Consider the following 72089-nt stretch of genomic DNA (forward strand, 5'->3'; position numbering starts at 1 on the left):
GCGGGGGACTGAGAGTCGTAGGTAGAGAGGCAGGTCTTACAGCTGGAAAGAAATTGTTTCAAAAAGTGCATTTTAGCTCTGTGATCGCATGTGATTTTCCGCAGCTTTGGCATCCTCATCTGCAAAGTGAAGGTGGTAAGAGAGCCTGCTTTTGAAATGACTGCAATCATTCCATGACAAAGCACATAGAAAGCCCTTAGCATAGTTGTTTATTATTATTATTATTGTTGTTGTTGTTATTATTACTATTAAGGTGAGCACTTAGTTAATGGTGGCAATGGTAGACTTGTGATCATGTTGACATCTGACATTTGCACCGGCTACTGTGTCCGCATTCTGAGGATTCTAATCCTGAGTGGAGAGCTTATAAAGGCTAGAAGGTCCAGATGGGATGTTTTATGGAGTCAGTAGTTCACATAGTTGCCGCTATTTCTGGTAGACCACAAGAGAGCTGTATATTTATCCAGATGTACAAGAAATTTTTGAGTTGGGTGATGTGCTTGAAAGAACTGGCAGATGAACAAAGCCCCCCCACCTCTTTTTTTTGTTGTTCTGTATCTTCTTTATTCTCTCACCAAAAAAATACTATAATAATCTTGTGCCAGGCTGGTTCCTCTTGCTACAACAAAACACCCAAGGGTATGTATGCACTTTATAAAGAAATAGGTCTATTTGGGTCACCGTTACAATAACCAGAACATCCAGACTGCACGGTCAGGGCCCCTCATCGGGCTACATCATGCCGGAAGAGCTCCTGATATGTGCACAAGGGACACAGGCTGTAAATGAGGAAGTAAAAGAGTGAGCCAAGAAAGCTATGATTACTTTTGGACAACCTGCCTCACAGGAACAACTCTGTAAGAAGTACATTAGTCTCTTTCAGCTGTGCAAAGAATCCTACTAATCACCCCATGACCTAATCGCCTTCCCCTAACCTCCACCTCTTAAAGGGCCCACCACCTCAACACCACTAAGCCAGGGACTAAACTTCCAGCACAGGAGACATTACACAACAAACAACATCCAGAGGGTAGCAGTGGTCCTTCACAGAATCACATTTTCTAACCTGAGATAAAAGTTAGATTCAGAGCTATCCTTCCATAGACAATATCTGAACTCAAGACATTGTAGCAAATAATGCAATGCTATAGTTGTTGTCTGGGGCATGTTGGTATTAGAACACTGAAAGCAATGAGAAGCATCTTAGTGGGTGTGGTTCGTCCTTACTATCATTTTCACGAAGCATCCTTTTGGAGGGTTCTGGGAAGATGAGAACACTCTGGACCGCAGAGGGATTCACCAAAGGAGCTGCAAGGGTCCTGGGGTCTCTAGTGGACAGACACAGGACCTGGTGGCAGTCACTTTGCCTTTCCATCCCCTAACCTGCCTCCACTAGCTTGTTTCCATCTGAACATGAAAACATGAGTCAAGGACAATGTGGACTTGTTAGAGGGAAAGAATGATTCTTTACAGAGAACCTCACTAGTCATTGTCTTGCTTATCTCTCCTTAACCAATGCCAGAGGTGGCTGTATTGACAACTGGACACACACATGCTCTTGGCTCTTCCTCTTACCGGCCCATTAGTCACTGGCTGCCCTTGGAAGACCTGAATCCCATAGCACCTCTGAAACAGAAATGTGTGAAGACAAACATCCCAGGAACACACTCCGTGTCTTGCAGTGAGCACATACGCAGGAGCAAGTACGCCTGTCTCTGAGTTTCTTCTACACTGAGTCACACTGTTCTCAATCTCCCCACGTCTCCCTGTCCTCCACTCAAGCATAGAATGTGCTGTCTTCATTTAGGATTATTTCCTTCTATCTCTGTAATGCCATCACCACCAACACAGCTCCTTGATGGAAAGCCTGCAACTTCGTCTTCAGTCGCTGGCACCTCCCAAAGCACTTGGCACATGGAAAAGGCACTTCACAAATATTCTGTGAATGAAAGGCATGGGAGCTCCCCATATGGTGTCTGTTGCCTTCGGTCAGTACTGCATCTATTAAGTCACTTTTACAGATTTATTCTCTCTGTAGTTGGGTAGAAACTGAGTCTCCCATAAACATATATTATACTCCTATGTTAGTGTGTAAGAAGTTAAATTCAATGAGAGAACGACATGAGGCCAGAAGGTTACACCGTGGGGACTCAAAGAGAAGCCCCCCTGAAGAAAATACTGCTCTAAGGGACAAGCAGAGCTAACCAAGAAAGGCTGTGGACACAGCAAAGCTTTGCAAAGCCCAAGCCCAGAGGCTGGAAAGAGATGGGTGAGTTCGAGGAAAGGAGAAAAGACCCGTGCAGCTTAGGATAGAAAAGGAAAGGAAGGACTTTATTTCTCCCAACTTCCAAAGTATACATGGAGCTCCGAAAAAGCAGGATCTCTATGAAGTTCAGGGAAAGGAAAGTTTGAGTTCTACCCAGAAGGAATGTGTCAAAAAGCAGTCTAAGGGGATAAAGGCTGTAGAAAGCTTGAATTCTTGGGAGGGCAATCACACGAGCAAGTCATGCCCCTGAGTCTTGGCTGGTTGGGTGGGTGGCAGGCCAGTGGGGAAGGTTTGAAACAGTGGGTGCCCAAGCTTTAAGAGTAAACAGTATCTCTGGGAGGAAGTCCTTCCTTCATTTCTGTGTGGCCTGGTACAAGTGAATGAACTTAAGAAACCCTTTATTGTTAAAAATAAAAAAAGTAATATCCAAGGATCAGGGCAATGTATATGAAAAATGGCACCTAGTTAGCATGTGGGAATTTTGTTTCTTCTAATTTCTGATTTTGATTGATTGCTTTTTCCCCTCGCTTATACGCTCTCCCTTTTTATTGAAGCTGAATCTGATTAAAAGTCTAGTACCTATGTAAGGTGCCTGTGGTTTACGCCTATAATCCTATATACTCAAGAGGCTGAGATCTGAGGATTGCTGTTCAAAGCCAGGCTGGGCAGGAAAATTTGTGAGACTTTTACCTTCAATTCAACACCAACAGAGAAAGGGAAAGATGTATCTGGAATTTAGTCCACACTGTATGCTATTAAGAAAACCCGTGTTATTTGATCCGTTGTTCTAAGAGATATCTCTTCATTTTGTTGGTTTAAAAAAATGACTCCTAGCTGGGCACCAGTGGCTCACACCTAGAATCCTAGCTACTCAGGAAGCTAGTATCTGAGCATCACAGCTCAAAGCCAGCCAGGGCAGCTAACCACCAAAAAACTAGAAGTGGCACTGTGGCTCAAAGTGATCAAGTGCCTTGTTCACAAAGAGCTCAGGGGACAGTGCCTAGGCCCTGAGTGAAGCCCCATGACTACCACCACCAAATACGAAAAATGACTCCTAGCCAGGCAACACTGGCTTATACCTGTATTCCTTGCAACTCAGGAGGATGAAAACCGAGGCTCACGGTTCAAAGCCAGCCTGAGCAAGAAAGTCCATGAGATTCTTATCTAAACCAAAAAGCTGGAAGAGGAGCTGTGGCCTTGAGCAAAAAAGCTAAGGGACAGAACTCGAGCTCTGAGTCAAGCCCCAGGACTGGCACAAAAACAAAAACATAAAAACCTTGTATATTTAAAGTTCAAAATGTAACTATAATTTCTTTTAGGGAACTACAAGGTAAGTGTGTAATAAAGATAATCTTATAATAGCATTTGATTATTTTATGGTTTAATAGCTGTCAGTGACATGATAGATGTTCAACTAAAAATAGTCTTTTTACTCTTAACTTAATAAAACACATGAAGAGAAACTACAGAAAGTGTGATTTATAACCCTGTGCTGGCATTTTAATGTGATCAGCTGGTCCCTTGCACCATTTGGTTACACAAGGCCTAAATTGTATAATTAAGGAACAGCCTCCTCCTCCGTGCACTAGTGGATTTATGGCGTTCGGGTGACGGGCGCCCTGAGCACTTCATGGTGTTGGACCATTAGTTTCAAATGCAAACTAAGATAGGGGAACACTTGGGCATCCAGGAGACTCTATAATAAGAAATGATTTCTAATTCAGGGAGGTGGTTTTCACCTGATTGTAACTTACAATTTAAACACTTGATTATCAGAAATCCTAATTAAGTAGATATCTATGCCCCCCCCCCAGCCTCCACTTTTAATAGACTCCACGTTTAGAAGTAAAGGGAAACTTGGAAGAAAGTCAGCTCAGAAACAAGGCTTTAGATTAAAAAAAAAAAACCCTAAAATCAGATTTCCAGTATGAGTTCATGAGACTTGAAAACTTAAAAAATCCCCTTATTAAAGTGGGCATTAAGGTTTAAAACAAACAACTTTCTAGAAAGCCTTCAGCTCACCAGAAAGTTAAAATTGGAAGCTGAGCCTCTTCTTCTGCTTAACCAAGTCTTATTCTCCAAGCTACCTTTCTTCTATAAATCAAAGAAATACTGCAATCCATCCAAAATGTCTAACTAATATGTAGAGGTCCAGTTTGACAATGGAAGGAGGTGGCATTCCAAAAAAGGACTCTGTGTCCAAGTCCAACAAAGGACTTGGCTTTAATCTCAGCTCTTTCCTCTACCAGTTCTTGGAATCCTGACAAGTCACTTGCATTAGAAATGGTTCTCCAAAGAAACAGAACCAACAGAAGTAGAAAGAATGATAGGTAGGTAGGTAATGATGATGATAGGTGATAGGTAGATGGATGGGTGGGTAGGGGGGGTAGAAGGATGGATGGATGGATGGATGGGTGAATGGATGGATGGATGGATGGACAGATGGATGCATGGATAGATGAGTAGATGATGGATGGATGGGTGGGTGGGTGGGTGGGTGGATGGATGAATGGATGAGAGTGAAAGATAGTGAACTGCCTCATAGTTGTAGAGGACAGCGAGTCTCTCCAGCTTCGCTGTGTAAGCTGGCAAATCTGGAAAGCTAGTGTTTAGGTCTAGTGTTCCAAGAACATAGGGAAAGCACCTTTCACATTGTTTATTTTGTATGCCGATCATGGCCCGGGTCTTTGTCCCTTCTGACAGGCTCTTCCTTAGAGAGCCACTATGGTCTCCCTTGCCTTCTTTCTCTTCTCTGACACTAATTAAGAAAATCAAGTTTTTTCAGGGACTTGTGTTTTCTAGGCAGGCATCATATCACTTGTTCTCTGTCCCAGTTTTTTGGGGTTTCTTTTGGTTTGGCTTTATTTATTTTTCAGGTAGGATCTTAAATTTTTGCCCAGGGTGAACCTCAAATTTTTAGTCCTCTTGCCTATGCCCCGCAGTAACTGGGATTATAGGCATGTGCCACTATGCCCAGCTTGTTAATGGAAATAAAGAAGAGTCTTTTTGCCTGGTCTAGCCTCCAACATCCATTGTCCCAGTCCTGGCCTCTTGAGTAGTTTGGATTACCAAAGTACACCATCATGCTCAGCATAGAAAATCAAATTCTTTTAGCCCTTATTAGAATTAGTAGTCATATGAGAATAGTTCCGAAAAGGAGTTTGAAATCGAGTTTGCTGAGAGACAGATGACTTTATTTTGCATCTTAGAAATAGACAATATTTGGGGTGCTTGATTTTGATCTGCCATTCACCTGAACAGTGCTGTCTTTAACCTTGATGAACAGAAAACTGAATGCTGAGGAAACACAAGCTTTCATCTATCTATATTCACATTTTAAAGGAACATTTTAATGTGGAAAGGATACATTCCTGACATTTTCTTAGCTTAAAGTTTAAACAGCACTCAGCCTTCTAATTGGAAACAGTCTAAGCAGTCAAATGCTGTAGAGAAATATAACCAGATCAGAGCTAAAAGCACCAACGTAAGGATATTGGATGCCTTGTTTCTTTTAAATCAAACTATTATTTTTTAAAGGTTAGATAATAAATAGTACTACTGGGTTAAAATGGTAACAATAGGTAGTCACAGAGCCCTTAGTGAGGCAGAGAAAACAAATGCAGTGTGTCGTGAAAAAGATATGAAGGCGTGTGGTATATCTTACTGGTGAGAGTTATTTTCACTATGATGAAGTTAAGTCATATTCTATGTGCAAGCAGAATCAAATCTGATACAGTCTAATGGAATTACTTAGCTTGAGCAACATCCAAAAAAAAATCTCTGGCTTGGTATTAATAGCACCTCGCTCGTGGCATTTTTGGTATGGGCCATGATGAATCTAGCTTCCATTGGCACATCTGGGGTGTTAAGTGTATAATTCAAGCTATCATAGCAACCACCCTCCTGTGTGCCATTTATTAGTGAAGCATGGTAGAATCTATGCCCCAAATGAAAATACTGAGCAATATACTGGGAAGTACTTATAGAAGACATGAATCTTGCCCTTCTAGGCATCTTTAAGACTGCCAAACTAAAGATGCAGCATTTACTTAACATTTAATTGTGCTGCTGATTACAAAGCAATTATATCATATAGATATTACAAGAAGAGAATTAAAATAATCTGTAGAAGATTTAAAGTAATTGATACCATAGTTTTTGCATCACTGCATTTGATGCTGTTAAAATAAAAAAAGGAAGAAAAACATAAAAAAAAACCAGCTCACTTGTCGGTTGATATTATGTTCTGTTTAGCTTCCTGTCTGTTTCACAGTTCTATAATGCTAAATTGCTACTTTATGTTTTCAGCCAAGCAGCCCATTTCTTTTAAAGAAAGATAACCAAATAATTTTTTGTTGTTCCTAAAAGTGATTTAAATTGGAGGGAAAAATAAGAGTAGTGTTTTTTCTTGTCCTACCTTATCAAATATCATGAAATCTCAGGTTTAAAAGGGATTTGAAAGACCAAAGGTTCAAGGATTTTTCAAACACTATCTAGTGAGTAGCTATCAAGCAGAGCAAATGACTTGTTATATAGAGCTGAGAGAGCTCAAGAATAATTATAAGCCCTCAAAGAATAAGTTGCCAAAATCAAATTACTGAAGCTTTTGAAATGAACCATCTCTCCATCTCTGCACACATAAGATTTCAGAGGCAATGGTAGAAAATAACTTCATTCCCAGTTAGTTATATATTAATAACGGACAGTCCCTTTAATAGTTAATAAAATATGCATTCCCATAAAACAATTATCTATTAAAACCATACACATTACCATGTTTCCTAAGGCTACTATTGCCAAGCACCTCAAACAGAGTGACTTAAGACAGCAAAGGTAGTTTGTTTCACTGTTCTGGAGACCAGACCTGCAAGTCCAGGATTTCAGCAGGCTCATATTTCCTGGCCTGTTCTTAGCTTCCGGGCATGTTTGCTGGCAAACTGGAGTTTCTTGAATTGTAGCTGCCTAAGTCTCTGCCGTAGTGGTGATGTGTGTATCCCAAACTTTACTTCATCTTCCCTCGTTTTTCACATATACCAGTAATTTGGGGGTCTGGGTTACCTCTTAACCACTGTATCTGCAACCATCCTGTTGCCAAATTCACTAGTCACCGCAGGCCCTGGAGATTGGGACTTCAATACAGGTGCTGTGAGGACACCATTTGATGCAGATTGTGAGGAGAGTGGCTCATGTCCTCGGTATTTTATAGGCACTAAGTCATTCCATCCTTCCAATGACCCCAACAGGAAAGGATACTGACATACTGACACCACTCTCAAAGGCAGCCTGGGAAATGAGGAGGTAACACACACCCAGAGCCGGGTTTTCACTTCATCCATGAAACATATACAAAACCCATTGTCATGTTCTGAAGAGTCAGTCGCCTTCTTCAGTACCATGCTGCCCATCCCCCACCTTGCCTATTGGGAAGTGTAAGGATGGTTTCCTCATTTCCCCCAAACCATTTCTATCTCCCCCATGGTAACAGGAAACGTTCTGTCTACATCCCAAAAGTCGTTGGAATGACTTTTATTTCATGTCTCCTGCAATTACCTGGTTCCAGGATAGCATTCTGAAGTAACAAATGGCTTTGATGGAAGGTAACAAATAAAATGCCTGATACAGAAAACAAGTGATCATGGGACTGCCTAAACAGGTTTATTGGTTCATCCAACAACCATCTCTCAGTGGGGTTCCTGCTCCATTCACACAGACTTGCCATCAAACACTCTTGTTTTCTGAAAAGTTTCAATCAGCCTTTCCTTTTGAAAATATGTTAAATCACAGCATTTGGTAGAGGATTACCATGTCTTGTTTCAGTTATGTTCTATACAAAGCGTTCTCCACTAATTAGTACTTTCAAATCCGCCTGCAAGATCCAATACCCGTACCTGTGAACACGGGAGAGCAAGGAGGCTGACACTTAACAACAGGAGTGCTATTTTAATGAAAATGTTTATTATCCTCATCCTAAAAGTATGGGCAGAATAATTCTTGTGTATTGCCATCTAATTCAAATTGTCAACCTCTTAAGTTAGCACTGATTTTCTTACTTTTGATTTTTGTGCTCCTAGTGTTCCTACACCTGTTTCAAATGGCCTCTGTTCTGTCTGGTACAGTTAGAGTTAAAGCCCCCGCACCCAAAGAAAGACTGTATCCAAATGTATCTGTAACAAGGTTAGATTGTTTGAGCTAACATTCTTTGGACACTGGCTGAGAGGTGGCCATATTAAGTGAGGTGCCTACTAAGATGAAGGACACATACCCTTTCACCTCAGTCATGGCCTATGAGCGTGGAGTTGGTGTTACCTCTGGGTGAATGGAGAATGCAAAGAGACTTAAAGAAAAGAAAAGCCAGCTCTAGGGATATCTTTGCAGCCATGTGTTTGCAAGACGTTCTGAGCCTGAGAGTGTAGAAGAGCACAGGCAAACCAGGATGCAAGGCAAAAATATTTAACTTGGTCTACATTACAGTGTACTTACTGTGGAGCTTTAAAAAAGGAAAGATATATATGTATGTGTATGTACATATATGTACACACATATATATATACATTATATGAATATAAGTATATATACACATATATTCCTAGACCACTTCCCACCTACTTCCATCAAAATCTCCATGAGACATGAGAATCTAGTCTTAAAACAAAACATAAAATAAAACCCTGGTTACTGAAAAGCTGGATTGGATGTCTATAGCCACGCCATCTGCTAAGGTCATTTCTGATCACATTTGTCTATTTAAATTTAATGGAAATCAATTGAAATAAACTACAGCATAAAAAATTCCAGTGGGGCACCAATGGTGTGCACCTATGATCCTCGCTACTCAGGAGGCTGAGATCTGAGGATCGGAGTACAAAGCCTAGGCAGAAAAGTCCCCAATTAACCACTCATAAACCAGAAGTGGTACTGTGACTCAAGTGGTAAAGTGATAACTCAGGACAGCACTCAGGCCCCGAGTTCAAGCTCCACAACTGACAAAAAAAAATCCATTTCTCCTTCCCACCAGTGACATTTCTTACATGAAGTAGTCACTTGAGAGCGTCCACACTGGGCAGTGCAGGTGCAGATTTTTTTTTTCATCATTTCAGGGTTACACTGGGTGGCTCTAATTGGGGCAGGAGAATCATAAGCTGGCATTTCAGATGTTTCCTTCCAAGGACCCACACACCTCATCATTCCTCCCTTTGGACATGTGTCATCTTTTACAATTATGTGTGTACTTGTTCTCTCCCTGTAAGATTACAGCATTAGGTGGGAATTGATGGCTCACACCTGTAATCCGAACAACTCAAGAGGTTGAGATCTCAGGATTGTGGTACAAAGCCAGCCCAGGCAGACAAATCGCAGTTAGAATGGCCATTATCAAGAAAACTAGTAATAGTAGATGATGGTAGGGGTGTAGGTAAGAGAGACCACTACTACACTGTTGGTGTAAGCACATTTTGGCTAGTTGTTTTGATTGATTGATTTATTGAGGGCTCACTGGCAGGTGTCCCCCTCCCCCCATCGGGTGCTGGCCCTGGTCAGACTACTCACTGTGAACACAAAAGAGGCCAGTTCCTTGTCCCATGAAATCCACACTCATATATACAGCAGATTGAATACCAGCAAGGACTCTGCCCAGACAGGAGAGGACAGAAAGAGATACAATGTATGCTCTTGGCTCAAAGCACCTGGAACCACACAGACCTTCTACCATTCTATTAGCCGTAAGACTATGGCCAGATTATTTTATGAGTCTCTATTTTATCATCCATAAACATAGGAAACATAATGGTATCTACCTAACAGGATTGTGAGCACATAGTGAAAAGTTATATAAAACTCAGCATAGTACAGGTTGGATAATAAAAGCTCCATTAAGTAACAATTGATACTGTTCTTAAAATTTCTACTCAGTCAAAACATTTCCTGTCATAAACATGAAGCTGTAGAAAATGGAAAGTAACGACAAGGTTAGAAAATACTGCATCATTTCAAAAGGATTCATCCAGTCTTTGTCAAGCTAAGAAGTTAATTCCTTCAGTCCGTTGTTTATATTTTGCATCCAGAACAACGAATATAAAAATGTTTTGGTAACAGTATATGCATGTATGGGACCCATTATGAACCCCATGATGAAACCCATTATTATGTACAATTTCATATTAAAATGTTATTTTAAGATGTAATTATATGCCAATGGGCCAGTAAAAATATTCTTAATAAATAAGAAATATGTTTTGGTAGATCTACATCTCTTTGATTTGTTGTTGATGGTGGGTGGTGGTGGTGGTGATGGTTTGGTTTGGCTTAATGGGTGGTTGTTGTTTGGTTTGGTTATTTACTGAAGGATTTAACTTGTTTTGAGCTTACTAGGAACATGGAAATACTTTGTGTGTCATTCAACTCTTCTTGGCATAAAGAGGTATAAACATGTTAATAACATTCATGAAGAGGAGAATCCTTAAAGAGTAACCGAGGGACTGAACTCCTAAGTAACTGCATGGCAAATATTCAATATTTTATCACTAAAGTAAATATGTGGCTTCTTTTTCTTAACTTTCAGAAACAACACTGCTTTTGCAAATATGTTCTGGAAATGAGTCTAGAAGAGGAGAGTTGGGCTTTGGAGTCTGCGGGTTCGGCTGGGTCCTTCTCAAGAAGAAACCCACTTGTACTTGAATATCGTAATGAAATAAATTATACATCTGGAACCTGCAATATCCTCATTAGGGTTCAGTGAACAATAAACCATCTTTGTTCTAAACACTGATATTCTAAAACCATACTCTAGGGCTAGAGGGTGTCCCTGTAGTACCCACACTACGTGGTGAACAAACCATCCCTGTGATCACACTGGGATTTCTTCACCTGAAACCACTTGGGTGGAATCTGTATCTACACTTCTGATACTTCATGAGGATCCCATTCATCTGACTCAAAATTCCTGGGGAGGAATTACTTGGGAGGTTCACGTGACGTATGAAGTGATGTTGAGATCATGGGCTTCTCAATAGGGTGGCTCCTGCTTCCGTCGTTTCTTGCTGTGTTTCTCAAGCGGCTCTTTTAACATCTCTAAACTCAGTGTTACCTACTTCCAGGATATTGAGAGGAAAACCTAAGAGATCAAATAAATGTTAGGTTGGAAAAGAAAAGCAGCTGTTCCAGGTAATATTCGGGAAACACATGTTCTTCTTGGAAGAGAGTAGATAGCAACTTAATTTTTCACACCTGAGTCTAATTATCTAAGATGGGCTCTCCAATGGAAATTTGTGCTTACTGAGTTCCACACATGTTTAGACACCTCTCTAAACATGTTCTTCTTTCATTTAATTCTTACAAAATGCATACAAGGTATATATCACTATGTCCTTCTAGCTGAGGAAGCCAAGATCCAGAGTGAGCCTTCCCCAAGTTCCAGCCCCATTTCATCCTTTACAGACAGGAAAGATGAAGAGCAGGCTCTGAGTCGGAGGTTAAAAAAAAAAAAAAGAGGTTAAAAATTCAGGTCACCTAACTCTTGGCAGTGTATGCTAGTCTCTGCGCCACACTGCTTCTCAAATACCTGAGAATCAGAAAGGAATCAGAGGTAGAGGGCATTAAACCTGTGTTCTAAGCCTGTGTTCTAAGATTTTTTTTTTTTTTGGCCAGTCCTGGGCCTTGGACTCAGGGCCTAAGCACTGTCCCTGGCTTCTTCCCGCTCAAGGCTAGCACTCTGCCACTTGAGCCACAGCGCCGCTTCTGGCCGTTTTCTGTATATGTGGTGCTGGGGAATCGAACCTAGGGCCTCGTGTATCCGAGGCAGGCACTCTTGCCACTAGGCTATATCCCCAGCCCTGTGTTCTAAGATTTACTGATTCCTTTGCTGACTTAAACTCTCTTTGAGGAACAGGGATGCTCCTAAGACATTAGTCTGTGTTTGTGTTACTGTGGCAAAACCATTTTCTAAAGAAAAGAGGTTTGTTTAGTTCATAGTTTGGGAGGCTGAAAGTTCAATATCTAGTGTAGACACTGTGGTGGACCCCAAGGGTGGTAGCAAAAAGAGGAGGAAGTGATCACATGGCAAGGCAGGATGCAGAGGGGTCAGGGGTCAGGTTCAGACTTCCCTTAAGTCGGCCTGCAAAGACCTCAAAACCTCTCACTAAGCTCCACCCCTTAACAGTTCCACATCACCACCCAATATCACCATGTGGGACTAACTATGAATACATTATCCTTTAAGCGAACAAATAACATGGAAACCATAACAGATGCTTTATACAGTATATGTCACTCTGTATAGTGGTTAGAGCACAGTGAGTCTCTTATTGAAGTCTATTAGTAAAGTTGGCTCTGTTATATTGTATTATTCATGAGGTCTTTCCCATCTTGAAGACCTACTCTAACTCCTACTCACTGTTCCCATCTTCTTTATGCTTCCTCCTTTTGAAATAATGTCCTTGTAGAGTTTGCAACACAGTCTGTCACCAAATTAAAAGTTTAATTTATGCATTATTCAAGTTTAAGCTGCAATTTGGCTGTGCTTATATTGAACAAACCCACCATTGTGATCAATTCACTGCCATGTTTAAAAAAAAATCAATGAACATTGTTTACCAAACTTGATTGAGTTTGGCAATGAACTGGCTTGGTTGAGCTGTCTTCCCTACCCTTGATTTACCTAAGCAGAGGTCAAAGAGATGGTCGGCACAGATGTCCCTCAATGGACAAGAAAATGTGGTGTACACATATACAACAGAATTTTACTCATCCAGAAAGAATTATATTGTGCCAATTTTAAAGAAATGGAAAGAATTATTTTAAGTGAAGCAAATCAGGTCCATAGATACAAAAGATGCGTGTTTACCCTTGCACATGGAAGCTAGATTTAGCTTATAAACTTATAGGCAAATACATTGGAGGGTATGTAAGTGTGTACAAAGGTACTAGAAGAATGGTATATTCACAGAAGAACTCAAATAGTGTCATTCCTTAGAAAGGCAAAATCAAAGTTCAACAAAATAAATACCAGGCAGCAGGTACTCAAAGGGGTGGGGTAGGGTACAGGTGATAGGGGTAGACGAATGAAAAGGAAAAGTAGAAGAAAATACAGTCAAGAGTCCAATGTGTCTCCTATGCAATTAAGAAGTGTGAGAGGAGGGGGCATAAGGGGTGAGGGGAGGGATTGGTGAGAGTATTGAAAGGGGTGACAGTGATCAAGATGCACTGTATTCATAAACTACTTTGTTAAATGGCAACTCCTTTGTACAATTAAACATAATTTTAAAAATTAAAAAAGCAAACCACTGCAGTATCCCTAAATAGAATGTTTACCTATGTTACTAATACCTGGTTGATTAATGGAACAATGAAAGGTCAATGTACTTCACAGGGTTTTCAACCTTCTATTTAAGTGACTCTCAGCAAGGTGAAACCAGGTGGGATTCCATAAAGGTTGAGTGTGGCCAGAGATTGAGAATCCAGTGAAGGCTGGCCTTGTGTATATGTGACCATGGATTAAGAGGTGGTGTAAAATGTGCTGGCAAGTTTCTCAAGCCCTCTCTAGCTCGGTGCTTTTTGCATATTTCACAGGGAGGCTAGCCTGTTTGCCTCCGATCAGCTGGAGTCCAGTCAGAATCTGAGGTCGATGTTATTCCCCGTGGCTCTTCCATAAGCAGCCTTCGTGACTGTGCCAGGCCACCTACATGGCTTGGATTCATGCCAGCTGGCACTAGACTTTTGGCTTTTCATTTTTCTTTCTTTCTTTCTTTCTTTTAAATTTTCTTTGGTAATTCTTCAGTTTACCCAGTCCAGCCCTGCCCTGTTTACCATGCCTGGCCAACCCTCCTGAAAGGGCTAATGTGCTAGCCATGCCCAGCTCCTCTTAGAAGCTGAATGAATTGTGACCCCAGCTTTTATTCTCAGCTTGAAGACCAGCTGCATCTTTGGGCTTTTCCCAGAGATGTTGGCGGAGGCTGCACCTGCAGTGTGATGGATTTGCCCTGGCCTGAAAGAGGAAGGAGAATGAGGATGGAATCAAAAGGTCTCTTGTGTCCATCCTTTCTGCACACTGGTACATTTATTCTATCCAAACGCACCAGAGAATTTGGGAGTGCCAATGAACTAATAGTAATATTAAAAAATAGAATGGGGAGGAAAGAAAATGAGGGAGAGAAGGATCCATTTTTTTTCCCTTTGGAACCACAGAAACCACCACAGAACTGTAAAGTGGGATTTGGAAAGACTGAACTGGGAGATGCAGGCACTTGGGATTTGTGTCCGTACCAATGAACTGGATCATTCTGGATCCCCTAGAAACTCTCTGAGGTTCTGTCTTTAAAAAAGTAGGTCTTCTAAAAGAAGAGAGTTAGATGGATTTTGGTAAGATAATGAAGTTTTGTAGAGCAAAGATTCACACCTTAATAAACTGAGCTTACAGATTTTCATGCCTGTACTATTCACCAATCATACTTTAAAATGTGTAACTTATCTAGTTGGCAGATATTCTCTTTAGCTCAGCACTGTAAGTGTTCATATTATCATGCTTATATAATTTGGAGGTTGCCAACTGGCCACGGATTATAGAAGCCCTGGGAAAGCAGATGGGTTTATCTGGCTCACATAGCTAACACATTTAGATGCCTTTTATGTGACCACTGGTTCCCGCTGTGTTAGACTTCATTGCCTTAACCTGACTATCCTTAGAAGGCACTGACTTTGAGATACTATAATCAAACTCCATCCCTTTACTGTAATGCAATAACAACAACAAAAGAGGAAGGATAGGGGTAGGAAGTAACCATTGCTTCTCTGCAAATGGACAGAAGTTTGGTTTTCCATGACTCCAGAGGGATGGGTAGAGAAAGGAATTTGAGGTAACCTCTTGAGGTTCTTTTTGGGAAGTGATGGCTTCTTTTCCTCTCAACATACTTATTATGGGATAAATAAGAAAGGATAGGGGCTGGGGATATGGCCTAGTGGCAAGAGTGCTTGCCTCGTATACATGAGGCCCTGGGGGTTCAGTTCCCCAGCACCACATATACAGAAAAAGGCCAGAATTGGTGCTGTGGCTCAAGTGGCAGAGTGCTAGCCTTGAGCAAGAAGAAGCCAGGGACAGTGCTCAGGCCCTGAGTCCAAGCCCCAGGACTGGCAAAAAAAGAAAGGATGGAAAGGAACATGACATGTTCAAAGTCACCCAGAAAGGCTGTGGTGAAGCCAAAATGAAGAACCCCTTCCCTAGAGGACAGCATCCTTCTGTAGCTGAGCTCTCTCATCAAATGGCTGCACTGCTTTCCAATGAATACCATGAGCTCTGAGAAACAGTTCCTTATGCAGAAGAGTCTAGGGAGCTCCATTAGGTCATTGAAAAGCGATGTACTTCACCATTTTCTAATGCGTGGTGGAGACTATTACAGCTCATCTTCCCACCCGGGTTCTCCATCTGTGATCACTTAACACACACAACAGGATGTTCAGTTTCAGGATAATATGTGAGCCAGAAACATAATTTTGGACAAAGAAATCCAAGAGTCAGAAAGGGTCAGGGGCCAGAAAAAAGTTGGAGAAACTAATGTCTTTTTAGAGTCCTCTGTGCCAATTCAGCGTGCAGAATGCTTTTGCAAGGCCCTCTTCCCTTCCCAAGGGAAATAAAGTATTGCCACCATAAAGAAATTGCTGTGGTCTCTTTCTTTCAGCTCCACCTACAGCAGACCTCAACATTAAGCTTCAGAACTCATAGCTGATCCTACTACAAAGGCACTGTCCTGATTTCAACTACACCCTTTCATCCTCAGCGCTGGTGGAAAAAGATCCACTTTCAATATGAGAGACATCAAACTTGTAAATAACAAGAGCTAACATCTATTGGGCACTGAATAGGTGTCGGGCCCCCTGCCAAAAGCTTTACATTTAATAATGCATTCTCATTCTCTCGCCACTCTTGCAAAGTAGGTTTTATGATCTCCATTTTCTAAATAAGGAAACAGAGACAGAAAAAAGTTCAGTAACTTGTCCAAGGTCACAGAGATGCATCTGAAACAAAGTCTGTCTCTCTGAACACCATGCTCTTTAAGCTATACCTCTGTACCCCCCAGCTTAAAGCTCCTGAATGCGTTAACAGATACCTTGTCTACAGGTAGTGGCCCTCCAGCACAGGGAGATCTTTTGGTCAGTCTGGCTGACTCCATATTAGCCCCAATGACACTGGTATAAGAAGAAAATAGGGAAACCATGTCTTTTTTTTTTTAATTTCACAGGGCCAGAAAGAGAGATTCCCACTCCTCCATTACTGAAGCCATTCACAAAAGAAAATAAGCAAATTTGAGTACTGTATTGCTACTACTTAGATCTACTCAGAGACTGAGAAAGCAGAAAGAATAATTTTTTCCAAGTAGCATGTGTTTATACACTAGACAGAGGATGCACATCAAAGCAATGTCTTGGGACATTTATGTTCAGTTGGAGAATCAAAACTTCAGTTCTCTATTGTGATTACATTGACTGTGAGAGGAGATTCGTTTTTAGGCAGGAAGTTTGTAAGGTTTGTTTGGCCTTTGTTGTCGTTTGATCTTTCGGGGTGCTGAGGGATTGAATTCAGAGCCTCTCCCACCTGTGTCAAGCAAGCATTCTATCAGTGTATCACATCGCAACCTCAAAGTCCTCTAGATTTGTCTACACATGCTTTCCTTTCTCAATGCTTCAGAGTACCTTGGTCCCTCAGAGAATCGGATACGGGCATCACCCCTCAGACACCAAAAATCCATGGGCGTGCAAGTCCCTTATAAAAGATGTTGCAGTATTTGCCTATGATCTGTACATGCCTTCTTCCACAGAGTACTTTAAACCATGTCTAGGTTACTAATGACAACTAATTTCTGTATAAATTCTGTATAAACCATGGTTATGCTACAGTATTAAGGGAGTCATTACAAAAAAGCTATACATGGTCAGAACAAATTTGTTTCTGATTGTTTTTTAAATTACTTAAGTAGCTGTACAAAGAGGTTACCATTGAGCAAATCTGTTTGTAAATACAATGCATCGTGATTGAAATCACCCCTATTCCTCCCAACCCAGGCCCTCACTTCCAATCTGAATACTGTCAAACTAAGGCTGGTTGTGCCTGCATAGTGAAGCCCATAGATACTGAGGGCCAACGCTGTAGGCCACCTGTCTTTTTCCATTCATTTCTCAGTGGACATCTAGGTAGCTTCCACCACTTGGCTATTCTGAATAACATTGCAGTAAACATGGATTGAGATCTTGCCCTGAGTTAGTTCAGATATACACTCCGGTCCCATGGGTGATTGTGGTTTTAAATTTTTGTGTTTTCCATAACGGCTGCTCAGTGTTACACTCATGACAAGGTTCCAAGATTTTTCCATCCCCGCCAACACTTGTGATTTCTGTGCCTCTGGTGGTGGCTGTTACAAAGGGCATGAGGGAATAAGTCCCTGTGGCTTTTATTTGTATTTTTCCTATGATTAGTGATATTGAATGTTTCCGTGTGCTTATTGGTCATTTGTATGTTTTCTTTAGATAATTGTCTATTTAGGGTCCTTCTTCATTTTTTATTAGTTTGTATTGTTGCCATTGGAGTCTATAATATATTCTGGCTATTAACGCTTTGTCAGATGTATGATTTCAAAAATCTCTTTCCCAGTCCTTAGGTTACCTTTCTTGTTGTTGACTGATCCTTTCATATGCAGAAAGTTTTAAGGTTGAAATCACCTTATTGGTCTGTTTTTGCTTTTGTTACAGGGCTTTTGATACCACATGCAAGAAATCATTGACAAATCCAATGTCCTAAAGCTTTTTCTCTTTTCATCTAGAATATCTTATATCTTTAAGTGTTGCATGTAGGTCTTTAATGCATTTTTAGTTAATTTTTGTATGTGATAGAAAATAAGAGTCCAACTTCATTCTTTTGCATGTAGATATTTAGCTTTTCCAACACAATTTGTTGTCAATTATTCATGATAGTTCAGTGCTCTTATCAAAGATTATTTTTTAACACAGATCAGTATTTCTGCATCCTCTGTTTCATATATCTTTACTACATCCTTTTCTGTTATGAGAAGTTTTTTTCTTTCCGTGTGTGTGTGTGTGTGTGTGTGTGTGTGTGTGTGTGTGTGTGTGTGTGTGTGTGTGTTTCCAAAGGAATCAAATTCAAGTTTGGGAGAGAAAAGTATTTTCCTGGTATATTTGATAAGATACCTGATGTTCTATTCTCTCTTTCTCTCTCTCTCTCTCTCTCTCTCTCTCTCTCTCTCATACTACAAGTTTGAACATTTCATTACAATTATCTGCAATTATGTAATTTTAACAGAAGTAAAACAATACTCATGGTATTATTCAAACTATAGCTCACAAAGCTATTTTTTCATTAGTAATAAACCGCTTAGGGAGTCTCTCTCATACAACTTTAATACATATTTTACTTCTTGATACAATTCTTTAAATTGAGTGAAAACATAAAAGTTAGTTGTGATTCCATTTCAGAGTTATGGAAGGGAGATTTATTCATTTGGCTTTCAATTCTGAATTAAGATTGAAGAATAGCCAGCGGCAGAAAATTTCTTAATGCTTTTATGGTGGGCCTGGCACTTGTTTTAGGATTGGTCCAAACCAAAACAAATGGAATAAATTTGGGGAGGTAATGATATTTGGGAAATGTTATCCTCCAAGGAACATTTCTATTTTATAGAATTTACTGATATATCAGCCAGGTAGTTTAATACTATTGAAAAGTTTTGCAAAACCATAACAAACGGCAAAGTAACCAGACTTGGAGTGAAGGCAAGGCAGAGTAGTGCAAAATTTGCTTCTTCCCCACCAACCAGCAGGGTTTGAGCATCTTGCAGATTTTCCAGACTTACCAGAGTCTACAGTAGAAGGTTTTATCCTTAGACCAGAAACATGATTTGCACATTCAGTAAACTGAAAAATTGTGTGACATTTCCTTAGAATATAACTTTACTATACCTTTTAGTATTGGCTATTTCTATTACTATATTTTTGGTCAGTCACAAGGATAACCATGTTTTATAAAGTCAAAGGATGACAGGAAGCGAGACCTTGTCATGCACTGGGCAGTGGGCTCTCACACTTTATTTGCATGATTTTAATGAATCTTTCTAGAAAATACTGCTTCCTGTCAGTACTCAAAATCTAAGTGTCTTTTTACAGGAAAAATATAAGGAAACTATAATTCTAGTTTTAATAATTAGCAAGAAACTAATCTTGGGAAAGCAAGGCAAACACCAGATCCATAGTGGCTTTTTATATACCTGATTTAAACTCAGAATATTAGAACCAGTAACCACCATCCTATATTTATTAGCCGACCAATATATACTGACCTCAAGGGATCCCATTAAAACTAGTAGATAATGGTCAATAGAAGGAAATATCTTCAGCTTTCCTTCTTTCATTTGTCCTGTAACGACCACTCTTTAGAAAGAGTGAAATAGAAGACACCATAATATGATAGGTATGAGGGGGGAAAAATCTGTATGGTTATTAAGTAGCCAGTGACATTCCCATGAGATTATTGAAGACATGTATATGATAGAGAAAGATACCTAGATATAGATACCTACAGATAGGTGATATATATATATGTATATATATATATATATCTGAGGTACATACTTAGCCATATATATGTATATGTATATATACACATATATATGTGTACACATGTATATGTATATATACACATATATATGAGTCTTTAATGGTATAGTGGAATAAAGCTGTTTAATGTACTAAGTCAGATCATATGTGGCTCAAAATCAGTGAGATCCCCCCATCTCAATAAATAAGCCTGGTATGGTGGCATGCTTCCATAATTTCATCTATAAATGAGGCAATAGGCAGGAGAATCCTTACCTGAGACTGGCCCTCAGAAAAAGTAAGACTTTAACTGAAACATATGCAAAAAGAAAAAGGGCTAGCTGTTAGGCCTGACTTCAAACCCCTGTAATAATATCAAAAATGTGTATTTTTGTGTATGTGTGTTGTAAGTGAATGTATGAGTGTGTGTGTGTGTGTGTGTGTGTGTGTGTGTTTTCCAAAGTCATTTTGTTTCTAAAGGAATGATACCTGTAAGTTTTATGGGGTATTCCTAGAAAGAGAATGCATTTATGTATATGGGTGTGTGTGTGTATATATGTATGTTTAGTGATTTTGTTTAGTAGTGCATGCAATTTCTAATTGCAAAAGTAAAGGAACTTTAACTAGTTTCCGTGTAGCACACAGGGTATATATCCATCTAGATATGGAGCTATAAAAGTGTGTCCTGAGATTTAAAAGCTTTTCTCCTTATTTTGAGTATGTCTTTTATTAGACTTGTGAGTGACTATGCCCTTTCAGTAAACAAATGAAAGGCTGCGTTGTGGAAAATATACAGACTCTGCATAACATCTTTACTCATCTAATTTGCAGACACATCTCCAGATGTTAATTTGGCCAAAAGGACTCCCAGGAAAAGCTCTGCACATGCCTGGAATTGAGAGACACGGTTAAAAGACTTCAACTCGCCTTTCAAGAAGTCCTTTCAGACTCTGGAGTTTTGTTTGTTTTGTTTTGTTTTTTAACATTTCCAACCAAGACTTGCTCGAATGCCACTTTTTCTGCTTGCAGTTCTTGATACCGCCACTTAGTGCGGGCATTCTGTGAGAACTTGCAGAGCTTGCCCAGGAAGCCAGCATGGCCAGGATGGGCACGGTGCTCACAGCTTGCCAAATGGTGCTGGGTTTGGTGATGACGTCATTCACAGAGTCTTCCATGCTGACCAACGAGTGTCCACAGCTCTGTGTGTGTGAGGTCCGCCCCTGGTTTACCCCCCAGTCCACCTACAGGGAAGCCACCACCGTGGATTGCAATGACCTCCGCCTCACGAGGATCCCCAACAACCTATCCAGCGACACGCAAGTGCTTCTCTTACAGAGCAATAACATCGCCAAGACCGTGGACGAGCTCCAACAGCTCTTCAACCTGACCGAGTTAGATTTCTCGCAGAATAACTTCACGAACATTAAGGAGGTAGGGCTGGCCAACCTAACCCAGCTCACCACGCTGCATCTGGAGGAAAATCAGATCACGGAAATGACTGATTACTGTCTGCAGGACCTCAGCAACCTTCAAGAACTCTACATCAATCACAACCAGATTAGCACTATTTCCGCCAATGCCTTTTCTGGCTTAAAAAACCTTTTAAGGCTCCACCTGAATTCCAATAAGTTGAAAGTGATTGATAGTCGCTGGTTCGATTCCACACCCAACCTGGAAATTCTCATGATCGGGGAAAACCCCGTCATCGGAATCCTGGATATGAACTTCAAGCCCCTCTCAAACCTGAGAAGCTTAGTGTTGGCGGGAATGTATCTCACCGAGGTTCCGGGAAATGCCTTGGTGGGCTTGGACAGCTTGGAGAGCCTCTCCTTTTACGATAACAAACTGGCCAGAGTCCCTCAGCTCGCCCTGGAAAAAGTTCCAAACCTGAAATTCTTAGACCTCAACAAAAACCCCATTCACAAGATCCAAGAAGGGGACTTCAGAAACATGCTCCGGTTGAAAGAGCTGGGCATCAACAACATGGGCGAGCTCGTGTCCGTGGACCGGTACGCCCTGGATAACTTGCCCGAACTGACCAAGCTGGAAGCTACCAACAACCCCAAACTCTCCTACATCCATCGCCTGGCTTTCCGCAGCGTGCCCGCGCTGGAAAGCTTGATGCTCAACAACAACGCCTTGAACGCCGTGTACCAGAAGACGGTGGAGTCCCTGCCGAATCTGCGCGAGATCAGCATCCACAGCAACCCCCTGCGGTGCGACTGTGTCATCCACTGGGTTAACTCCAACAAGACCAACATCCGCTTCATGGAGCCCCTGTCCATGTTCTGCGCCATGCCCCCCGAGTACCGGGGCCAGCAGGTGAGGGAGGTGCTCATCCAGGATTCGGGGGAGCAGTGCCTCCCCATGATATGCCACGACTCGTTCCCCAACCACCTGAATGTGGAGGTCGGCACCACCGTGGGCTTAGACTGCCGAGCCATGGCCGAGCCAGAGCCTGAAATCTACTGGGTCACCCCCATCGGGAATAAAATAACGGTGGAAACCCTGTCAGATAAATACAGGCTGGGCAGCGAGGGCACCCTGGAAATCACCAACGTGCAGGTGGGGGACTCGGGGAGGTACACGTGCGTGGCCCAGAACGTCCAAGGGGCGGATACCCGAGTGGCCACCATGAGAGTGAACGGGACCCTGCTGGACGGTACCCAGGTGCTGAAGATCTACGTCAAGCAGACGGAGTCGCACTCCATCCTGGTGTCCTGGAAGGTGAATTCCAACGTCATGACATCCAACCTCAAGTGGTCGTCGGCCACCATGAAGATCGACAATCCCCACATCACGTACACGGCCAGGGTCCCCGTGGACGTCCACGAGTACAACCTCACGCACCTGCAGCCCTCCACCGACTACGAAGTGTGCCTCACCGTGTCCAACATCCACCAGCAGACTCAGAAGTCGTGCGTCAATGTCACCACCAAGAACGCCGCCTTCGCCTTGGCCATCTCCGACCAGGAGACCAGCACGGCTCTGGCCGCGGTGATGGGCTCCTTGTTTGCCGTGATCAGCCTGGGATCCACCGCCATCTACATTGCCAAAAGATTTAAGAGGAAAAACTACCACCATTCACTTAAAAGTATATGCAGAAAACCTCTTCCATCCCCCTAAACGAGCTGTACCCACCGCTCATTAACCTCTGGGAAGGAGACAGTGAGAAAGACAAAGACACCGCCCCAGACAGCAAGCCCACCCAAGTCGACACATCCCGAAGCTATTACATGTGGTAACTCAGTGGATAATTTTGCTTCTGGTAGCAAGGAGCACAAAGACGTTTTTGCTTTATTCTGCAAAAGTAACCCGTCGGAAGACTTTTGTATTTTTTGACTTTGCTAAGTTTGTGGCAGAGTGGAGAGAGGACAGGTGAATATTTCGATTTTTTTTTTTCATTTTTATTTTAGTATAGTGTACGGCAAGGGTATGAACATGGCTGGCAGTGACTGTACGCTTCCAGCTTGTGGTGTTTTTTTTGTTTTGTTTTGTTTTGTTTTGACGGTTGTTGTTTTTTTTCTCCTGGTTGTTTCTATTCTTATTATGAAGATGATTATTATTATTATATTATTATTATTATTATATTTTAGTTGTTGTGCTAAACTCAATACTGCTGTCCTAACTACAGTGCTCAATAAAATAATTAACGACAGGCTGGGGTTCTTCTGTGGTTTTCCCAGTGGCCTGACCCTTCTTCTGAAGCCATCAGTAGGAAGTACTTTGTCCTCCAGAGAGCTGACAGGCAGCAGCATCAAACCTATTGTAGCAGTCGCAAGAAGCTAAAGCTAGACTTGTTACCTTTATTGAATGATGTTAGTTGACTGTACTGTAATGTATCAACTGAGTTGAATGTTTGCCTTTCAGAAATGACTTTGCTTTCCTTCTTCCTCTTTTATTTTTCCACTTTTGTTTTTGGTAATAGTTAAAAAAAAAACAAGCTAACAGGCAATAGAAATATGTATATCAGATTTTTTTAATGTAATGAACTACATGTTAATTGTTACTGTATTATTTTTATCTTTAGGAGACACTTTTAAAAGAAAAGATAATTTTGTTGTGTTTACCTCACCAACCGTGGTGTGTAATGAAGACAGAACTGTAATAAATTAGTTTTGTTCTGATTTTTTTAGAACACTTGCAATAATGGATCATTTATAGTTCTTGCTGGTTGCAGTGGTAATATTTTCACATGCATAAAAAATCAACCAGAATAAATCACCTCTAGCATGCTCTTTCAACGCTAGGGTCTAACAAAATTTTAACTCTTTATTTCTAAGGAAAGAAATGTCTATTTTAATTAGGACATTCTCATGAACCGAGTTCTACATTTTAAAATATCGTGGTCAGAACCTAATGGAGGGGAAGGGTGTTCACATAAAGCAAAAAAAGTGAATTACTGGAGCTGTGGCTCCAATGGTAGAAGTCTTACCATTCATTCATAAGGCACTAAATTCAAACCCCAGTACCACAAAAAATAAATTAAAAGCTAGAATAAAATAATAATAAAATTATATTACTAGATCCCGATGCCTAAGGTCACACATTGATTGATTCACATGTTTATGAGGACATTGAATATATCACATCATTCCTTTTCTGTAAGGATTAAGATCTGACTTATTTTACAGTACACACATTCCATGTCCCAGGACTAAATATAGAGCTTTGGAATGTTTTGAAAAGTACTGAAGTATTCTTTTTTAATGGCTGTCTATATGCTTAGACTCATTAGTCCGTCTATCAGTCTGGACTTGCTGAGCCAAGTAAATGATTAAGGGAAGATTTCTGTACAGGTAGCATTTTTCATATAAATAATACATAAGCACAGTTTGGCAGGATTAGACATTTCAAGACGACACAGGAAATCTGCAGGTGAAGTTTTAGAACATAAGGGGCTCGGTTTACATAGAGCCAAGTCCTTGAGGGATAGTGGGAAAGGATTTTTAAAATATAGGTAGCACACAAAAGACCTATTTGAAAGTTCAAATTGGAAAGGCAGAGAAATAACGAAGGGTTGTCCCAGGTGGCAGCTGCTGCCAGGGATACCGCGGTGCCAGGAACGGTGACATTGTTAAGAAGAGTCTAAGAGGAAACAGGCACCAGAGAGGAAAAGGGAGAGCAAGGGAGCAGAAAGAAGTCCAGAGGGGGAAGGAGCTTGTCTAGTAAATACTTCACAGATCATCCATTTCTTTCCCATTTCTAAAGGGCATGGGGAGAAAATTTCAGATGCCAGGATCAGCAAGCTACAACAGAAAAGCCCTACTTTCTACAGCCTACATTTGATGATGAGAAAATCCTGGGCCCAGAGAAGGTTTGTGACTCTGAGTCATTCTTGCACTCATCAAGAGCTCCGCACTGCTGGCCCAGCAGTCTTCCAAATTCTCGTTTACATGGGTTTTGTTGTTTTTGTTTTCATATCTACTGTTCTGAAAAACCTCTGGTGTCCATGCTTAAAAAATGCAATATAGCCTCAAGTTCCCATTTGCCCAGGACACGAGGGCAGGACAGTGGACCGGGCGAGGGCATTGATGGCATTGCAGGCCGTGTGCGAAAGAGCACCGGGGATGCTTTGGATGCAACTGGGGGGTGTTGCCTGTTGGAGAATCTTTGTCTTCAAACACCCACAGAGCCGGGACCCTTTAATGATCTCTGCTGCATCTGCAAGGGCCTGAGGCATAGGCCAGCTAGCTTATAGCTGCAAGAAGGCTTCATTCATCCCATAGAGCACTGATTTGAACTCAGCAGAGAAGAGAAGGGGGATGGGCTTAAGAATTGGTTAAGATAAATAAGAGTAACTCAACAATTTTCCCATTTTGTTATACATATATACAGGTATATAGGTATATAAGTATATATGCATATTCGTACATATATATGTACATTTACATGCGTATATATGCACATGCATATGTATATGTATAGGTATATACATATGTATTATAAGGAACACATTTGTCAATTCAACCATTTTTCCATTACGATATACATAATATGTATCTATGATATATGTGATGTCATATATTCTAACAGATAGCATATATGTGAGACATAGATATAGATATAGATAGATATAGATACAGATATATCCTGAGGAAATCCAAATATGTTTGTCAGTGATATCTTTTGCCAGGTCAGTTCCAGGATTTTTTTCCTTTTGCTTCTACAAAGTCCCAAAGCTTGTTTTCACTTGGTCAGTGTTAATGGGTTGGTTTTCACCTGATGGGAAGCAAGATGACGGAGTACTTTCCCTAGCTAAGTATTTCCTCATTCATCATTAATTTAATTTACTTAGACAAGAGCCAGTAAAATTATTTCTCACACTAGATCTTGACTGATAATAGAGGTCTCATTACCTTTGCCTATGAAGTGGATGGTAGAGGTCACGTTCTAATTTCACATTTTCCCTTTTACTTCCTCCTGTCCCAAATGCACATAGTATATCTCTAACCTGGTTTTACAGGCTATTTTTGAAGTAGTTTCTTAAAGCAGGCATTCCCAAACTTGCCTATTTAATTACTGGAAAAGGATATTGATTCTGTGAACCTAAGAAGAGACAGCAATTGATTGATTATCAGTGTTTCTAATTTGGTTGTGTGACTATCAAAAAAAAAAAAAAGAAAGAAAGAAAGAAAGAAAAGAAAACCAAACCAGAATCAGCTCCATTCTTTTGCAAATGCTAAAATCCATATTTTCTCACATCTGGTTTTCATTCATTCATTTGCTAACGACACCACAGTAAACCCTTTGGTTGGTGTTTATTTCTGTATCTGTATTCATTTTCCAAAGCATCTCCTCTTCTTCATTACAATTTTTACCACCAGAGGGGAAATATTTAATATTTCTAATGCTTTGCTGAGAAAACCATCTTTCCTGCCTATCCACCCACTGAAAGGAGAATTTAACTACTTCTGATGCTAAGTATAATACCAGATGCTTTCTCACTTCGATTCTTTTCATCTACTCTGCTTACAAATAGACTTTAAAAACAAATTCAAAGGGGATTACCTGGGAGAAAATGTTTCTTTAAAGCTTGGTTTTCGATGAAGCTCTCAAATGATTTTGGCCAAGAACCTCTTTGAGACTTGACCTAGGCTGGTGTGGGCACACTTCCCCAGAGACCTGTCACACCAGCCCCTCCCAGGACTTAGCACAAGGAGATTAATGTCAAGTATACATCACTGGGCCATCGGTGTATCTCAGGGTTCCTTTCTGGACTTAGATCCTGAGGATTTCATTTAATCCAGAAAATGGTCTGGTAAACCTGATGTTGTTCTCTCTATTTTACAGATAAAGAAACTAAGACCCCTTGCTTTCAGTGTTCTCTTCCTCTGCCCTTGTAAAGTGAAGGGAGGGGCATCTGTTGAAAGACGATGCTGGAGGCCGCAGGTAGAGGGGGGTCGAGTGGTGGTGAAGGGGGTGGTAACGAGCAGAGAAGAAGCCCCAAAAGATTCATGCTTTAAAATCTGTTTCTCTCTTAAAAAAAAAAAAACAGAAAGCTTTATAAAACTAGGGCTCTGAGATGCACCTGCATAAAACATTTATATCAGGCAAAACTTTCATTCTAATCTCCATACTTTCTCCCTATAATACATGCAAAAAATAAAGTATTTTAACTTCTGCCTCTCCTTCCTTCCTTCCTTCCTTGCTTCCTTCCTTCCTTGCTTCCTTCTTCCTTCCTTCTCTCTCCTTCCTTCCTTTAACTCTTTCTTAAATTCAGAACCCATTCTTTCCTTAGGAGGAAACCATGGAAGGCTTTCATAAAACTAATAGCAAACTCTAAAACTGTGAAACAGGAGAAGGTGAAACCCGTGCAAGGGCTTCCAAAAGTGCTTTCCGACATCATGGAAACAGGACAACATACAGGCACAAGTAGGTCTTACACAACCACCGAATCTGTAAAGCTTGTGAGAACATTTATATGTAGGAAACTCTGACCCTCCCTCTAAGAAGTCAATATGAAGGCCACAGTCACTAAAGTATCTTATAGTAAATGTCCTTACCCTTTCGTCATACCCATTTTGTCAGTTACACTCTATTTTATAGGAAGCAAAACCAGTGTCATGCATCTCAAACTATCACAAGGCACAAACTAGGGTCACACTCTCCTTTCCACCTGGGGGTTCCACTCTGTCTCCCATAGACTAGACTGATAAAGAGAATTCCAGCCTGGGAACAGATAGAATAGTCCTGAATACATAATAAGGTGGGAGGGGTGGTCCTGAATTAATAAGGTGGCACTTGTAGTATATGATTCTGCATATTAGCCTGTCTCCCCAGTAGGCACCGAAGATAAGATGGTCAAGAAGAAAAGGAAAATGATGTCACAGCAGTCATGAATACATTGTTACACAAAAAATAACTTGGGCAAGAAAAGGGAAGACATATCACGTATCTAGCCCTCTGCTGTGAACTACACATATATCCTTTACACCAAATCCCGAGTCCTCTCAGCCTCCCAGAAGATAAATACTGTTCATTGTCTCTAAACAGGCTTCAGCGGGTGGGACAACTTGCCTGAAATCAAACAGCTTGTCAGGTAACAGAAATGGGGCGTCAGCTGTGACAAAACCTTGTGGTTTTCAAGTACATAATGGTCCATAAGCTAAATCTGGGTCAGGAGCACAGATGCCCAAATGCACCTTGGGCACTTGAGACAAGAACAACGGGCTTAAACAGAGCACTGCCCACCAGGGAAGCTTCGTGAATGATCTAATTTAGGACCCAAATCTGAGATGGATAGCTAGGGCTCTGTACCTACTTGTTCTGCATCTGAGGAATTCAGCAAGCCTTGGGTCAGGTTTACAGGTTGAATGGAGCTGCTCTGAAAAGCATGGAACCCCAATTATTTCAGACTCCACTTTCACCAAGTTGGGGATGGCTGTTTGCATAGCCATCCCTAATCTGAAATCTAAAATGCACAAATCCAAAGCTTTTTGAGCATTATGTCAATGCTAGGACACATTTGAGCATTGATTTAATGTTTGAAATGCTTGGACATTAGGGATGAGCAGCCTTTTCTTTGACATGATTTCCTAAACAACATAATATAACAAATGTTGGCAGGGCATATCCATTGTATTAGGTCATATAAGTAAGCTAGAGATGATATAAACTATAGAGGAGACTATACATAGCATATGTACAGTACTATGCCATAGAAATACCCATGGAATTAGTTATCCAACAGAATCAATTAATCCCTCAGCCAATTAATTCCCTGTGGATACAAAGGGACAACACTGTGCAAATCACAGCGAGCCCAACAGGAAACAACGCTAAAAAGCTGTGCCACCAACAACATGCAAATAACTAAAAGAAGCTGAAGCTGTAGGAGAAAATAAAATTTAAAAAATGAAATGAATCAATGTCAAGGGGTGAGGAGAAGGTGAACACTGAGTGCATGACAGGTGCCAGCCACTGTACCAAGTTGTTGAGTGGTATGATGGTATAAAACCCTCAGTAGCTTTAGAAAGCAGGGATTCAGGTCCCCATCCCCCCCCCCCCACACACACACAGGGGTAACTTAGACTCAGCTCCTCCATCAGCACGCAGCCTGACTTCATCAAGCCTTGACTTACCATCCCTTCTTGGGAAAGCTCTTTATTCTCCCCTGATGACCACTTGGGGGATAACAACGAGCCTAGGCCACCAACACCCTTAACAGTGCAGTCACGAGCGAGGGAGGACATGTCCCCCTAGAGGACTATGACAACTCAAGCATGACATGGCCCCACAAGACCAGAACGAGAGCCCTGACGAAATGTTCACACCCCAGCACTCAAGCTCAGAACGAAAAGAGGAGACGAGAAATCCACCCCCAAACAGCCCGTGGAGGAGGGAACACACTGCCACGGGTGTGTGCTGTGACAAAATGTCCCACAGCATCAACTTAAAAGGAGCAAAGTGTTATCTTGGCTCCAAAACCTAACACAAATCACTGGTGTTTATTTTCTGAAGCCATGGTAGAAAGCTTCCCAGAGGATTTGTGGATGCCAGAGACATTCGAAGAAGAGGAAGTTTCTGAAATTAGACTGTACCTACATGGGACACAGAAATAGGAGACACGTTGTAAGGAGTTTTTGTGCTAAGAGAGGAAAGGCAGGGTCATATGATTGTCCTAGATGAAGCCTGGCTTCCAACTGAATGCTTTCAGTCACTCGGCATCATCGCCCTGGGGAGATCATGACCCTGGGGAGATCATGACCCTGGGGAGATCAGAGAAGCATCTTGGTAAACTTTTCTAAGCCCGGAGGCCTCAAGGTGACATCTCAGCTGTGGTAATAGGAGAGACAGGACCATTAAACAGATGTGAGATCACCTTGATTGCTTACATTTATCCCAGCCAGTGGCCTGCAGTTAGTACTAACTGCAGTTATAGTGTCTGGTATCTAGAAAATAAGCAATTAATTCATTGTACATTTGGAAAATTGAAAATGATAATGGGTTTTTGAAACACAAACAAACTCTCCTTGCAACTTGACCCTTGCCCACTAAATAGCTTCCTAAGTCACTTGCTTCAAAAGAATAAAAGAATTCTGATACTTTAGCGTGAAGGGGAATAATAAAGAAAAAGCAATCATTCCATGCTTCTCCCCACCCCCAAGCTCACATATTCCCTTGGTTTCCAAAAGTAAAATAAGTGCAAGACATTGTAGCATAGCCTAATGCAAAATACTTCGGAATCCAGCAAGCAGACATTGATAGAAAGGGCCCTTTCCTACAGTTCAGTTCTTCACAAGTTGCTAGTGGACCTGACACTGTATTTTCACCATTGGGAGATTTGTTCAAATCTGTTACTACCTATCTATTATTTTTCTGAAGAAAATTATTTTTTCAGTTACCAAAATGTATCTTAATTCCAATCCACTCCCCTGAACAGACAATATAAAAGCTAGACTATGCTTTCCCTTAGCAATGTAGACAGTTTGTAGACTATGGAAAGCACTGAATAATTCAAAAGTCAAAAGAAGTTTGTCAAATTAAGTCATGATACTTTTTTTTTAAAGAGCAGATGCGTCTTCCTGGTGAGATGTTGTGTCTGGTAATAGATTCCTGCTGCCGAGAACAAGCTGGCATTTAATTGACTCGAGGAACAGACTGGATTTCTTGAATTTTCCTTTCTTCTTTGTCCTTCCATATTGAGGCCTGGGAAATGTTCACTTCATTCCAACTTCGTGGGATTCATTCAGCACAGGACATCTGCTTGGGCTGGGCCACTTGTGGCAATGTGCAATTGTTTGGGTGTGTGTTCGGTTCCCCAAGGTACTGTCCTGAACATGACAGAACAGCTTAGCTTGCGCCAAGCATTTTACAATTCTCAATGGATGTGAAGGCACAAATAACTCCCTACAAAGATGAGCACACATTCTTTGCAGCTGTTTGGGGGTATACTCACGATTCACCAAACTCCAGAAGCCTTCTTTAAACAGTACAGTGTTTGGGTGCTGTTTCTTCCTTTCTTTTTTTTTTTTAACTTAGAAGATGACTAGCCATAATTACACCATAATCACTCATGTTTAATAACTACCAGGGGTAGAGTGGCAGGCATCAATCTCTTTCTCTAGAAACTCAAGATGATGAGATTTTAACATGAGTGGAGATATAATACCTCAAAGTTTGCAAGAAGGAAAGCTTTACTCAATGGTCTTTTGTGTCTGTCTCTCTTCTCTCTCATCTTATTTTCTGAAAGCAAGACTGTTATGGAATTTCTATTGTTATTCCTCAACTTACTCAAGTTTGAGTTTTCTCGTTCTCTGTAAACTACATGGATTCTGGGGAAAGACATCTAGCATGAAAGTTCTGTCCACAAATTTGAAAATCTTGTGTGGAAGTGGAGCTATGGCTCAAAGTGGTAGAGCTCTACTTTTGAGCAAAAAGCGCTCAGGGACAGTGACCAGGGCCCAAGTTCAAGCCCCATGACCAAAAAATAAAACAATAACACAACACACAAAAGATAGCCTTGTTTGTATGTGAGTATGTGTCCAAATTATTCTCCTCCTCCTCCTCCTCTTCCTTGTTTGCAGGTCCTGGGGCTTGAATTCAGAGCTATCCCTGAGCGTCTTTTGCTCAAGGCTAGTGCTCTACCACTTGAGCCACAGCTCTACTTCTGGCTTTTTCTGGGACTAATGGAGATAAGATTCTCACAGACTTTCCTAACTGGGGCTGGCTTTGAACCATGATCCTCCTTGAGTATCTCAGCCTCCTGAGTAGCTAGGATTACAGACACGAGCCACCGGTGCCACACCAACTTATTTGTCCCAAATTTGGAGTGAGTGCTTATGAAACAAAGTGCTGCGTGGGAGCCTCGGCAACCTTCCTTTCATCCCAGTAGAATTGCTGTTTTTCCTTTAGAGAGTAGAGTCCTTGGATGGCCCTGAAAGAATATTCTAGACTGGATGACATAGACAACAGAAATTTACTTATCCATATTTCTGGAGGCTAGATAGCCTGGGCAAGGAGTTGACAGGGTTGGTTTACACTGTAGCCTCTCTCCTTGTTTTGTAGCTGACAATCTTCCCGTGTGTGTGTGTGTGTGTGTGTGTGTGTGTGTGTGTCCTTTTTCTTCCTCTTAATAGGACACTATGCTTATTAGATGAGGGCCCTATGAAGTGATCTCATTTTTACATGATTACTTCTGTAAAGATCCTGTCTCTAGATACAGCCACATTCTTGGCTGCTGGGGTGATGAATGTAGGGGGTGGGGGACACAGTTCATCCTACAGCCATCCTGGGTGGGGAGACTATTAGGATGAGAACATCTGGTTGTAACATCCTGAGCAGAGCCTTGTCTTTGTCATGACACACTCGCCATGAGCTCTGCTTTCGTTCCTCATTGGCCATGTGGGTGCCTCCAACCGAATAGTATCTCATGAAGGCTTTCAGACACATGATTGTGAGAAGACCATCTATGTGCCATTTAGTACAACAACAGATGGAGAAACTGATGCCCAGGGAGAGAGAATAACTTCATAAAGTCCTTTCAACTGCCCAGTGGGAAAGCAGAAACTAGACTTCTCTCGGACTTCAGAAACGTGTCCTGTGTCTTCAGGAAAATGTCTCAGCCTGATTACATTTAATCTTGAGTGAAAAATAGTCCAGGTTCATATTTAGTTTGGACTACAGGAGACTTGCTGTGGGTCCCTATCATCTACATAGTAATTTTTTTGTTTTCACCTCAATTATGCCAAACTACAAACTATACCAACAACCCTTCTCAATTCATCTTGGAAGGGAAAAAAAAACCACTTTGAAAATATTCACACTCCATCTTTTTCTTGCCATCTCATGAGAGAAGATGATGGTAAGACAGGTATAATTCATCAAAAAAATCTTTCCAAATACCAAAACACACTGCTTCTCATGAGATCATTTTTTAAACTATGCCACAAATGAAAATGATTAACTGTCACAGAGAAATTAACTGTTAGGCTGAAAAGACTCAAGTCCCACATACTGTACCTTCCAAATCAACTTCAGTTGCCATGTAACCAAATCTTCCCCAGTCCCAAAGCTCCAGTGCTATCGAAAAGTCATATGCATACTTCTTGGAGAATTTCAGTTTAAGACGAAACTAGGTCTTCTGATAAAGTGGTAGCCATAGGAAGGTTCTTTCACTAAATATTTATTGGGTTTATATGTAGGCCATGATCACAGGATGGTCTGTTTGCTTGGGAGGACAAGCAGCAGTATGAAGGGGTAGACTCTGCCTCATCCCAAAGACTTGTAGGAAAGGGAGAAATTCCCCCAGATCTCAGCCACCACAGTGGAAGCCCAAAAGAGCATCCGCAATCCAAGTGGCTGCCATGTTCACCTCAAAAATGGTCATAAGGGATTTTTTTTAAAGGAGTGATAACTGTGGAAAAATTTCTAGAGGAGGTAGCACACAGCACCACCTCAGAAAACAGAGGCATTTTGAAATTGCTTAGGAAGTGCATATAGAAACATGAGATGCCTACTTACTAAGTATCACATGCAAACTCTTTTGGGAATGTGGTGGAAAGGCACGAGGAAAAGCATGAGAAAAAAAGTCTCAAGAAGAATGTAAATTATGGGATATACACAGCACTCATAACAATAACTCAGTTACGGGATTGAGAGGAGGTAAACTTATTGCCAATGGTAAGGCCCAATGGTAAGGTATATGCATAATTCCATTTATTCTTCAACATAATCCCATGAGACAGATTTCATTGGGTTTTCTCCATTTTACACAAGAGAAAAGGGGAGGCTTAGAAAGGTTAAACAATTTGCTCAAGGTCACTGAAGATGCAGAATCAGGTATTTAATCTGAGAACTGGACACCATCACACTACTCTGGAATTAGATTATGAGGAATCTAAGTGCCAGGATCAGAGTGTGAGACTTAATTCTGCAAGAACAGAGAAGCCAAGAAAGGAGTCTGAACTATTGAGAATAATATAATCAATGCCATTCTTTAGAAAAGCCCAGAGAGTAATACAAATGCCCATGGATGAAGCATTCAGAATAGATACAGAAAATACTCTCTTTAGAATTCTCACCAAAATTAAAAATAAAAAAATAGGCCCAGCTTTCAAGGACAAAAGGTCTTTTCCAACTTCAGCTACCATGAAAAAACAGAGGCAGTTCATGAGAGAAGCACTCCTTCATTCTCCATTCCCCTTTCATGAGCCATCCTAGGTCAGATCGTCGGACTATGGGGAACCAACACAAAGGCGGCTGCAGGGACAAGAGAAGCAAATCCTCACAGTGACTATTGGAAGGTTTAACTCACAAATTGCCTTGTCTTTTCAATGTATATACAAGCAAAAATCAGTTACCCACAGACATAGTATGAGCTGATCTGTGGCAAATGATTAATTCCGATGTGCACCCTTATTGCCAGTTCACTTCTTTTCTACTTTCTCTGGCAAGTGCCCAGTGCAATTTATATTACCATGGAACTCACCAAAATGTGCGATGTTATTCATAAAAAAATAGAGAGAGGGAAATTATATTCCAAGCCTGAAATGGAACACATTCCCAATGTTCCATTTCTCTGCTGCCTGGGAACATACTGAAGTTGCTTAAGAGGTGCATGTTGAAATATGAGTTTCCTGCATAGGAAATATCACATGTAAACATATTTGTTGTCTATAATTAAAATTTTAAAACCACATTCCTGAGAAATTGCCTACTTGGCTATGGAAATTCCAATGCTTACATACAACTGTAAGTATCTTTAAAAATATGGTCAAATCCCATTAGAACAAAAAGTCAAGACTTTATTATGAATTTTATGATTCATCCATGTAGCATAAAATAAATCTTGAATAATCCCCGACTATTGGTCTCAGGATACAAGGAGAGAAAAAGAAGACTTGGTTCCTATCCACCTTGAACTTAAATTCTGGAAAGACAACTAGACAATAAACCAGTTCAATAATTAATTCATTACACCTGGTAAATGCTATGAAGAAGAGAAAGAACTGAGATAAGAATGACTGGTGTAGGAGAAGTAATCAATTCCTTTCCTGTGCCCAACTGTCTACAGGACTTTGTAGATCACACTAATGAAAGGACTCTGCCCCTTGGTGCTGGCTTTGGCTTTGTAGCATTGGCTGCCTCTGTCTCCCTGATGAGGATACTTTGTTACTTAAATATATTCCTAGCAGAGGGCTCACAGCAGTTTGCAAATGGCACTTCCATTCTTCACTGCAACACTCCTGAGAGGAGAGAGAGAGAGAGAGAGAGAGAGAGAGAGAGAGAGAGAGAGAGAGAGAGTTCAAGCCTCATTACTTCTACTTACGGAAGAGGAAGGGCGATGACTGGAGAAGTACCTTCAGCAAAACCTTCAGGAGTCAAGCAGCAGCTGGGTAGAGGTTGGAGCTGAGCTCAGATGGCTGTGTTCCTAGCTTTTGGTTACACTCTTCTTTCTATCCTTCAGTGCAAGTAGGAAACTAGCCCAAAGCCAGGACTTGGAATAAACCAGCTCATGCCTAACTTAAGGTGGGGGAGGGGGAGCATATCCGCCACACACACACAAATTCCCAGTAGTCATTAATATGAAGTTTGTTGGCTAACTTATACATCTTATGTAATTTAGTACATAGAATTGCCAACTAAAACAAAACAAAAGCTGGATATCCAAACCCAGTATGTCACATCTTTAATATTTAGGGAGACTCAGATCTGAAGATTGAAGCAAGAAAGTCTATGCATCCTTTGTCTCTCTCTCTCTCTCCTGAGTTCTTGAAGATCACAATCTCTCCCCCTTCTCTTCTCTTCTCTCCTCTTCTACTCTCCTCACCTCTCTCTCTCTTCTCTTCTCTGCCCTCTCCTATCTCTCCTCTCTCCTCTCTCTTCCCTTTCTCTTCCTCTCGCTCCTTCTCTTTCTCTTCCTCTTTTTGTCTTTCTCTCCCTACCAGTAGTACTCGGCTTGAACTTAGGGCCTCATGGTCTCACTTGGCTTTTTAACTCAGGCTGGACCTCTACTACTAGAGCCACAGCTCTTCTAGCTTTTGCTGATTGGTTAGAAATGTGTCTCATGGACTTCTACCTAATCTGGCTTTGAACCATGACCCTCATGTCTCAGCCTCTTGAGTAGCTAAGTTTACAGGCATGAGCCACCAGTGCTTGGCTGTCACCATGTCTCTTTATCCTTAAATATTTCAGTGTTTTTTTTTCTAAAAGTGGAATATTCTCTTTCATGACCACAGTACAGTGTAGAAAAGCAAGCCAATTATTAGGGATAAGCTATGAAGATCTAGGGGCTGGGGATATGGCCTAGTGGCAAGAGTGCTTGCCTTGTATACATGAGACCCTGGGTTCGATTCCCCAGCACCACATATACAGAAAACGGCCAGAAGTGGCGCTGTGGCTCAAGTAGCAGAGTGCTAGCCTTGAGCAAATAGAAGCCAGGGACAGTGCACAGCCCTGAGTCCAAGCCCCAGGACTGGCCAAAAAAACAAAAAAAGATTTGAAGATCTAATCTACAAACCTTGTTTAGATCTTCCTAATTGTCCTACCAATGTTTTGGTAGCAAAAGAAATGTCCAAGATTATCTGTGTTGCTTACTTTCATGTATATTTTTATTTTCTCTTAGTCTAGAATAGTTCTTAATTCTTTATGTTTTATGATGTTGACATTTTGGAAGAAGACAGGCTGGTTATTTTATAGAATCCCTTTCAGTTTGGTTTTGTCAGATCTTTTTTTTTAACCTGATTATATCATTATGCCCTTTTGAGGCATGGATGCCATAGAAATGGCTATGAATTCCTCTAAGTTCATCTTATCAGAAGGCACATACAAATGCACCGTTAATTTGTTGAAGTATCTACCAGATTTCCTAATGTGAAGTTATTCTTGTACCTTTTATAATTATCTTATGAGATAATTCTTTAAACTGTAAATAAATTGACTTTCACCACTGGTTTTAGAATCCATTGAGTATCTTTGCCTAAATCAGCTACTATTAAGGACGTTTCTCCAATAATGATCTGCCCTCTACCAAACAGCTATTAGAGAAACAGAGCAAGTATATTACTTTTCCTAAGTACCCTGTTCTTCCAATTCCTCCTCTATGCTTGCTTCTTTTCCTCCCTCTCTAGATTCACAGTAGCTTTGAGAGTAGAAAATTGGGTTTTCAAGAAGAGATTAAAAGGACTAACTATCCAGGAGCTGATGGTTTACACCTGTAATCCTAGCTACTCAAGAGGCTAACATCTGAGCATTGTGGTTTAAAGCCAGCCTGGGCAGAAAAGTCATCATGAGACTCTTATCCCCCAATTAGCCACTCAAAAATTGGAAGGAGAGCTGTGGCTCAAAGTGGTAGAGCACTAGCCTTGAGCAAAAGAGCTCAGGGACAGTGGCCAGGCCCTGAGTTCAAGACCAACAACAATCAATCAATCAGTCAATAAATGGATTAACTTTACTTTTCATAAATAAAGTCAAAACGTAGCAATAACTGTACTGATGTAACAGAAGATTGCAAACTTCTAAATGGAACATTCCCAGCAAATTCTATTTTTCACAAAACAATCTGCAAATTTGACATCTGGAAGGATGAACTAGAAAAGCTGAAGATGAGACTGTTAGGTTTTAAAAACCTTACGTTTACAGCCAAGTCTCAGGATTATGAGCTCTGGAGTCAAGTTATCTAGGGTTAAATATAGGCTCTAACCCTTCTTGACCTTGGGCAAGAAGTTAACCTCTGACAGTCTTTCTCCTCATCTGCAAAATAGAGATAATAATAGTAATTATCCCATGGATAATTTTTTATAGATAATACATATAACATAACCAACACAGAGCCTGTTAGAAATCATATACCCAAGCAGAAATCATGATTTTTATTAGCTTATGTTATTCATTTGTTATCTCTCCACATATGTTGGCCAATCAATCCATCCATCAATAATCAGCTGATGGATTAATACAGTCAACAAATCCTTACTGACCACCTACTCTGGGTCAAGTGTTATGCTCAGCACTAAAAACATGATAGATATGGCATCTACCTTCCTGCACCTTACTTTCTTAGAAGTATTAGCTACAAGGGTGCCACGAGATTTTCATCTAAGAATTATGTAAAACTTTAATGTGAGGACAAGGGCAAACCTTTATGTACCCATAAACTATAAAACCATCAGTTTAATCAGACATTTGAAGCAACATTCATTCGAAATGAGCACAAGGTTAATGTTAGTAATATCAAAATCTTACATTTACATAAGTCCTCTTTACAACATAGTTCACACTTGTCATTTGATTCTACGGAGAATCCTGAACTAAGTGAGAAAAGTGTAATGATTTTAAATTACCAACACAGAATCTCAAAAGCATTAAATGCTTTGCTCAAGGTCACAAGTGAGTTGTCTCCTGAAGATGGATGGACCACTAGGCCAGCCTTTGGAGGAAGTCTCTCAGGGAACTCTAGCCAGCTATCTCTCTGTGGTACCTTCATTACTTACAAATACACACTACCCTAGACAAGCCACCCAGTCCTCTGTGTGGAGAATGAATTTTAAAGCCTTGGCAAACATGACTATCACAATCTGAATACTAATGACAGAAGCTAAAGCTTACCCCATGCATCATACAACCAAGCCCCTTGCCACCTCTGGATGACATAAACACTATTAACACTGTTGTTACACGGACATGAACACGAAGGACTACGATAGGTTTGGTGGTTTGCCCAAATGTCTCATGGAAAAATGGGGAAAGAAAGGGTTGAAGATATGGGTCTCTGATTCTAGAATTGAAAACTTCCACGAAGGACCCATGTTTGTTCCAGTATCTCTACCATTGTGTGTAAACTCAACCTGGAGACCCAGGGAATACAGAGCACACAATAGTGTCCCTCAATGAAAAATAAATAAACAAATATGGACAATGCAGATTTATCTGGTGGATAGCAAATTATAGCTTCTGCCCCTCACCCAGAAAAGACCCTCTAAGTATCTTTAGGCAAAGATGAAAATATTTAGAGAAAGAAGACTGCCCTCCTTCCCACCCCCATCAAACTCCCCAGTATCACTTACTAATAGTGTGTCTTTATCATAACTACTCATTTGTTATGTCCTTAAGTTCATTCCTCTCATCCATTTTACACCACCCTAGCCTTCCCAGCCATTACTCTAGCCCTTAGGCTATTCCAATTTCAAAAGTCCCACTGAGGAATTTCTCATCATTCAGGCTCACTTCTGCTGTTCCCACCCATCTACAGTAAGCAATCCATTCCTCCTCGTGCTGGTTTCCACTCCTATTAATCTCCCGTGTTCTCATTTCCTGCCTTCTTACCCTTCTTGCATTTGTACCATCGCTGTACTCTTTAATGGGCCTCGTCCTTACTCCTTGCCCCTTCTTATTTTCATATTTTCCAACCAAACCCTGCCCTAAGTAATCCATTTTCTACCAATCATGAACTCACACTTGCATAGCAAGACATGCCTGGGGAAAACAAAAATGATTAAAAAATCTCTGCCTTTAAGTTCATGAACACCAATGTCAAAAGAATCACGATCACGTCAGTAACCCTACCGCATTTGTCAATCTATTCTCTCTGTACCACCTCCCTCTCCCCATCCTAAAAAATTAATTCATGCTTTCTTTCTCTTCCAGTTGCCAAAATCCTCCCATTCCTAACTCTGGGCTAGCAAATGACTTTGCTTCTTAATTCCCTGGGAAAAGGAAGGCATTAAGATGGGAAAATCTATGTTCTCATGCCTACTTCTGGCCACCCCTGCATTTTGTCCATATGCCTTCCCTTCAGCTACTTCTCATTGCTTCCTGGACTAATTCTCTTGTTCCTATCTAAATTCATTTCTCTCTTTCATGCACAATTAAACTTTCCCTCCCTACTAAAGTATCTTTTTCAGCTTTCAAGTGTGCTATCATTTCCTCCATCTCAAAACAACACAATTTTGACCTATTTCTCCTCCAGTTACCACCTCATTTCTCAGCTGCTCCTTACAGCAAACCTTTCTACTATGTTCTTACTGATATACTTACCTAAAACAGGCCTTGGCAAACCAATGACCACCATGCTGCTACACTGAATGATTGGCTTCAAGTCTTTGTCTTCTTGAAAGGTGAGTAGCAGGTGACACGTTTGATCTCCTTCTCTTGGAAAGTTTCTTCCCTCTGTTTTCTTTCTTTCTGCCTTAGTGACAGTCCTTCTCGGTTGCTTTTGCTAGTTTCTCCTTACTTTCCCAAGTGCTTCCTGATGGAGTGTTCCCTCACACCCACTCTGCAAGCTCTTCCTGGTGGAGTGCTCCCTCACACCCACTCTGCAAGCTCTTCCTGGTGGAGTGCTCCCTCACACCCACTCTGCAAGCTCTTCCTGGTGGAGTGCTCCCTCACACCCACTCTGCAAGCTCTTCCTGGTGGAGTGCTCCCTCACACCCACTCTGCAAGCTCTTCCTGGTGGAGTGCTCCCTCACACCCACTCTGCAAGCTCTTCCTGGTGGAGTGCTCCCTCACACCCACTCTGCAAGCTCTTCCTGGTAGAGTGCTCCCTCACACCCATTCTAGTCCTCTGTTCCAACTGCCATCTGCACATTCATGACTCCAAAATTTATATTACCACGTCAGACAGCTCTCCTGAATTGTCTTTAATACAAAACTTCCTGTTTCCGGTCTCCAACTCTGATATCTAATGGGCAATTCAAAGATAGTTTATTCCTGATCTTTGTCCCAAATACAGAGGGCTCTAGGGGAAGAGCAAGCATGAGGCCCAGCTGTTAGCTGTGAGCAGGGTGCCTATAACCCGACTCTCCATTCTTTCACTGTTCTGGGAGGATTGTTTTGCAGAGGTCATTGCTTTGCTGTAGTGTTATTATTAAAAAAAAAAAAAAAAAGGCCCCAGAGGACTTTTTTTTTTCTATTAATCTGGTCATCTCCCTGATAACTGCCAACTGTGGAAACTGACCACTCTTTGTTTAGTTCCTGGATATCTTGTCTTTCAACCCAATCTATGACACCAAGGGTGTCTTAGACACCAAAAGGGTATTGTTAATAGGCCCTTCCTTTCTTTACTATTTAAGGCTTTAGACATGACACAAACAAAACACTAAATTGTCGATAAACTTGTCCTCACCTTAACCATTTCAAGTCCATAAAATATACTTTACTACCAGCAGAGAGTGGGAAGATCGCCTCTGGCTTGCCAGAACTTCTTACAGGGTTTGAATATTTTTTAAAAGACATCCTCGAAGCAGCAAGCAGATCCTCCAGAAAGTAGAAGTGGGTTTCAAGTTTCTAGCACATCAGCATCAAGGTGTTCACTTGGTAATTCATTTAAGGGCAAGGTAAAATCACATCCAGTCATCTTGTTGCAGGAAATTTACACTAAATCATCTCTTCATTATCCCACAAAGTTGCTTTCCTTCTTGTCACAGAAATTCTGGCTAACAATAATCAATAATTGAACAGAGATCGGTGACATGATTTCCTTTCAGTTAGTATCATATTTTAAGTTTATTCTGGACACCAATAATTTATATCTCTAATTCTGAACCAAGGCTCTCATTGTTTTCTGCAGTTCAACCAGTCTATCAAAGTTATGAATTGGGGGGAGGGTGCTTCAGTTTGTGTTTGATGGTTTACTAGTAAAATGTAATATAAAAATACATATTAAATGTTTACATTTCTTTTATAAATATAAGTGTCTAACTTTTTCTTATGTGATAAGAACAGAGGGGGAATGATAAGTATGATAAATACTCACGAGGCACCAGTGGCTCACTCCTGTAATTCTGGCTATTCAGGAGGCTGAGATCTGAGAATCACAGTTGGTTCAAAGCCAGCCCTGGCAAGAAAGTCCATGACACTCTTAATCTCAGATTAAGCACCCAAGGAGCCAGAAGCAGAGCTGTGGCTCAAGTGGCTGAGCATTAGGATTGAAAAAAGCTTGAGGGCAGCACCTAGAATTCAAGCCCTACAATGAGCAGTAAAGAATTTTTAAAAAATTCTCATCTGGTAGATTTATATTTATTTTCCATGTGTCTCTGACTCTTCTAATTTACTGTTGTGTAATGGATCATCCCAGGGCAGGAGAAATAATGTAGAAGAGTAAAAATCACCCTGGTTTGCTGTCAGAAGACCTTGATTCTTGCTTCTCTTCACAGCTTCTGATTACCACATAACAGTGCCAATGTGTGGCTGCTATCGCTCTTACCGACTAAATCGGGAGGGGTTGGAAAAGTTCCTCTCTAAAGGTCTCTTCCAACCTTAAAATTCTACGATTCAGTGAAATATAATGACTTAAATAGAAGTACAGAGATAATTCACTCAATCAAGTCATACTGCCTCCACCTAAAGGATTTTTTTTTTGTTTCAAAGTTCAAATGTAATTACAAAGAAATGAAGGGGACAGAAATGAGTTTCCACCGAGGGCTCAGGGCACCACAGACAGCAGATCACTTTCCTGAAATGCACACTGGCAATTAGCAGTTAACGTCTTCTGGAGATGGGCAAATGATCAGGAAGCCTTCTGGCAGAAGGGAGTCATAAAGTTTCATCGTGCCACTTAACAGATATTTTATCACAAGATAAATGAGGTACCTTTCCATGGGCTATAATAATATATTTCCTACAGTAATTAGAGATGCGTCAAGGCCCGATGCCCTCTGGCTGGGCCTGATTCTGAAGAAATTGCTTGTTCAACCAAAATTTGGTAGGTTTATGCCAGCAAAGAACAATAGAATGTAGAGCTCAGAAAACCAGATCCTTAACAACAACAACAAACACATCAGCTCAGTTATTTCCAAGCCCAGTCTTAGGCTGCCTTTAGCTGCAGCTGGGGATAACACAGCATCATCAGGACTCAGCCGGTCTCCCTTCAGTCCTGTTCTGCCCAGTGTTGGCATCCCAGGTTCCATAAGCAGCAACATAACTAACGGACTTCGCCCAGCTCTGGGTATACATCTTCCCAGATTCAATTTCAATGCAAATGAATACTTGATTCCTCCAAAAGTCAGAACCTGAGCATGATCATTATTGGTCTGAATGAAACCACATGACCAAGTCCAAAGCAAGCCTCATAACCTAATGATACAATCTGTTCATCAGAGTGGTCCCTGGGTCACCTGGTGTGTATGGGGGGGGGGCGGGGGGGGTGGAGCCGAGGATGTCAGCCATCACTCCCAAGGCTTCATGGAGTATGAACGAGAGTGACAGATGGCGGTGTGTTCTGTCACACGCACCAACCTCACGCCTCAAATAATGTCACACTTGGAAAGAATCCTGGTCCTCACTTTCTATTGGAAGCTGAAAAGGATGAGACTTCAAGACACTAGAGCAGGACTATTGTGGTTAACTGATAGGCTTTCACTGGACGACCTTTGCTTTGAGCTCTGACTCTGCTACAGCAGTTCTGTACCTATTTTTGTTGTTGTTGTTGTTGGGTTTCCTTGTCAGGCAGCCCAGTCTTTTTTAACATTTAGTTATTTTTCACATAGTCTTTTTCCCCTTGTCCAGTTTTTTGCCTGGCCCAACTATATTTTTCCTACCCATGTCTTCTGCATAGTGCAGATAACAGGAGTATAGGATTACATCACCAAACCTGCCTTGTTCTTTAAGAAGGGATCTTGATAAATTTTTACTTTCTTTTTTCTTCTTCTTTTTAAAATAGAACTGGTCTTGAACCTCAATCTTTTCTCCTTTTTTTTTTTTTCTGGTGGTAGGGCTTGAATTCAGGACCTGGCTGCTGTCCCTGAACTTTTTCACTCGAAGCTAGCACTCTACACTTTGAGCCAGAACTCCACTCTGGCCTTTTGATGGTTTAATTGGAGATAAAGAGTCTCACAGACTTTCTTACCCTGGCTGGCTGGCTTCAAACCACAATCTTCAGAACTCAGCCTCCTGAGTAGCTAGCATTGCAGGTGTGAGCCACCAGCGCCCAGCAACCTCAATCCTTTGAGCTCCATCTCCCAAGTAGCTGGGATTACACACATGAGCCACCACATCTGGATACCTCTGGGCCCAGAACCTCATTTTACTCATCTGAAAACAGGACTAGTCATAGTCCTACCTCACAGTGGGAGATGAGGATGAAATGAGATAATGAATGTAAAGCCCCTAGGAAATCCTAGCACTTAAGTCAAATCAATGACAACTATCATCAGTAGTGATAATAATTACTACAATTTGTCCTTCAAATTAATTACTATCTAGAATTACTAATTCTATTAATAATCACTAGAATGAATAGAATAATAATTGCCTACATTCACACAGACAACGAACAACAAAGTCAGAGGTAAACTTGAGTCTTTTGACTTCTAGCTCAGAGTTAGAAGTGAACCAAGGTGAAATTTAATGACACACAAGTCAATTATATCAAAAATAGCATTTTAAAGAGTCAGTCATTCTTCCCAATTGCTACCTGGAGACTCATGGATCCCATTCGGCAGAACCATGTGACTATCCCCAGACCTACTTAAGGAGATCCTCTCTTCACAGGGGAAAGACTTTCAAATGAGTATGCTCATAATATTCAGCTTGCTGATAGGTAGGGCTTGGTCAGTTCTTGAGATATTCTGGAGATATCTTTCCTGTTGCCCAAGTTACAGGTACCTTTCTTTCATCCCAGTGGCCATAAGATCTTTACTTTTCTTTCCATATTGAGGCTTAAACTCAGGGTCTTATGCTTGCTAGCCAGGCGGTCTACCACTTGAGCCATGCTATCCTCCAAAGATCAGCCTTCCAAGTAGCAAAGATTACAGGAGTGAGCCACTTCACTTCACTTAGTGGTTCTAATATCTTTAACAACCACACTTTTTGTACCTTCAGCTTGAAATATGCTTTTCTAGCCAATCTGCACATTCCTTGTAACTATCTGTCCTCCTTTTTGCCCCCAGTAATTCCCATAAACCTGGATAACTGAAGCCAGAAGTACCCATGCCATAGCCTGAACCCTTTGCTGTCTTGAAATTCCCCATACTTATGTAATTAGTCCATTACTTTTGAATTTCGCTTCTTTCAAATTCTTAGGATTGGAAGCATGGTATTAGAGAGGACAAATCATCAGGAACTTTATGTGATTTCCATTTTTAATTTAGAAACAATGGGTAGAGAGCTATTATAAAGGAAGCACTCATTTAATGGCCCAGGGCCTGAGACTTCATCGCAATTCATACTTATGCTTAAAGAGGACCTTGTATTAAATTGACAGTTACCTTGGAATCTAAAATAGAATTGGTTAGAAGGGACTAGAGAGAAAAAAGTTACGTTTTTTAACTTCTCTAGTCATGCCTATTACACAGAGAAATACTCAACCACTTGCTCTGGTTACAGCTTCTGGAAATTTCAAAACCTCTGAAGTTAAACTGGAGCTCCATGTATACCCAGTTGTATAGATCATTCTTCCTATCTCAAAGCTTTAACATGAAATCAGGGATCTTGATAGAGCCAGGGGGATTAATTTTTCGAAATATTTAATTTGATCTATGGATATAGAAACAAGAGGTAAAAATTCAGAGCCATAAATGCACACATAGCAACACACAAAGTTCACAGAATAACTAATGTGATATTGAATTTACAGGACATTTTTTTTTTGGTCCAGGGAATTAACTGGAGCCCAGTTAAGTGACTTCTAATACTTCTGGTCCTCTCCCTAAAGGGGAAAACTGGGATGGGATTTCCAAAGCTGAGCAGATGCCATAATCATTGGTTCATGAATAACATTTCAGATCTGGAGTGATCAGCTACATATTCTTCAAAATCTCCACTTAATTTTCTGTTAATGAGTAAGGAATTACTCATCTACCTTAAAAGGCCCTGCGTGTGTATAAACTTTTTTATTTGATATGGTTTTGGTTGCTAACCACAGCCTGAGGCAGTAAGATGGGATACAGGGCAGAAAAAAAAAAATTAAAACCACTATAGACATAGACAGATAGAAAATGTGGTGGGGAGCGGGGAGGGAGAAGCCAGGTGTCTAAAGGCTCTACTGTACTCGGGCCCTGAGTCCCTGCAAGCAAGCATATTTATTTGAGTTTACACAAGGAAGGTTACCATGGATACATGTAAAAAGCAAAGCATCTGTATTAATTTCACAGTCAGAGTTGAAACAGAGTTTGTGAGAGGCACAGGTTCACTTATTCTTTTGGGACGGGAGACTGCAGCTCAGGGAAAGTCCAGACACTATGTCCATATATGTAACCCAAGGTTAAGTTGTCAAAGTTCCAGGCACAGCTGTCAGGCCAAGGAAAGTGGGGGACCAGGGAAGCACCCTAATCCCTTTGCCCTCTCTAGAGCTGTCTGTCCTAACCCTTCCATGGCCAGCTCTCAGCGTTCTGAATGCTGTGGAGGCCATGTTCTGACCTCTCAACCCATTTCCAGGTTTCACAGCTCTGCTTTAGAGTGCCCTACAGTTTTGTGTTTGTCTTTTTTAATATCTAAACAGGAGATAGGAAGCTACTTAGGAGCTATCATTTAAATGTCAAAGATGATGATCCCCACTTGAAAGACAACAAAGGCCTGTCAGAGCAGAAACAAGCTGGCCAGACAGCTAAGACAATGACAGAACTGAGAGCCAAGCCTTTATATCTTTCCCATGCCAAGGAAATCCTGGCACAGGAAACTGAGGGATTTTGGACCCGTGACTCTGTATTAGAATTCTGAATGCTATCTGGACTCTCCAAGATCTTTATTCCAAGGATTATCTCAACATACCCGTAATGTGAGCTACTGAGAGACAAGACACTACTCCAAGTGTCTTGTAAAACAAGAAGAGGAGAGGGGTTGTAGGAAAACTCTCATGGCTTCAAGTGAGTATACAGCCACAGGAAGGTGTTTTGTCTGTTGACACTCCATACACCAAAAAATTAAAATAAAATAAAAATAAAATCCTTTAGTCATAGAAAAAATAGAAAAAGGAAAACGTTGGGAATCTAGAAAACTGAATGTCCAAGAAAAGGGTTTTTTTTCCCTCCTCATTGCATTCTTAGGAGACAGAAAATAAGTTAAAGCAAATCTGCCCAAATAAAGAGTTTCACAGATACAGTTAGTATTCTGCTATGTTAAGATTGAGTCTTGCTTATGACAGGTAGTGTTATCAAGCAGTGCAAAATCTGTATTTTTAAAGTGTTGATGTGCTCTTGTGTAATTTCTCTTACTCAATTTCCCTAAGCTGAGCAGAATAAATGAAAATGAACTGAATGAAGCTTTTCTCATCTCAATCAAAATATTCTTTATTTTCCTCTATATTCTTCAGAGATCTGGAGATAAAATCAACTCTGAAAGAGTCTGGAAAAATATAACTAAAACTCCTCTTTAAAAAAAAAGTCTCTACAGATCTCACTTCAAAACCAAGAAGATTTTGGCAGTCTAACATTGATTAAAGGCTAAGAAATGGTTAGGTTGTAATACTTAGCATTTTAGAGATAATGTACTTATGATTCTGACTAATTAAAAGATACTGAGTAACTCATTAGATTTAGTAGTACCTCATTACACAGAAAAATCATCTACTCTAGTGGGGTAAACACTGTTTTTAAGGTTCCAATGGTGTTTCACTACAAGGAGTCAATGGAATGACTTCATTGTTACTGACATTTCAGTTCTTCTCCTAGTCCATAATGCTGACTCCATCACTGATTTTTTCCATCTCTTTTCAGAAGGTGGACTTGTAATTAGAATTGTAACTGCCAAAGTAATTCCTCTCTTTTTGCTTTGCTCTTTGGGTGTTCTTTTCTTCAAGGTTATTGCAGCCACTAATCAGAGTCCGTGGGGGGGGGAAAAATGACCTTGATGGTCATTCTTGAAGCCTTATCTTAAGGAGAAATCAGTTTTGAAACTTAGCATCTTTTGTTAGTTTTTCTCACAAGAAGTTTCTCAGAAATAGTTTCCAAGGGCTGGGGATATGGCCTAGTGGCAAGAGCACTTGCCTCGTATACTTGAAGCTCTGGGTTCGATTCCCCAGCACCACCTATACAGAAAATGGACAGAAGTGGTGCTGTGACTCAAGTGGCAGAGTGCTAGCCTTGAGCAAAAAGAAGCCAGGGATGGTGCTCAGGCCCTGAGTCCAAGGCCCAGGACTGGCAAAAAAAAAAAAGAAAAAAAAGAAAGAAGTTATTTCCAGGTAAGATGTTTGCAATGTTAACTAAAAGACGGAGAGAAAAGGAGAGGTAATCTGGAAGTAGGTAGATCCAGTGGTAAGAGCACAAAGTGTATCCTAAAATTCACATGTTAGAAACGTATTTCCCAACACCACAGTGCTGGGAAGTGGCATCTGTTGGGAGATGCTTAGATCACACATCTTAATGAATAACATAATACCCAGAGAAACTGGATTGGTGCAGGCAATATGGACCCCCTTTGCCTTTCTATCTTCTGCTTTGTAAGGACACAATGAGCCTCCCACCCCCACCCCCAAAGGACCCAGAATAATTCAAAGAGCCATTTTGGAAGCATGGAGCATGCCTCCTCAGCCAGAAAGTTTGGCTCGTAGACTTCCCATCCTCCAAAACTGAGAAAAAGAGTTTTTCGGTTATCTATACATTATCCAGTATGTGGTATTTTGCTATAATAGCCGGAAGCATTCCAGTCTTATATGGACCACTAATAGGCTATACATGGTTTTCACCCCAGTCACAAAAATCTCTCACTTGTAAAATAAAGGAAATGTAATAAACAGTCCTGGAGGTAACTTTCAATCAAATCTGTTGGCTTATTTTTTAAATAAGAAAAATTATATTTTCAACAGACTCTAGAGAAATATTGAGATCGTTGCCTATGTCTCAAACTATAAAGGGTTTTTATAAGGATCTGTTTTTATTCCACAGAGAACAAGGAGAGACAATACTTAGGGATGGAAGAAAGGAAGATTTATTTTCCTTGATTACTCTCTGTTAGTAGGTGCTTTGCTCACCCTGAAAATCACCAGATCAAAGCAATCACTTGGGGCCTAGCCGAACACAATCCATTTCTCACCTAGAACATGGGGTATTTAGAAAAAGGATGCCCAGTTTTCAGTGAAAAATCAGAGTTTTCTAAATCAACAAATCCAGATGAGATACCTATGAAAACTTACAGGGAAGCAAGGAAATGAGCTAGTGCGGATTAAGATCACCTGGGAAGTCTGAGCTCCCCTGTTCTCACGCAGGAATACTGAGATATTGGGCTTTATGATAGATGTAGGTCATTTGATAGGTGAAAAAGATAGAATTCTTTGGGAGCAATGCCAATCTAAATATAAAGCCCCTGTCAATGCAGGAATAGACTTCTTTGCTGATCTCATTTTTCTTCTTCTTGGATATAAATTACAATAACAAGACAATAGACCTAACCCAAATACATGTAAATACTATGGATTTTTCAGGTCCTCTGAAAAGCTGAAACTATGAAAGTCATCGGTCTAAGTACATTTATATTTACCAACCCCAGTGATTCATTTTGCAAACTACTTTTACCAGTTGTTTAAAAAAAAAAAAACTGGTTGGCATGATTGGTATCTTTCTTAATTAGTTGGAAATGCAAATTTTTATTTCAACACAATAGCCTGCTTTTCCAAAATCAATTGGACAACTGGCCTTTGGATACTAATTAGCATGAACTCTGGCTCCTCAGTCCTGATGAAGTGAAATAGTTCCAGCTTTTTAGTTTACTTCAAAGTTTCTTTGGTTTGCTAATACTACTTCAGGCAGGCTTTTTTTTTTTTTTTTTTTTTGGCCAGTCCTGGGCCTTGGACTTAAGGCCTGAGCGCTGTCCCTGGCTTCTTCCCGCTCAAGGCCAGCACTCTGCCGCCTGAGCCACAGCGCCCCTTCTGGCCGTTTTCCATATATGTGGTGCTCAGGAATCGAACCGAGAGCTTCATGTGTAGGAGGCAAGCACTCTTGCCACTAGGCCATATTCCCAGCCCTTCAGGCAGGCTTTTAAGGATGTATTTAAACAGTGTTTTACAACTTTAAATACAAAATATATAAAAGAAATTGCATTACCAGGTCACTGAGCTAAGATTAAATTAGATGTTTGTGAATGCCTATTGTAAATAGTAAAATGCTTCACCAACACTGATGATAAAGATTTGAATCAATGTAAAGTTGTGATTATCTATATGGGCATTGGAGGCCGAGTGACCTGGGTTTGAATCTTGCCTCACTTACTACCAGCTCTATAATTTGTCAAGTTTTTCAAGCCCTGAGTGACTCCTTTGTTGACATAAAAACTTGGCTAATATCACTATCTACCTCCTAGAGTTATCCTAAAGGCTAAGCAGAAATCGTACACATAGAAGACTTAAATAGTACTGACTCAGTACATGTTAAGTATTATTATTAAAGTATCAATATAAGAAAAGTGTGTTAAAAATAAATGTACTGGTTAATCAATGGACTATTACGAAAATTAAATGAGAAGACTGTACACCACATACATATCATAATTCCTTTTCCTGGGAAGTCAAGTATTACAAGAAGCATTACTATTTTGGGCACTTCTAAGAAGACAATTTTTGTCCATTATATGACCCTACCAACCATGGCATTCATCCTTTTGCACAGAAGTAAAATTCTGGGGGTAGGCAGGAGATGTGCCTTAGGAAAATTGCGATGTAAGAGTTCCAAATACACAGTGCACTGGTAATTGATAAGAGACGTGAGGAAAAGGCAAGATAGAATTTACTCATCAAAGAATTTCTCGGTAGCCTCAGGATTATCTGTGAGATCTTCTTTTCCTTATATATCTCAAATTATAATTCTTGTTAGTAAGGAAGAATCAATAAGGAACTTGTCAGAAGGAACCAATACAAAAAAATTTTAGAAGTAGATTATACTTGTTCAATCACTTTGGAAAGCAGTGTGGAGATTCCTCAAAAAACTAGCATCAAACTACCTATGGTCCAGCAATTCTACTCCTGGGCATTTATTTACCCGAAAGATTACAAACCAGGATACCATAAAGCTATAGCCAGCACAACCATGTTTGTTGCATCACTATTCACCATGGCCAAGGTATGGAATCAGTCCAGATACCCTTCGATGGATGAATGGATCAAGAAAATGTGGTACATATACAAAATGAAATTTTACTCATTCATTAGAAAGAATGATCTTGTACCATTTGTAAGGAAATGAAAAGACTTGGATAAAATTATGTTGTGAAGTAAGTCAGGCTCAGAGAAGCAAAGGATGTATGTTTTCCCTTATATTTTTAAGCTCAATTTAGCTTATAAACTTGTAAGTAAATTAGTTAGGTGGTCTGCAGATGTATTAACTGAAATACTATAGATTTGAGGGAGAAGTCAACTAGCATAATTCCTTAGAAAGGCAAAAGCAAAGGTCAGCAAAATAAAACACCAGGAAGTGAGTACTCTAAATGGATGAGATAGGCTCAAGGGGAAAGCACTGAACAAATGAAGAAGAGAAGAGGGGCAAGTATAGTTAAGAATCCAAAGTATATCCTACGCTGGGAATATGGCCTAGTGGTAAAGTGCTTACCTCGTATACATGAAGCCCTGGGTTCGATTCCTCAGCACCACATATATATATACACATATATATATATTGATATATATATATATATAGATATATATAGATATATATATAAAAGCCCGAAGTGGCACTGTGGCTCAAGTGGCAGAGTGCTAGCCTTGAGCAAAAAAAAAAGAAGAAGCCAAGGACAGTGCTCACGCAGAGTCCATGCCCCAGGACTGGCAACAAAAACAAAACAAATAAACCAAAGTATATCCTACAACATTAAGAAGAGAGAAAGGGGGGCTGGGAATATAGCCTAGTGGCAAGAGTGCCTGCCTCGGATACACGAGGCCCTAGGTTCGATTCCCCAGCACCACATATACAGAAAACGGCCAGAAGCGGCGCTGTGGCTCAAGTGGCAGAGTGCTAGCCTTGAGCGGGAAGAAGCCAGGGACAGTGCTCAGGCCCTGAGTTCAAGGCCCAGGACTGGCCAAAAAAAAAAAAAAAGAAGAGAGAAAGGAAAGAGTGGGTAGGGGAGAGATAGTTGAGCATGTCTGAAGGGGTGACACTGCTCAAGATATATTGTATTCATAAACTGCTTTGTTAAATGCCAACTCCTTTGTACAACTATTTAAAGAAAATGAAAAGAAGATTACAGTGAATTATGATATATCTCCCCTAATATTCATGGTGTCCTTTCAGAAAATGAGAACTCATGAGATGTGAGACTACTGTCTCACCCCAAATGAGTATCTTTCCTATAGCATCTCTCAAACACTCGGATGAAACAGAGGTTATGTTTAGTTCCAGGATCTTTTCAAGGGGCCTCAGAGTTGTGCTTCCTGAAATGAAAATGCCTTCTACATGCTGATGTTAGGATAGACAGACAGTCAGGCAGATACCAAATGAAGTGGCCCTTTACTACTTTATGTTCATTCATCTGAGTTTCCAGACTGACATGCACATTGTATTTCCCCAATGGAGACCAGTATTATTGCAAACAGAATTTGGGGATCAGGAAAAGAGAGTGGCTGAAGATAAGATGAACTTTCAAGAATGGCAGTCATTTGGAAAATGTTAAATGCACTTGAGTACGTTTTCATGTAGCTAACTGTGTTTGTTCTGCCTCTAATTTTCTGTCTTTTAAACTCAAGTTCTAGCAGCACTGATTGCTATAAAAGAAGAAAAGATATGGTTAGTAATCAACAATACTGTAGCAACAGCATTTGGGGAGAGAATGAACGTGTGTGTGTGTGTGTGTGTGTGTGTGTGTGTGTGTGTGTGTGTGTGTGTGTGTGAAAATAAGCATCAACTGATCTAAAATTTTAATATCAACCCCTACAGCTAGCTACCATTTGTTTAGCAGATTCATGTCATATTGTGTTCTAGGAGCTTGTAATCAGCATTCATTACTTACTGTGACTATTTAGCATCTGTATCTCTTTCAAAGCTAGGGCATTCTCAGTTTATGAGCATAGGTAGCAGTTAATGAATGCCTTATCTATTGGAAGCTGAATGCTAGTGGCTTCTCTCCTTCTTAAGTTCCCTTCCTGCTAGAACACAGAGATATGACCTAGCCTCTGCCAATCAGATGTTGCTGCTACCTGAGGTCCTTTCCTTTCTAAAACAAAGATAAAAGATTGCCTTCAGAAGACCTCACCCTAGGACATTTCTATTTCCCTTCTATGGAACAGAACTGGGGCACATGTCCATCCCTATGTACAAAAGAAGATGAGAATGAATATCAAATTGTCATCCCCTGAGATTTGATCTAGCAAGGGAGAAGAAGGTGAAGAATCGCTTTTGTGTAATCCTTTACAGGTAGGCATAACTATTTCCAGTTTTTACATAAACAAAAGGTTCTCAAAGGAGCCATGCTATGCCTTCCATAGCTAATGAGTGTAAGAGACAGGACTTAGACTTAATATCAGTCAGACTTCAAAGTTAACATTCTTTTAACTATACCATCATGGTAGATATAGAATATGTCAAGATTCTTTAATCAATCTTCATCTACTGAGTGAGATTCAAGTGCCCTTCTTTGACTAGCAATAGGACTTAGTAGATACTGAAATAAAGAGGAAAGACAAAGTTAAGCTGTCAAATTCAAGAAGTAAAAGTGGAAAATAAACAGTTAAGTCTGAATTTTTACATCCAAATATTGTACAGGAAATACTTATAATTAAAACAAAATTTGTTGTTCGTCTGAAATCGAGACTTAAGTAAGTCTTTCAAATGACAACCCTGGAAGAAATAGCCCTGTATGATTTCAGAGAGGAGGTCATAAAATGCGCTGTGTGTCCTTCCTCTCTCAGATCACACACTCTGAGGGAAGCTGGCTGCCTGTTGTAAGGACCTTCAGGCAACCCATGGTGAAAGACAGAGGTCCCCAGAAAATAGCCAGGGGGGAAATGAGGCCTCCTCCCAATATCACCTTTAGCTTTTAAACCCAAGCTGCCATCTTGATTGTAACCTCAGACCAGACAGAGAGCCTGAACCACCAACTAAGGAAAATGCAAACCCGGAGAAGCTCTGGGATGCTGAACAGTCGTTGGTTTAAGCTGCTACATCATAAAGTAACCACACATATGAAAAGTAGCTAGACACAGATCTATTCAGAATTCTGGTCAATTTGTGTTATGTAAAACATAATGAATCCTTTTGTTCAAAGGGAAATGTTCTTGTCTTTTGTCTGATAGTCTAATGTTAATATTTCCTATTGCAGATCCCTGAAAAATAGCTTTGCCAAAACCAAGCCCAACGTTACACTGAATAAGTCCCTTTAAGGAATATTTGATCAAGGATTATATTCTAGAGCAAATTTTAAATAAAAATATTAAGCAGTCTTATGTCATCATTTTTCAAGGTGCTTAAAGATTGGTAGCATTCACAGTTTTTGTGTTATTTGATCATTGAAACAAAAGGAAGATTATTACCTGACTTTCATGGGTTAAGAAAAACACTTCACAAACACACAGAAAAAGCTTTAAGTGATTCAATAGGATGGCCACGCAAATTACAGAGCTAATTACCCAGCAAGGATTTCACCACAGATCATTTGACACCCAGTTCCTTCCGAGGCACTGACTCTCTAACTAGAACCATGTCTCTCTCTTCCTGATACCGGTCATAGATCTTAAATCCTATTACATTACAGGTGGTTCTCAATATCAAAGATGTTAGAGTGAAGGGTGGAAAAGTGGTCATCAATAACCTGGTGTCCAATCACAAAAGACAGCCTTTCTTGCCTCTGAAAAATGAGTTATAATTTTCTTTATTAACTCAGCAGCCATGCTTGATAATGAGTCGCGTTAACTCGATTAGTCCATAAGTCCCTCCACCCTATCTGATCTGACATTTCCCATCACAAGAAAATTCCCTCAAGAACAACAAAGGGATAAATGTGAAGGCATATTTTTCCTAGGCAACACATGTAAGTAAGACAAATAGAAGCATGGTAAAATCCAGAATTCTTGTATTTCAATCCATGGGAATCTCAGATGTTACTTATTCCTCAACACCATGCCCCGAAATGCTGTGTAAAACTCCATATGAGTAACTTATTTTTGCAGATGATCCCTGAAAAGGCTTTGTTCCTTTTGTGACAGTGCTTTACGTTGAATGGGAACTATTATACAAGAAAGGAGAATTAATTATATACAAGGAGAGAAAGAAATTCAAGTTCGTTAGGGAAAATAAAGGGTGTAAATAAATTCAGTAGCATAAATTCAGGTCAGAAATGGTGGTGAAAGTAATATAGTGGAAGAAATCAAGGGAAATGTAGAATGGCTTGTGATCCTTGATTAAAAGTGTGAGAAGATCCAAGACTATTGTAAGAAGCTGAACAAATGGAAAGATAGTCTTTGCTAAATGCTTTATTCTGGGTACATACTATACTGCTGCTTGCCTTGATCCTAAAATGAGAAAAATCACATACATATGAAGCAAACAGTAATTAGAAGTAAAACCACAGTTTTAGTTTCTCTATCTTGAGATACATGCAAGGAGGATTTGGGAAATGGAAAGAAAACAGGAAAGAAAAGAACTCACTTGTATACCATAAAGTTCTTGATCCTCAGGCCTGGGAGAAAAAAAATTCATGAACCTGACATTCTATTAAGTAGGTGTCTAGATTCTGAAAGCTTGTTGCTTAACTCTCTCGTCATTGTAGAGAAAAAATAATAATGTGATTGCTTATCGGGATTCTCTTACTTGTTCTATTTGGTAACATGGGTGCTTAAATGGAAACCTCAATCCACACACCAGTAGCTTACAACTGTCATCCTACTTACTCAGGAGGCTGAGATCTTGAGGATCCAGACTGAGCAGGAAAAGTCTGTGAGATTCATGTCTCCAATTAACTACCAAAAAGCCAGAAACAGAGCTGTGGCTCAAGTAGTAGAGTGCTAGCCCGGAGCACAAAAGCTCAGGGGCAGTGGCCAGGCCCTGAGTTTAAGCCCCAGGACAGACACCAAAAAATGTAAATAAATAAAGGAAACGTCAGGAGGCCAGGGCTAGAAAGGAGTGAAGACTCACTTGCCTGCTACCCTATCCATGGAACAGGGAGTGATTCTACACCATGTTGTTAGAGTTCCCAAGCAGGGTGTATCTGCTGGCTTCTTCTTTTCTGACAATAAGTATCAAGTCATAAAAAACAGTTTTTACCAGTTATACCACTTGAAAAAAATATTACAGAAAGATGATTACCCTGAGTTTGGCATACTTATCCCCCCCCCCATTTGTTCAGGCTGAAATTAAGCATAAGTAGTTGAACTTGAGCCTGAAAGGCAACGTAAAGTTGACATGGGCTTAAGCATTGTGCCCTATAGCAGGGCTTCCTATTTGATAGTAACCACTTCTTCTAGTCAGCGCGCTTGGGGAAAACTCAAATTCATTGGCAATCAACTCAGTAAATAACTAGAAATAAACAAGTAAAGAGAAAAATCAATCGGAGCCACAGAAACAGTGACTGAAGGATTTTTGCTAAACCGCAAAACTCCCATGAACTTTCGAGCTCTCAGTGAAGCAAGCCTCTAAATAAAGTTCTACTTCTTTAACTCACAGAATATTCTAACAGCAAAACTACTGTGGCCTGAGGTAAAATAAACACGAGTAAGTTTTGCTACCAGAAGGAGATTGATTAACAAACAGAATACTAGACTTCTTTTTAACACTGATTTCATTTTTTTGTCCCAGAAACCAAGCAGCTCTTAGCTAAATCTTGTCAAGCCTTATGAAAAATACATCAACTCCAACAATTAGACTTTTGCTCTTATCCCACTCTTGGGTTCCCATTTTTATATTTCCTCTATATAAACCTTATGTTTAACTGGATTATCAGTCTTTGGAGGGTCAGAAGTCTACAAAACCAAGATCTCATGCTTAGAGAAAACTTTTAAGCTCTCTCTTTTCACATAGTTTGATGATGGCTTTCATATATCAAGGTCTTTGGTGTTAAGCGTTTTCTAATTCATTTCAAAAAGAAGGGAGTTGAATTAAATGTATCAAACAGCTGTCCAAAGTTCAGAAACACTCCTGCTTGCACAATTCTGACTCCATGCACAGATAGATTTCTACAAAAGCCATGAGGCATGATGTCTACTTTTCAAAGGCTGATGTAGAAATATTACTCTTATCTAAAGTGGAAAAATTTGTGTCAATGGAAAAATCTCAGAAGAACCCCTAAAAAACGTTTCATGTTTCTCTTAGGAATTTTGAGCTCTAAATCCCAAAAGGTTGTTGGAACACTGAGGGGGAAGAATAAATACACACCCAGAAGCACCGTACCCCATCCTAACCATCTTCACTGAATCACTGTTCTCCATCCCTCTCCTCTATTCTCGATCACTTTCCCATAGGAAAGAAAGAGCCAGTGAGAGAAAACTTGCATCATCCTGGCGGAGAGAGGCTTCCTACCACATCCTCAGTTCCTGCCACTTCTACAGCACTTTGCTTCACCATCTTCTCTCTCCATGCCAGGCCCAATCAAAGTGCAACAAGCTGCCGTCATCCAATCAAACAATCCTAATGGGCTAGATGAGGGAGAGAACGGTGGAAGGGACGACATCAATTAAGATGTACCGTACACATAAATTGACAGGTTAAATCAAAACTTCTCTGTACAACTGTGTAAAGGCAATACAAATATAATCATTAAGTAAAAACAAACATGCCACCAAAGAAGCACCCTTTTATGGAGCACTGCTTGTGTTTCCACAAGTATGCCAGGCATATGGAATACAAGACTGAGAAAGTAGTATGTAATGCCCACCTTACTGGATTGTGTATTCTTTCCTTTGGTTCTCAATTAAGAAAAAGATTCAGCCACACAGGGCACTTGAGAATGTATGGTCATTTGTTTGGTTGGCATATAATGGGACAATGTTATCTTACCAATATTTAGTGAGGTAACAACACAATGAAAAACTGCCTCTAGCAAAATGCCAACTTCTCAAGGGCCGAGAAATAAGCAATCACAACAGAACATATGACATGCTCTTATGAGAAGTACAAGATACCCTTGGAAGAATATGTTAGGGGCTCCAGCTAGCAACACTGGAAGCCAAAGCAAACTAATGGTAGAAGTTCACTAGGTAGAAGTGGAAGAGGAAGGTAGAGTTTCATATAAGTATCTAAAATGATTTAAAAATAACTGAATATATGAATACACATTGTATATATATATATATATATGCCCTGTTCTTAGCCATTCTTTGTTTACTTGATGTCCAAAGCTCTCTCTAACGGCCCTTGAGCGATGCTCACAGACAGCAGGCAAGCAATGAGTACATTGAGGCCAGAGTCAGAGACCAGCAATGTCCAAGCATGTGGAGCTGGACCTAGTTTGATTAGTTTTATTTTTGAAAAAGAAAGGAAACAAAAGGCAAGAGTATAGTATTATGCAATACAGCCTCAGGTAACTTGAGGGAGAGTCAGAAGAGAGAAGAAGCAGTTAGGGAAATGGATTATGGCCGGGTTCTACCAATGTTTTACTTGATACAAAGCATACAGTGCATCTAAAGTCACAGAGTGCTATAACTAGAAGCATCTTAGAAATTGAGCCCTACATCCTCCTCTACAGATGGGAGAGGAGTACTCTGGACTACTATGCTGATGTTGGGCAGAGCTAGGACCATAATTATCGAATAATGATGACTGAGCTTTGCAGCTGGGTCATCTAAGGTAGGGGTCCAACTTTGCCACTTATTGTATGCCACCAAGTTTCAGTTTTCTCCTAGGTAAATAAGGATTCTATTACTAACTCAATCATAAGTTGATTGTAAGGATTAAATAAGACATACTCTTAAAGTACTTAGACAATGCTTGATTGCATAGTAAAGACCCAATAAATAATGCTAGTAGAATGACTAACCATGGTAGAAAGGCATCCAAAACACAAACCATACCATGTTGCTCAGAAGTCGGCCATCATATGTGGGGCAACCATTCTCTCTTTCAGGTCTGCTCTGAGACACTGGGCCTACACAAGTCCCTAGAAATCCCATGGAGATGAGGACTGAGCTTTACATGGCCAGACTGTTTCTTCCCTTTGCGCTTGCCTCAAAGTGCAAACCAAAGGCTTCACTTTTAGATTTGGTGAATAAACACTTAATCATAGGGTTTTTCTTTATGCTGAATAGTCTAATAAGAACTTGATCACAATATCCTCAAGAACAAGGCTTTGATCTATTACTGTTATTGTTACTTCTATTATTATTATTAGTTTAGTTTTTGAGAAGCAGACATCCTATTACAGTGCTATGCACATGTCAAATTCGATGAATACTTGTACAAGTAGAAAAATAATTTTTATAGGTTTTTACATCTTGTCATTGCTATGTAATACTTGTCTATCAATTCAGTGAAATACTCATTTTATGTAGTTCATACAAATACATTCTAGTTCATCATATAGTATAATCTCAAACCCACACAATGAACATGGCCCATCTCCCATGACAAACCAGGAAGGAACAAAATATTATCATGATTATTATCTTATTTTATAGAAGGGAAGACTAAAGGCCAGAGGTCACTCACCCAAGGTCACAGAGCTAGTACACTGTGCTTCCTGGATTCAATTCTAGGCAATTGTGGACTGATCTTCTACTCCAAATACATCTGGATCTCCAAATACAACAAAATAACTTCTAATGTTTCCTCATATCTCACTACTCTCACAGTCTCTTGCAATTTCTATACTTTAGTCAATTTTACTCCTGCTCAATAGAATAGATTGTCTCTACTACACAGAGTTGGTTACCTAAAACACATGTGTGTAAGCACAAATCTGTGCAAGCACATGAAAATCACATGACATTGGAGAAAATAAGAACAAAGAATCATCCTCCATCAATGGAAAAATCACCACATGGAGAACACTTGGAAAAACAAAGCAACACCATGTATTTACCAACACTTGGGGAAACAAAAGTTTAACCCCAAGAAGAGACATTAAATATCATTATGTCAGGCACCAGCGCTGTGTCAAGTCTTTTCAAGGCTTAACAGCCAAATTAGCAATAAATTCTGACAGCCTCATCTGTCAGTGGTGTTCAGCCAATCCGATGGCAGCACTGTGTTTCTTTCCAAGCCCAGGAAACACACATTTGCTAAGGGGGGGGGGGGGGGGGCGCGGAAATGCACTTGATTTACAGTTGGCTTTGAATAATTGATTCATTGAAATTCTTGGGCTGAAGAAAAATGACATTTCTAATTTGTGGAAATCACGATTTGAAATGTAGTTATGGCTGCTCAGAGAACCTTTGGAACTAAATAAATTGAAGTTGGCACATTGAAGAAAGCCATGAGGTGGTACTAATGACAACCCCTCCAATTATCACTCCAAGAGAGCTGGTGTGGCAACCTGCCAAAAGACAGCTCGCCCCACCCCTGACTGAGGTAGAGAATGTGGCTTGGCGCCTGGGAGCCCAGATGGGGTGTACAAAGGGCTCTCACACCCACCCAGCAGGCTCAGGAACCCAACAAAGGAAAATGACACATGCTGGGTAGGAAAAAGGGAAAGAGAAAGGGAAAAAAAAAAAGAAAGAAAGCTTCCCTTGGCACCTCCACGGCCTCTTCAGGAGAATTCTTTCCTAGGTCCATGCTGCTGACTCGACAGTATGAGCCCTGATGGATGCTGACTTTGCCTCCCACTCAGATACCCCAGCATCGTATTAGCCAAGAAGGGCGACCTCTGGCCCTTTGCAGGCAGCTCCCAATGCGATCGCTCATGCTTTCCCGGTGACAAAGGCGTCGGTGGCTCCCCAGTCCAGCTCTAACCCACACATTAGCAGAGTTCAGATTGTATACAGCTTCACTGTCACCAGAAATGAAGCTGGACAGGATGCCAGAGAAAACACCTCCAAGTCCCACTGGTGACCAGCGCCGCTGTCCATGGATCAGGAGGTAAGGCAGGATTTCTACCTTAGCAGAGTAAACATTTGGCCTTGAGAAACCTTCTGGGAAGGATCAGTAATTCAGAGAAACACAAGGAAACCCGATGAGCTGGTCAGTCCCAATCTTATTTCTGTCCTGAAGAAACACGCTTCTCTTTGGACACAGTGTGGCCTACTTACAATATTGCTTCTGTAGGAAAGTAAATGAGGACCTGCTTCGAAAGAAATGAGGCCAGACTGAAAGATATTCTGTAAGCATTTTAGCAAGTGGAAATTATCTCATTCACAGGCCCCCACCCACTTCATTTAAATAGCCACTGTTTTTGGTAGCCATCACTAGACATAAACTAGGATATGGACAGAAGTGAAAGACAAAAATCTGCCATTAGCTGGTGGCTCACGCCTATAATCCTAGCTACTCAAGGAAGCACAAATCTGAGGATCACAGTTCAAAGACAGCCTGAGCAGGAAAGTCCATGAGGCTCTGATTTCTAATTAACTAGCAGAAAACTAGAAGGTGAGCTGTGACTCAAAGTGGTAGAGTGCTAGCCTTAAGCAAAAAGAGCTCAGGGACAGTGCCCACCCCCTGAGTTCAAGCTCCACAATCAGCCAAAAAAAAAAAAAAAAACTGCCATTGGCATTACCATGGTAGACACAGAAAAATTTGGCCCAGAGCTTCAACAAAGGACTTGATTCTAGACACAAGGGTGTGATCTGCAGACAGCAGACAGTGTCTACTGGGCCCGCCTCAGCTGTGCAGAGCCAGTGTTCAGATATCACATCCTTCCCAGGCAGCCTGGATCCAGTACTAGACAAATCAGATCTGTACAGACCCCAGTGTTCAGCTCAATGCAACACACACTGTGCAGGCAATAGAGACCCCAGCTCATGCTGCTCAGCTGGCCAAGGCTGGTTAGACCTGCATCAGAGTTTAACTTCTTCCTCTGTCCAATTTCCCTTGTTCCTCACAAATGGTGATGTCTGGTCAACATCTGGTACCTCAAGCTCCAATTTGAGTCTCAGCCACTCTTTCTCTCTCTCTCAATATCTCTCTCAACATATCTCTCTCTCTTCCTCTCTTTCTCTATCCCTCTCTCCTTCCTGAAGTGCTGAATTACAAAGCCTGTGCTGTCTCTCATCTCCCTGTTATGTGTGAGAATAAATGTCCTGATTGTTTAGGCCACTTAAGTCTAGCCACTTTGAATCTCTAGCTGAAAGTATCCTAAGATGTGGGTAAACAATATACAGCCATCAAGATACAGAGGTTATCTTTTGTACGTAGAGCTGAATCTGAATTGTTGTATTTTATTCTGTTCAGAAAGAGACCATCTGATCATTTAAAGAATAAGAAAAGGAGACACAGAAAAGCTGAGTGAATTGTCCAAGAAGATAATTCATAATAACATAAAATTATAACATAGCCAGGACTCCTCTCAAGCTTCCATCAATCCATCCATCCAATAGTACTTGTGGGGCCAAGTGTGTGTTCCATGCTCATTCTCAATGAACTACAATATCTTCAACTTGTGACAAGAAATAAGAATAAACGGGGCTAGGAATATGGCCTAGTGGCAAGAGTGTTTGCCTCGTGTATATGAAGCCCTGGGTTCAATTCTCAAACACCACATATATGGAAAATGGCCAGAAGTGGCGCTGTGGCTCAAGTGGTAGAGTGCTAGCCTTGAGCAAAAAAAAAGAAGCCAGGGACAGTGCTCAGGCCCTGAGTCCAAGGCCCAGGACGGGCAAAAAAAAAAAAAGAATAAACATTTCACAGGATCTGTGATGCCAGGAGCATTTGTATAATAGTACAGATATTCATCAACAAGAAAGTAAATATGACTGAATGAAGAAATGGAAGGAATATTGGCCTGATGGGTAAGATTTATCAGGTTTAAAAACAAAATTCCAGTGGGCTCAGAGAAAACATTTAACAAGATTACTAGTGTTTGCTGATACCTGTAAAAGTCATATAAAAAAGTAAAGGAAAATAAATGTCAGTTTAATCGAGGTATGTATATATGAGCTCAAGTGAAGAGTGCCATGGTCCACCAATACAAATAAAAAATGCTCAATGTCCAAAGGAATTGAGAGAGGCACAAAGTGAGTTGAAATAAGATCCAATTTCTCAGTAGTAGTAACTGCAGAGGTTCATATGAATCTCCTCATTTTTAACATAAAGCACGGCATTTGGAAGGCTATGGTATTTCAGCAGAACAAGGAGAAGTGAAACCAGTGGCTCCATCAGAAAAATCTCTGTGACCCTGAGCAAGGCACAGCTGAGAAGAGCAATGACAGCCAAGCTGGCATCATGGAAGTGTGTGGGTCAGACACAATGCCCAACTTCTAGTTCTTTCTGAAGGAAATAGTTCTTTGGAGCAGGTAAGGCCATCTTTGGTATACAGGACTCTGACTTTACTTGATGTACTTAACCCAAAAGAAGCCAACTTGGTGCCTAACTATAAAGCTGTGGAGGTGGCTGAAGATGAAAAGTCTCTGCAGAACACACCTGCGGACAATTGGAAAATGCTGGCCATGTATGAGGAGCAACGAGGAACCGTGAGCAGAGCCACCAGTGATGTCATGATAGGGACATCAGCAGTTATTTAACAGCTGTTAGGATTTTGGGATGACTACAAGGAAAACTTCCAAAATACCTATGAGGATTAAAGACCAACTAGTACAGAGCAAGGTTCACGAACCATTTGCCTCAGAATCATCTATGGGGCTCATAAAAAAATGAAGATTTGGGGTCACCTTTTCCAGAACCACCAGCTGAGACTCTGTAAGAATGGACTCCCCAAACTACAATTCAACAAGGTGATTATCCCTCATGAAGGTAACATCTTGATGGAGAAACAGAGGTACGGACAAGTCATTTTAAAAAAGCAAAACTCTATTTCCATGTGTATTCACCTTTTTGACTAGAGATATTCTCACTTCTGGTTGATAAGATTGATTATATAACCACTACTTGGACTGATTGACAGCTCCATAAAAAAATGCCCAAGCACCTGCATACACTGAATTTCCTTTCCTGAGTTTACTATTCACAAACGTTCATTATTCATTCATTCACTTACTGGGTGTCTCTCATGGGCCAAGTCTTTTCTTGGGTGCTCAGGAAACTAAGAGGAAGTCCCCAGATCTTGAACTAAGGAGCTATGTGTTGTCACCATAAATTAAATTATAAGCATGATTTCTCTCTAGGCCTTCTTCTTAAATGCTTAGATATCTGCTGTATGCTAATCTAGCAGCTTTCCATAAGAAATGTTGACAGAATAGATCCATTCTTCTCCACCTATTCCCCCACAAAGAGGTCTTTCTCAAATACAACTGTGAAGCTTGCTTGGCTTTTCATGTAGAAATGCACAAAGAAAAAAAGTGCTTCATATAATTAGACCTCAGCTAATTCAGCCAGATTTCATACTGCTCACCCATATCTAAGACGATGGTCATTAAAAGTAAGCACCCATGCTCACAGGCCATTAGCCATGCAAACTGGCTTGCATCCAACGAAGACAATCTGTGCACACGGCCTCTGTGGCTCTCATTTAAAATGTGTTCTTCTCTTTAATGTCTTAGCAGAACTATGTCCTCAATCAGTACACGAAGCTGCCATTTTTATTCAAATGAGGAGCCACCTTCCAAAGAGGCAAGGAACAGCACAGCAGGAAGTGAGACAAGAGAATGGAGTGGGAGGCAGGCTCTGGGAGGCAGGATGCTAGAGCTGTGATTTCAGTGGAGAGTTCTGAGCACATCACGAGTGTGAAAGTGACAGAGTCCTCAAGGATTGAAAGAAAGATGGGACATTCAAGAGAGGCCAAGGATAGCTCCACCTCAAACTTCTAACCCTGACTTCATCAACAGAGGTAGTATAAAAGGGAGAATGAAGAGAGTACACATCAGGAAGGAGAACAAAGAAAAGAAAAAGGTGTTGGAAAAGGTGCTGTGATTTCAGAAACAAAGAGAGAGAAAACCCAGAGAATTTAAACTGTCTAGGCAAGAAATAAAAACAAGAAATAAAACACAATAATATTGGGAGAAGTAGTAAAGCACTTGCCTAGTAAATGCAGCAGCATCCTAGGTTCAATCTAGAGTACCAAAAAAGGGAAGACTTTAAAAAAAAGTATGCTGAAAAAAAATAGTGCTATGCATAATTTTCAAGATAGCATTTCAAGTGCTCCGAGGGCTCATTTCCTCCTGACACTACCTTGTAGCTCCATTTCTTCCCAGCAAGCCTGCAGTTTCTAGGTGACCATGTCTCCTGATGTCTGGAATAGTGAACTCTTCAGTTCTTCCATAGTTGTTGTTTCCCAAGAAATCACTATAACAGATTTACACTATAAAGGGGGCTGGGGTATAATCACACTAAACTGGGTAACTTGTAGTTTTTCAGGATAGCAAAAGATATTTTTCAAACCATGAGTGAAGAAGATGGTGACACCAGAACTTCCAAGAGTTTATCGTACAGAGGTTTCTAGGAAATCATAGACTAGGTTGCTACATAAAGCATACAGGACCACTGATAAAATCCACATCGGGAAAGGAAATCTATTGTGAGGCTTGAGGGGCAGAGGGGAGAGTCCCTCAATGTGACAAAACCAATGTGAAAAACCACCATGGATCAATGCCCAAAGAACAAAAGAAACCTGAATCCAAGTAAGGGCGGGGTTCTTCAGAATCAGGGAACTATGAAGTAAAGTATTTACATGTGCAAGTACAATGACATTTCCCAGAGAATTCCCTAGTAATGGCTGACAGGCTTGGGATTCTCCTATGTGTAGAAATGAACATGTTTCTGGCAACAGTCTACTCTCCCTCACAGGTAAGAGGCTTGCAAAACCCAACAGGTCTCTTGCTACTATTATTAAAAGATAGATTGTTCCTTTAAAAAAGTGATCATAATTGTCATAAAATTCCATGCCTGAAACTGAGATGCTTCCTTCCTATTTCCCCATTTATTCTATTTTAAATGACCCTATACTAATGATATTTCTCTACTTGAAATAATTGGATAATGGAAAACTGAGAAATAAGCACTTTCCTTTCTTCATTGTTTCCCCTTCTTTATCAGTAACAGCCCCAGGAGATCACAGGCGTTTGTCCTCAGGGCAATATCCGCTGTTAATGATTCATGTTCAAAGGCTCCAAGTTGTCTAATTAACAAAAGGCAATGTTTTACAGAAGCCATTTTTACTTTCAAGTTAATAACACAATATACATATATATGTATATATATGCATACACACACATACACATACACACATACACCAATACTGGGTTGCATGCAGCGTGTCAAGCTTGTAGAGTGCTACTAATTCAAAACTTTCTAATTTCATTTTATTTGACCCAAACTTCAAGTCATTAACAGTGAACCATTTTCACTTGTTTCATTCTGATCTATTGGTGCTTTTATATTACAGTTCACACATCACATTGTCCTATAATGTGCTCATAAAAATTAATGTTTTCCCTTTTTATTAAAATAGATACTTGATAAGTGAGAATAATATGAAGCTTTTTCCTGTGAAGTCTATTCTTTAGTATCAGTCATTTAAAGAAATTGGGATATTCAAAATAATCTAGCAGACATCCAGTATTACTTCTGACTTTATAGCACCAAGACATGATGAGTTTTTATAAAAAGAGGCTGCTATTTAAATGATAAATATTAACATTTACAACATAATAGTATATCTTTCTGTCATCAATGTCTTTTTACAGTTTTTTTAATTTAGGTCCAAAACTTTTTATTCAAGGCTGGCACTACACCTCTTGAACCACAGCTCATGGCAGCACTTCAGACTTTTTTGGGTGGTTAACCAGAAATAAGCATCTCATGGACTTTCCCACCCAGACTGACTGAATTATGGTCTTCAAATCTCAACAGCTTCCTGAGTAGCAAGGATGACAAACATGAGCCACCAGCACCAGACATCCATGCCTTTGAAATCAGCAAAAATCAAAAGCATATTACACAAGAACTTTATAAGTTCATCATGATCTTAGACTTCAAACAAACTTGATTTCCAGGAACTGTGAGATTGTTCTTCTATAATGTCTGGATGCTTGGCAGGCACATGGACGTCCATTGTTGGGGTTTTGTCTGCGTCTTTGCAGTATAACATAGTGGTTAAGAACATAAGCTCAACTGAAAGCTCTCATGGTTACAAGCTGTAAGCACCCTAGTTTAAGTGACCTGGAAAATTGACTTAAATTCTAAATGCAATTTTCCAAACTACAACACGGACATGATATTTTTTATTATAACTCTGGATAAAAGAGATATGTTCAGAATAGCTCGTGCCTAGTTGATACTCATTGAATGTAGCTATTATTACTTGGATCCCTATTACTTGTAACCCTAGAATAAAACTATAGTAGTTACCTAAACCTTACTTTAAAAAGTAAATGATATACAGGACTCTAGGTACACACACAATGAGACAAAAGGAAGATGTTCATAGGAGAGAAACACAAAGGCACAGTGGCCTATGTGCATCAGATCAGATAAAATCACATTTATCAAAATGAACACCAGGAACTGGAAACAAGAGGGATTCTTTTCTTTGTTGTTTGTGCTGAACAAATGAAGCAGTGGTACTCACTAGACACTACATCCAAAAATGAACTATACAAATTGTAGGTGGATGGGAGGGAAAAACTGGGAGAGAGCAAGGGAAGGGGTGACACTGTCCAAAAAGAAAGGTACTCTTTACCTGACTCTGTAACCCCTGTAGCCCTTCTGCAACCCCTCTGTACACCACCTTTATATCTACAACAAAAAATTTAAAGTAAATGTATACTAGGAAAAGTACTTGTATTCCTGTTTCTAGATGAGTAAAACCAACTTCAGGTAAGTAAAGGAGTGTGCGCAAAGACACTCCCCTAGAAAGTAACAGAATCATTTTTTTCCCCAAGTTTGGTCTCTATAAAACCCAATTTCAGGAGAAGCCTTCCATCTCCCTCAGAGTGAACTTCCTACTGGCTGAGATAACATTCAAAAACGAGCCAAGAGGTATTTTTTTTTTTTTGTATTAGGATGAATCTTTCAAAACTGGGCAGAAATGTCCCAGGCTACTACTAATCAATCTACTAGGGAGCAATAGCTATAAAATTGGAACTTTGTTCCCAAATACTCTCCCAAATTCAGAAAAATGGGAGACAGTTGATATTCTGACAGCTAACGTTCCCACATGAGTCTCTGCCACTTTCAATCTTTGTCAAAACAGGGTTCTTTTATAATTAAGAATCATGGTTCTCAGAGGAAACAAGTTGCAACTCAATAGCTGAACACTTGCTGAAAAATCCTATATCCTGAAGTGTCCCCACACCTGTGAGTATCCCTTACCATCTTCCAATCCCAAAGGCTTTTTGCATCCATCTATGCAAGCACACTTAACATGGGTATTTGCATCCTCCAGTGATCGTTACTTGAGTTACTATGGTACACCATTGCTTTGAAGAAAAAGATATTTTATATGAAGACAATGAGTTCATTTCTTAACTCTAAACACATGAAGCCTCTCCTAGTTGTGCAGCTATAAGGAGTTATTATTAAGAAAGATATTCTTCATATATGAATTCTACAGGAAATCTAGTTTTCCTGTAATAGATACGTGACTTTTCTTCCTATTGTTACCTCAGGAAAAACACAAAACTATATTTACTCTACAACTTTCGTGTAGAAAAAAATTTAATCATGCCAGATCTTTCCATATTTTGGAAGATTTCATTCTCAAAATACACGCTTATACAATGTCTCTTCTCCTTTCATACTTTTTAATTCATGAAAGGAGATTGGATTTCATTCTCCCAAAGCTAAAAATGACCTAATTTAAAATATTAATGAATTATCCATTAAAGAGTTGTTTTAAAAAAAAAACGATAATGAGGGAGGCTCATGCATGTACTCATTCAATAAGTCTACATTAAGATGTTGTAACTCGCATGGCAAATGTCCTGGAGAAAATGAGTTCATTGTGCTAAATTCCTCTATAACCCCAAAACTACCATAATCCATTGCTAGACAATTGTTTAAAGAAACAATCCTGGGCCCACCCAACTGTTTTTGTTGAAGGCACTAAGCAACAAGATGATTCCTAAACATTTGAATCAAAGATCATATTGTTATCATGTACCCTGATCTTGGTAGCTATTGGGACATCAGAACTGAATCAAAGGGTACAATAAATAAATAAATAAATAAATAAATAAAGCCAACTGGTCTAATATCTCTAGTGTCTATATGCATTTCCTCTTACTAATAATAAAGTATTCTTATTACTTAAAGCCACCAACCTCCTCGCCTTCTATAGAAATTTTTCTACAATTAATGTGTCTCCTGCATTATTTCCAGAGGTATAGAAGCATGGTCTATAGCACTCACCAAAAAGTGTGTATATGGAGGTTGCAAGGCTAGGATGCTACTGTTTCCCAGTAGTACTTCTTCCTTCCAATGCCTTCTGTGGAAAGAGTGTACTCCTCTCCACCCAACAATAGGCTTAGCCATATAACTTGATTTTGGTCAATGGAATGTAAATAAGCATGGAATATGGTCATTGCAAGCTGAAGGTCTCAGATATTGCATAGCACATTCTGTCTCTCACTCTTTCTCTATTCTGTGAATAGAGATGAATAAGATGTGTCCCAGACTGAGGAAGCCCTATTGGTCTGGGTCAAGAAATAAGGAGACTCATAGTTCAAGGCCATGTAATGCAATCAAGAAACAAACAAAAGTTAGGCACAAGAGCTCTAGCTTCTAAGTCCATCTACTAGAGAGACAGAGGTCATGGGACTGTTCAAGTTAGCTCAGGCAAAAATAAGTTTGTAAGATGCCATCTCAATCAATGGCTAGGCACAGTGGCATATGACCGCCATCCTGGCTACCCTAGGAATGCATTTGGATGGGCACTGTGGTGTCATCCCCAACATTAGCACAAATAGAAAGAACCATAGTCCAGGCTGCCTGGGCCATAAAGTGAGGCCCTGTCTAAAAGAATTATCAACACAAAAAGGGAGTGGGGGAACACCTCAAGTGGTAGAGGACCTGCCTAGCAAGTACAAGGTCTTGAGTTCAATCCCTAGTATTGCCAAAGAAATTCAATCTTTGTATTTTTTTAATGAGCATATATTCATTGTGCAAAATAATTGCTTTCATTAGGATATATATAGTATATATACACATATATAGTGTATATGTGTATATATTGTATATATATTGTATATATACACATATATTGTGTACATATATATTGTATATATAGTACATGTGTATATATACTATATATGTATATATATTGTACTTTGATAATACTGATCCTCCCATTGTCCTCTCATCATCTTCCTGTGGCTCCCTTCCTCTTCACGTCTTGATTTTAAATCTAGTTCCCTCATATGAAAGAAAATATACATTTGTCTTTCTGAATCTGGTTTATTTCACTTAATAGGATAATCCCCAAGCCTATGAGCGTTCCCCAAGTATTTTGGGAGGGACATAGCACTGAGTTATCCACTGGAGGAGGAAAACCTGCCCATCTCATTGTGTTCACTTCCTGCTTAGCAGTAGGTGGAAGAGGACGAGGAGGGGGAAATCCAGCAGTTCACTGAACCTGGGCGCAGAATTCTTCATCTTGCCCAGTAGCAAACGACATATGGCTCAGAGATGTCAGTCTCCACAGTAATCCTCAGGCAATGGGGCTCTCTCCTCACCACAGAGGGCAAGGGCACCAACCTTCCAGCTCTCCACAGCAAGAGTTCTGGATGCTAACACCTCTCGGTAGGTGTGTGTCAGGCCCTTCCCCTCAATATGGCTGTCTCCGGTCCATCTTCCACCCAGACACTGTGAACTCTCTGAGTTGTCATGGCTCATCATTTTCAGGCTTCCTGAGAAGCTAAGTATCAAACAATAAGTAACCTTCTGCTCAAGACAGCATGTCAGTATAGCACTCTAAGGGGCAGGAATGACAAAATGGATTTCTTCTCCAATGTCGGCCAGCAAAGCAGGAGGAGACATTGCCCTCAGGTGTTAGAGATGCCTTCAGCGCCTATGTGAAAAACAGAGGAAGTCAGGGGACTGACTCCAGGGAAGTAAATCTAGGGGGGAAAATGCCTTTTAGCAGCTTTCCCATGGGCAGATTAGACACAGCAGTCCCGCCCGCTGCCAAGCTTTGGGGTCTCTGTTATATTATTTTCCTTCATTCATTTCTTCTTACCTTGGGCTTCTCTTATACCCACTAACCTCTGTCTCTTCTCACATGATGGAGTTTCTCATTCTTTTGCTTTCCTTCCCTCAGTGACAGTCACAAAAGCAAAGGGAAAGTCTTTAAGCAACTTTATGCAAAATGTTTTGGAGACAAAGAACACCAAAGACCTGGCAAACTTCTGATAACCAAGTCAAAATTTTGTAAATATCCCAAATCCAGCAACCCCGTCATTTTTTCTGACCCACAATAAACTGAAACTAATTTGTCAATAATTTCTCTTGCCAAAGCAGAGATAACCAGGCAAGATATATTTTATAAGAAACAGCTTCAAAAAGTATAATAACCACCCAACCACAATGTAAAGAAATTTCCAAGCATTCAATAATTAGCAAAGCAGAAATCATTGAGGATGTTTCTAGACACTCCCCTCTACCCCTACCATGTTTTTTATCTCCACTCTTGCTGTTTTTTCCTCCCTCGCAGACCCACTTTTTAATGTTGAGCAATGGTACACAATTATAAGAGGCCAAATGGCAAGTTCCTGAGCTGTGTTTAGTCTCAGCTCACAGGAACTTCCTACTTAACTATACATTTCAAAGCTCCTCTGTTTGAGGAAATAAATCCAATTGGTCTGGTTGTTTTCTGGTAGTACATCCATTATAGTGTTATTGTTCCTGAAAATAAAGGTACGACAAGGTAATTAAATAAGACCTGGGTTGTTTTTTACTGAAACATAAATAAACAGCTC

General features: G+C 40.4%; 1 protein-coding gene across 1 annotated transcript; it reads left to right on the top strand.

Annotated features, from left to right (window-relative positions):
- The first annotated feature begins 3557 nt into the window (after positions 1 to 3557).
- Lrrn1 (leucine rich repeat neuronal 1) lies at positions 3558 to 23942 on the top strand. Its single transcript, XM_048356174.1, is given in 3 exon segments — positions 3558 to 3596; positions 20684 to 22940; positions 22943 to 23942. Coding segments are annotated over 2 exon segments (2148 nt in total). The 5' UTR covers positions 3558 to 3596; positions 20684 to 20947; the 3' UTR covers positions 23098 to 23942.
- Positions 23943 to 72089: the final 48147 nt, after the last annotated feature.

This window comes from Perognathus longimembris, chromosome 10, assembly GCF_023159225.1.
Source record: "Perognathus longimembris pacificus isolate PPM17 chromosome 10, ASM2315922v1, whole genome shotgun sequence".
Classification (NCBI taxonomy): Eukaryota; Metazoa; Chordata; class Mammalia; order Rodentia; family Heteromyidae; genus Perognathus; species Perognathus longimembris.